General features: G+C 40.2%; 3 protein-coding genes across 3 annotated transcripts in view; 1 reads left to right on the top strand and 2 right to left on the bottom strand.

The window, feature by feature from the left end:
• Positions 1-780, bottom strand: part of LOC109211542 — a 3,477-nt gene extending 2,697 nt beyond the window's left edge. The window contains exons 1-2 of the mRNA XM_019375085.1: positions 479-780; positions 122-208 (exon numbers count right to left, since the gene is read on the bottom strand). Of these exons, the coding sequence (XP_019230630.1) occupies positions 122-208; positions 479-685 (294 nt within the window). The 5' untranslated portion in view covers positions 686-780. The remainder of the gene's footprint in view (positions 1-121; positions 209-478) is intronic.
• LOC109211549 (uncharacterized protein At5g39570-like) lies at positions 7,419-9,438 on the top strand. Its single transcript, XM_019375093.1, has 2 exons — positions 7,419-8,938; positions 9,070-9,438. Exons 1-2 carry the CDS (start codon positions 7,484-7,486, stop codon positions 9,157-9,159), a joined length of 1,545 nt encoding a protein of 514 aa, XP_019230638.1. The 5' UTR covers positions 7,419-7,483; the 3' UTR covers positions 9,160-9,438.
• LOC109211558 (cystathionine gamma-synthase 1, chloroplastic-like) lies at positions 15,450-20,975 on the bottom strand. Its single transcript, XM_019375104.1, has 11 exons — positions 20,453-20,975; positions 18,989-19,092; positions 18,652-18,725; positions 18,347-18,515; positions 18,027-18,086; positions 17,720-17,923; positions 17,542-17,628; positions 16,936-17,043; positions 16,379-16,474; positions 16,159-16,277; positions 15,450-15,766 (listed from the first exon to the last, which is right to left on the bottom strand). The coding sequence occupies exons 1-11, from the start codon at positions 20,889-20,891 to the stop codon at positions 15,643-15,645; spliced, it is 1,584 nt and encodes a 527-aa protein (XP_019230649.1). The 5' UTR covers positions 20,892-20,975; the 3' UTR covers positions 15,450-15,642.

A 72,089-nucleotide genomic window follows, 5' to 3' on the forward strand; every position in this document is an offset into this window, starting at 1 on the left:
GAGTTGAGGATTGCAGAAAACAATATAAGGAGACAACAGTCCACTCCCTCAACCAATGTGGGTCGCTTAACAGTTCAGGAGGTAGTGATGACTTAACAGTTGGGGAGTAAATGATGAATACCTCATTGAGTTGCTGGCTCCTTCTTTTGTCAGGAAAAATGGCCTTGAACACTCGAGCCTTATTCTCCAGATATCGATCAAAGGAAGCCTGAAAATTCAAATTTCAACTTGCACTATTAATCACTGAATGCGCACAGTAAAGCACAATTTTATGACAATACATGAAGTAGATTTATAAAGAAGGAAGGTTAGGTTGACATATAATCAAACTATAATACAAATTAAATGATTCATACAGCTGACACACTTAATTGAGTTTAAGATATAGTTAATTGATTGTTAATTGATATGTATGAGATAGATATACAAAATTGCATATGGAAGAGAAATAGAAAACGTAGTAGCAGGAAAATAGTACCCCGGGGATTTCATAGAGAGGAATATCAGTGCTAATTCTGGAAGAGTAAGTTGAAGCATTTATCATCTGAGATTTTCCAGTTAATGGCTGTAACTTCCATTTCTTGCTCTTTTGCTTTGCCTGCGAGAACAAGAATCCTCCTTTGGGCACGAATAAACTGTTGTGGCAGTATGAACATGATGTGTGAGCACCTGTAATCTTTCCCATTTTTGTTTTTTCTCTTTGATTAATTAATTGATTGCTCTAATATTTGATGGTTTTGACAAGGACTCCATTGAAATTGTGGAAAGAAATGGACTGTTGGAAAAGGAAAGAGAAACAAGATAGGGACAGAGAACCATATCTACATGCGGCTTTTTTGGTCTGATTTGGCAACCTGTCAGTGGTACGAGAGATGAATATGGGTCCACAACTGCATTTCATCACTAATTTGTCAATCTTACTACTCCTTCCGTTATATGATAAGTATATTTTTTTTATTAATTGGTTCCAAAAAAAATAGTAATATATTTTTATAACTTTAAATTTTCTATCTTACCCTTAACGAGAAGCTTTTATGGTCATACAAATCAATAGCGAAGTCAGGAATGTTTTTTAATGGTGTTCAAACTTGAAATAAGTAAAAATATCCGACAAAGGGTGTTCAATATATGTTATGTACCTCTAATCTAATATTTTATCTATATACACAGTATAATTTTCCGACAAATGGTGGTCAACTGACAACCCTAACCATAGTGTGGCTTCGCCCCTGATACAAATGGCTTGTCTCCACAAAGTTTTTTACTCGTTAAGCTTTTAGGATCAGACATTTCAAGTTTTTTTCTTTCTTTTCTTAAACTTCATATCAAGTCAAGCTATCTCATATAAATTGAAATGGAAGGAGAGTAATAATGTATCTTCTCTCATTTCTATTTGTATAGCATAGTTTGACTGCACACGAAATTAAAGAAAGATCTTTGAAACTTGTGATATTAAATATATCGTAATATTTGTGTTGTTATAAGACTTATAAAATTTGTACACTTCAAGATGACATAATATTTATGTGCGGCTATAAAACTTTATCATTAAGGATAGGGGTGTTCGTGGTTCGATTTGGATTGGTTTTTCCCTAAAAAGAAATCAAACCAAGTAAGTCGGTTTTTCAAATATTAGAACCAAACCAAACCAATTAAGTCGGTTTTTTTCGATTCGGTTTATGTCGGTTTTTTCTTAAATATAAGACATACACTACCAAACTTATATTTCGGCGACCACATTTTCAACGTAACACTATCAAATCAATTGCCCTTTGAGAAATCTATTATTTACCAAGATATATTGATTGTAATTGAATCAAATAGTGGTGAATAATTATATTGTTTTTAACATGAAATAGATTCTTACACTTAACAAAAGAAAACTAACAATCAAACTAGAATGTAAAGGTAAAGAAATGTACTAAAAGTGCAAACGATTGACATTTACTATAAATTTTTTGAAACTTTTTATAAAAGTTTACATATATATAGGTGTAATTATAAATTTAAAATAGCTACTCTTATATTCGGGTTGGTTCGGTTTTTTTGATTAAAACCAAAACCAAACCAAATTTGATCGGTTTTTAAATTTCAAAACCAAAACCAAACCAAACAAAAAAGTATCGGTTTTTTTGATCGGTTTGGTTTGGTTCGGGTTTTCGGATTTTTATGAACACCCCTAATTAAGGACAAAATAAAAAATTTAATTGCTCTAAATTAGAAATACGTCTTTATTTTTTAACAGAAAAGCGAAATAGATTTTCTCAAACATATTTTTACCTACCATAGATGAGCCAAACTTTTAACGAATGGCTAAGTTAACCCTTCTCGTAGAACAAATTTGGATCTTTTCTCCTATTATTTAATTTGTAACTCTTTAAGTTATTATTTGATTTGACATAAATATAATTTGGGATATTCAAAACTGCAACAACTATAGGGGATATTAAGTTACTAAGCCATACGATGAAAGTTTGGGAGAGGGTGATAGAAGGGGACGAGGAGGAGTGTGTCCATTTCCAAAAACCAGTTTGGTTTCGTGCCGAGACGGTCGATTACAGATGCCATTCACCTTGTGAGGAAATTGGTGGAGCAGTACAGGGCAATGAAAAAGGACTTACATATGATGTTCATTGACCTAGAGAAAACTTAAGATAAAGTCCCCCGAGAGGTACTTTGGAGATGTTTGGAGGCTAAAGGAGTGCTTGTAGCCTATATAGAGCGGTCAAGGACATGTATGAGGGAGCTAAGATACGAGTAAGGACGGCAGGAGGAAACTCAGAGTACTTTCCAGTTGAGATGAGGTTGCATAAGGATCAACACTTAGCCCGTTTTTATTTTTCTTAGCATGGATGCATTGATGCGACACATTCAAGGAGAGGTGTCCTGGTGTATGTTATTTGCATATGACATAGTTTTGAGATGAAACGCGAGCTGGTGTTAAAGAGAGGCTGGAGGTCTGGAGACATACCCTTGAGTCTAAATATTTCAAGTTAAGCAGGACCAAGACAGAATACTTGGAGTGCGAGTTCATCGACGTTACCTAGGAAGCGGATGTGGATGTAAGGCTTGGTGCTCAAGTCATTCCTAGGAGAGAGAGTTTCATGTAGTTGGGATCTGTAATTCAGAGCGAGGGGAGATTGATGAGGATGTCATACATCGTATCGGAGCGGGATGGATGAAGTGAAGGCTCGCTTCCGTTGTCTTGTGCGATAAGAATGTGCCATTGAGACTTAAAGGTAAGTTCTACAAAGTAGTGGCTAGACCGACTATGTTATATGGGGCAGCGTTGGCCAATCAAGAACTCCCATGTCAAGAAGATGAAAGTTGCTGAAATGAGGATATTGAGATAGATGTGTGGGCATACTAGGTCAAATAAAATTTGGAAGGAAGTTATTGGGGACAAGGTGAGAGTGGCCCTTGTGGAGGATAAGATGCGAGAGGCGAGGCTTCGATGGTTTGGACCTGTTAAAAGGAGAAGCACGGATGCCCTAGTCAGGAGGCGTGTGAGGTTGTCCTTGGGGGGATCATAGGAAGGGTAGAGGTAGGCCAAATGAGTCTTGCGGAGAGGTGATCATGCGGGACATGGCCCAGCTTGAACTAACCGAGGACATGACCCTTGATAAGAGGATGTAAAGGTTGAGAATTAGGGTAGAAGGTCAGTAGGTAACAGAGTGTTTCCCTTTATCTTCCTTAGTTCAGTAGTATTAGTGTTAGTATAGTATTATTTTATCCTTCTATTACTACATATCTTGTATTTTATTACTTGTTATAAGTGCTTCTTTCATCTTTTATTTTGTTATCTTAGTCTCAGTTTTCTAAATATCTTGTATTGTTATTACTTGCTATCAGTACTTCTTTCATCTTTTCTTTAGTTGAGGGTCTATCGGAAACAGCCTTTCTACCCGTTCAGGGCAGGGGTAAGACTTCATACATCCTACCCTTCCCAAACCCACTTATGAGTATATACTAGGTTGTTGTTGTTGTTGTTTATGGGGAGTAAGTATGTACCCTTCAACCATAGTAATATGACTAGGGTGTTTGATTTGGTAGGTTTTGCTATATTAAAAATTAAAAAATTAATTTATAGGAGTACACAACAAGTTTTGGGTTTTTTTCCTTTCCAAAACTAGACACGTGAATCAATTGACGAAATTAAGAGTAATTCGTTTATGTTAACAAACTAGTACTAAAGTAATAGCAAATAGATAAAAGAGCTTTCGCATTTCATCAAATGTACAAGTATTTCCAAGTGTGTATAACATGATACCCAAATCTTCTATTTACAAAATGATATTGAGGTAATACAAGAGATGTTAGAAATACGATATTAGGTATTAAGATCATGAGAGAAGATCACGGAGTAAGTTACAGAGGTATGAGAGTTACAATCATATATAATGGTGAAGAATAATGGTGCGGTTATTTACATAATAGGAAAGAGTAGTCAGAGTTATATTTGTGTAGTGGACATCCATATAAATAATATATTTCATAACATCCCCCCTGGATGTCCCAAAAAAATGTGTCTCGTTAAAATTTTATCTGTGGAAAAAAAAAATCCCAAAGAAGAAAAAATAGCACACATCTTGTAATGCGCATTACTTACTGCCTCATTAAAAATCTTGCTAGTAAAATCAAGTGGGATAAAACCTTAACTAGGAAAAAAGAGTATAGCGCGTATTTGCCTCCCCCTAATACAATATTACTTTATTTAACAACAACAACAACAACAACAACTACCCAGTATAGTCCCACAAAGTGGGTCTGGGGAGGGTAATACGTACACAGGCCTTACCCTACCCGAAAGAGCAGAGAGGCTGTTTCCAATCGACCCTCGGCTCAGGAAAGAAAAGGAAAAGGAAAAAGAAAAACAAAAAAGCATTAGTGACTCCAGCAGAAATCGCATAAATAATTATCTAAACATAAAACCATAAATTAAATGGCATGCAATAATATCGACCAGTAACTACCATAAGGGGGCACAATACAATACGCAAGTCATCTATGGAGAGCCCTACCAAACCCCACCTAGCCCCGGGAATGAAGTAAGAAAAGTTCTAGAAGCCCCTATCCTACAACCCTGATACTAGACCTCCAGACTTTCTTATCAAGGGCCATGTCCTCGGAAATCCGCATTCTTTCTATGTCCTGCCTAATCACCTCTCCCCAATACTTCTTAGGCCTCCCTCTGCCTCGACTCGAGCCAACCACCGCCAGCCGCTCACAACTCTTTACCGGGGCATCAGGGATTCTCCTCCGCACATGCCCGAACCATCTGAGCCTCGCTTCCCGCATCTTCTCATCCACTGGGGCCACCCCCACCTTCTCCCGAATAACTTCATTCTTAATCTTATCTAACCTGGTGCGCCCGCACATCCACCTGAGCATCCTCATCTCCGCAACCTTCACTCTCTGAACATGCGATTTCTTAACCGGCCAGCACTCCGCCCCATACAACATGGCAGGTCTAACCACAGCTCTATAAAACTTCTCCTTGAGTTTCGGTGGCACTTTCTTGTCACATAAAACTCCTGATGCAAGCCTGCATTTCGACCACCCCGCCCCTATACGGTGAGTGACATCCTCGTCGATCTCTCCGTCCTCTTGAATCACCGACCCAAGATATTTGAAACTGTCATCGAAGACAATGCGTTCCAGTTTTGTATCTCAACTCCTCAAACGTTGAGGTTGGTAAGTTTAACATATCCACCCAAATATGAGGCAAACGAAATTATTGAATATCTATTTCATCATTCTAGTGAAGATTGTGTCTCATAAAGAACTTTGCTAAAATGTGCTTTATTCTGTCTCCTTTAATATATCCTTCTTTCAATTGAGATAAGCAAACAACATTATCTTTCAACTAAGATAAGCAAGTAGCATTTTCTTTTTAAAGAGAAGTCACACATCTCCTTCATATGCAAATAGATTATTTGAAAAATGAACTTCAGGAAATGTCTGCATTTACATAACAAACAAGATTTAAACATTTATTAGGATAAACAAATCTTTTTCAATGATTCCTTTTTGCAATATAATATCGATCGCATTCCAGGATTTTCAAATAGGAGTAAGTTTAAATCTTGCTAGCATATTGTTTCACTCACGTTTTAGCAAGAAATATAAGTGCACCAACTGCAACAAGACATTAGACAAATCATATATGTCATTGCGAAAGCTTAATTTAACAAAAAAATTCAGGAACCTTTATGTGCTTCAGAACAATTAAAATTCTTCAGGGAATTTTATTATAATCATATCAAATATTTCATGTACTACCAAACTAAAACCCAAAAGCGATTTCATATGGCATAGGAGAATATGTCTCCAATTAGTCAATGCCTAGATATTTACAAGAAAATAAATTTTATATTATTTTATTTATTAATTTTATAATATTCGTACATATGATTTTTTTTCTTAACGTTAAGATATATAGATAGCACTATTTAATTTGTCAATAGTATTATTGTCAAAAAAACTTAAGTTAAGTTATTAATCATGCCTAATGAAATATTTTTAATGAAAATTATAAAATCAAAGTTCACAGATTTATCAGCCAAACCATATTTGTTAATCTAATGAATAATATACCCATATTTAGAATACTAGCACATCAAATTAGTACTTTTAAATACATAATATTAACAGATAAAGCTTTAAAACCTAATATCAAACACAAAATATCTTTGATTTTTTAAAGTTTTACTGACTATAAAAAAACTCATTTATTAAAAATTTGTTTTTTTATTATTTCAAATAAATATCCAAAAATTTGTTTGTCATATCTATATTTTAAAATATGTTCTTGTTTGAATATGATTAAACAAATTGAGTGTCATGAAAAAAATTTAAATCTACGGATATATTATAAAAATAATCAATAAAATAATATAAATTTATTTCAATTATAAGTAAAATACCTATGTAAATATTATATAGAAGGTATAACATAAACAAGAGGATTTATAATGTTAAGGGCATAATTTTCAGGTAAAAGTATTATAAAATCTGGTGAATGTGTGGTAACTAGAACAAAGTAAAATATTTTTTTTGTATAACAAAAGAAAAAAAATTGACTTTTGGGTAATGGACACAAAGTTAAATGACTTTTACGTAACAAAATAAATAATTTTTGGATAATAAACACAAAGCTTAATGACCACCCATGAAATTTAGTCGCGACTGTATAATAACTCAAATAATGATTGCTGTTTATTATAAAACCATCTATCACTAAAATAATCTGGACCGTTTATTTGAGTGATTTCAGAAGGCACACGTGTACTGGATAACAACTTCCTCTTAACGAATAGGAGTAACAACCTAGTTTCCGAGTCCAACGACTTTTAACTGTCTTTCCCTCCTTTTATGTTTCAACTAACTGCTCATTTTTCTTGTGAACAATTCCATCTTCTCAGATCTCTAATCAACAATAAATTAATCTAAAGAAGAATCTAGAAATTAATTACCACAAACAATGTCTTACTACCCGAAAGGCCACCGCGACAATGACGATGTCCCTGAATTTGACGAGTATGATCACACTCCCTATGGTGGCGGATACGATATTTCATTGACATACGGCCGCCCAATTCCACCTTCAGATGAGACTTGCTATCCTCCGACTTCTTCCACCTCCGACGATTTCGACTATGATCGTCCTCATTACTCTTCCTCTGCGGAGCCATCTGCCTATGCTGATGAAGCTCTGGATAATGAGTACCAGAGCTATTCCAAGCCCAAGACCAAGCCTCGTCCCTCACGTTCTCGCCCATCTAAGGACGGGGATGACGAAGATGAGAAGCCTCGGCGCAAGCCCGGGATGAATCGTCCTAGCGATGGTGGGAGTGGAATTGAATCTGATGAAACCGGGTATGGAAGCCGGACTGAGTACGAGAAACCCAAAAAGGGATATGGACGGAAGAGCGACGAGGACGAGGAACCCAAATCCGAATATGGATCAGGATATGGACGGAAGAGTGAGCCAGATTCAGAATATGGATCAGGTTATGGGCGGAAGAGTGAATACGAGAAGCCAAGTTCCGATTACGGATCTGCTGGGTATGGGAGGAAGAGTAAATATGATGAAGAACCTACATCGGAGTATGGATCAAGTTATGGAAGGAAAAGTGAGAATGAGGAGAAAAGTTCGGAATACGGGTCTGGTTATGGACGAAAAACTGACTCTGATGAGTATGGATCAAGGCACGGAAAGAAAAGTGAATATGGGTCTGGTTACGGAGGAAAGACCGATTCTGATGAATATGGATCAGGGTATACAAGGAAAAGTGAGTATGAAGAGAAAAGTTCAGAATATGGCTCTGGTTATGGACGAATAACTGATTCTGATGAGTATGGATCAGGATATCGAAAAAAAAGTGATTACGAGGAGAAAAGCTCGGAATATGGATCTGGTTATGGACGAAAGACGGACTCTGATGAGTACGGGTCTAGTGGATACGGGAGTAAACCCGCATCAGGGTATGGAAGGAAAAGTGAATACGAGGAGAGGAATTCGGAATACGGGTCTGGTTACGGACGAAAGACCGATTTGGATGAAAATGAATCTGGTGGATATGGGAGTAAAACTGCATCCGGGTATGGATCAGGGTACAGAAGAAAAAGTGATGATGATGAGGAGAAAAACTCAGAATACGGGTCGGCTTATGGGCGAAAGACCGACTCTGATGAATATGGATCTAGTGGATACGGGAAGAAGAAAAACTACGAGGAGGAAGAGGACAGTGGGTATGGTTATGGCGGAAAATCAACTAGTTATGGCCGTTCAAGCTACGAGACAACAGAGAGCGAAGGGTACGGGAGGTCAACAATTGAGAGGCCTAGTTATGGAAGGTCCGAGGAAGAGGACTACAAGAAGCCTAGTTATGGAAGGCGTGACAATGATGATGAAGGCTATGGTCGCAAGAAATATGTAAGTACTTGATTACAAACGGAATGCATATTGTACCTAGTTTGATGCTTTTAGTTCGCTGATCTTTGTTCAGTTATAATATGGGACTTAGATTTTTATTCTTCCATTGATTTGATCTGACAAATTGGCAGGGCGATGACGATGATGAGGACTCTAATGATGACGAGGACAAGAAACATCGCAATAAGCAGCGCCACCATCGCAAACATTCCGATGATTGAGTAGAGTGCTTCTGTCACCTGCTCCATATTCATCCTTTGTTAGATGTTATAGGAGTGGTAAATAAAAAGTTGGCATCTATTCATAGTGTTTCGTTCCTTTGCAAACACTGACCATTAAGTAGAGTGCTTTTGTCATGTGCTCAAGGTTCATGCCATTTTACTAGTTATGGAGTAGTAAATAAAATTTATCTATGTATTCAGTGTTTTGTATGTTGGGAGAAGGAAATGTTGGCAGTTATCTGTATTAGATATTATGTAAATTCATTTTGTTTGGAAGAACTGTTTATCCCTAAAACGGTATAGTTGAATTTATAGCGTGATTTATAGATAAGCGAATTAATTTGATCCAAAAACAATAAGTAAATAAAAAAAGAGAGAAAATTATCAAATAAAATTAAAGAAGAAAAAAAGCCTGACTAAGAACTTTAGCCTTTCCGGTGACGAGCGTCTATGCAAGATTCAAGTATTGAAATTGAGCGTAATAGAATATAGCTTTTTGTGTACAAAGTATTTCGTGTCCTACAATAGATATTAATCTTCCTATTTATAGCGTTTACTTAGGGAGACAAGATCCTAGAATCAAACTCCTCTTGAATAAGAATAAAATCGCCATTGATGGGTGTATAAAGGCTGGCTTTGAAGGTTGATATTCTCTGTAACGACTGTTCATTAAATGCTACCCGATATCAAACCTTCGAATCTTAATTGTCAGCTTATATCTCCTTCAATCCATCCTGCACCGGTCACACACCCGCACCCAGTGTCAGCCATGTGCTGGTTTACTCACCTGCTTTCAGTTCCATGTGTCACCTCACCATTCGACCAACTGTCATCAACCAATTTTATCCCATACAGATAGTCCCCCTACTTTCCAGTGACGCAACTCAGCGTTACCGGAAAGTAGATAAGAATTCTTTTCTTGTCGGAAAAGTTCCTGAAAGGTCTCTGACACTTGAAAGAGCGCACGTCTTCTCGCATTTTGTTTACCTCAAAAATACGAGTAACAATTAAATTTGATTTGTGGTTTTAAAGATATGTGATTTAGTTCAATACCAATTAATAATCAAGAAGAGTAACGTATAAGTGAAAGAAATGAGTAAATCAAACCAGTGTTACTAGGCAATATCAACCTCGAGCCCAGTGACCTCGAGATGGATCAAGAACAATAAAGTAAGAATAATAAAGCTACAGGGCAATTATGAGGAACAATGAGCAAGAAAAATAAGAGAGTATATTCTTTGCCAATGATTAGATGGTCTTTACAAATGATTGGGGTCCCCTTTATATAATAGGGGAACCCTAAATAAGGTACATTTCTATTTACAATAAAGAATCTTATTGGGACAGCTGTCTAACCGCCTAGTACAGATTCGTACAAATCTATTCCGGGATTTGCGCCACGATCTTGGGGACGTGGCGGGAATCTTGCTCATTCTGTTACAAAATCCACAATGGCATTATCTCGAGGCCAGTCACATTAGGCTTCGTCGTTCATCGGACACTTAGTTCTTCGAACTTCGTACTCTGCCTTCGAGCTCGAACTCGATCCATCTTCAACTCGGGCTCAAGGCATCCCCTCGAGCCCGGGGAAATGGGCATACCCGAATACAGATAGTCCCCGTGTTTCTTAGAGTAAGATGATAAGAAACGAATTGAGTCCTTGGTCCTTACCCCGATTTGTTATGACATCATCATCGTAAGTGACTGAGGAAACAAAAGATTGGAAGCTGGCCTTTCCCGAGGACAACTCCGAGAACTCTAGCGAGTCCGGCGGTGGAGAAGACTCTGAGGGTAAAGACGCTTCTGCCGATAAGGATCGCGCTGCTTAGGTTTCGTGTTCTTCGTGATTTTTCGCTTTTGAGGCTGATTGGCCCTTGTGAGGCACTCTTGATCGTGACCTATAGCCCTTGTAAATAGGTTTATACAAAGCTTTTATCCTTCCATGGATCCTGAATCTGTTACCCTTTTGTGCGGGTCGGAGTGTCTTAGCATAAAATTCCTTTGAATGTCCACAGTTTTGAGATGGTAACGGCCGACAATAAGTACAGCCCTCGACCGTTTCTGATCAAAGGACCCCGAATGACCATTTGAGCTTGAGTTTGAGTAGATCTTAGGCCAAATAGTCGATGAGGTAAGGTAGCCCTTGGGCTTGATGGTTGAGTGAGTATATGCTCGGACTTGAAATGAAAATAGCCCTTAGGCTTTATCGTCGAGTGAGGATTTGCTCGAACTTGAAGAAAAGTTAGCCCTTAGACTTCATAGACAGTCCCTGAGTGAGAATTTTGTCGAAATCGGGTAGCCCTTGGGCTTAGTAGTCGAGTGAGTGCTTGCTCGAACTCGAAATAAAATTAGCCCTTAGGCTTCATAGATAGTCCCCGAGTAGAATTTTCTCGAACTCGGGTAGCCCTTGGTCTTAGTAATCGAGTGCGTGCTTGCTCGAACTCGAAGTAACGTTAGCCCTTAGGCTTCATAGATAGTCCCCGAGTGAGAATTTTCTCGAACTCGGGTAGCCCTTGGGCTTAGTAATCGAGTGAGTGCTTGCTCGAACTCGAAATAAAGTTAGCCCTTAGGCTTTTATATAATGGCCCTTAGGCTCTTTAGATCGGCCCTTAGGCTCTTTAAGTTGGGCCAATTTGACCTCTAAAAACGGCTATAATTTTTCCCTCTTTTCGGCTAAAAGACTTAGTGAAATTGTTTCTATGCCTTAGCATGTGTTTTTTGTACCCGTTGGGTTTTTTGAAGGTTTGATTGATCGGAACCTTATTTGTAATTTCGTTTGCGTAACGATAATCGAATACCTCTTGAGGCTTTTTCGAAGGCTGATGTAATCGAAGCTGTAAATTATTCGAGGGATGATTCTATCGAAGCCCTTTATCATTTGCTTTTGCCGAGGGTAGCCTGATTTAACCGGTTTTTCAAAGTGTTTGAAGGCCTTTATTTTATGGCGGAAGTCGGACGTCTTCGTGCCGCATTATTTCGGCCGTAGCCATTTTATATGACCGTAGTATTTATTATGGCTGTAGCCTTCAGGTATGTCTCTTGGACTTGTTTCCCGATAACATTTGGAACTTGTTCGAAATGTTAGTCCCCGAGTGTGATGGCCTTGGCCTGTATATCGGGGGATGCCTCTTTGAGGTGTTATTATTTCGAACTTAGATAGCTCGAGTAGGTAGTCCCCGAGTGTTCGAGGTATTCTTGCACTTGGGTTAAGATAGTCCTTGGGCTTTTATGATCGAGTGAGGATTTGCTCGATCTCGAAATAAAGTTAGCCCTTGGGCTTCATAGATAGTCCCCGAGTGAGAGTTTGCTCGAACTCGGGTTATTTTGTATTTGTTACGGATTTCGGGCGTCTCCGATCCGCGTTAATTTGGCTGTAGCCTCTTTAGTTCGAAACTTGCCCGTTGGACTTATCCTCTGTTTCACTTCGAGCTTGCCCGAAGTGTCAGTCCTCGAGTGGGGTAGCCGTGGCCCGTAAAGTCGAGGATTGCCTTTAAGGTACTATGGTCTCGAAATGTTAGTAGTTTGATTCCGTTTGTTTTTGGGACGGCAGTCCTCAAGCATGGGGCCAGTTGTTCGAATTTCCGTCGTGGTCGGCTCTTAAGCATGTTTACACAATAGATCAAGAGTATAAAATATGAAATTTTTAAAGGAATGGGATATCGACAAGGAAAAATACTTTTCTCAATAGATGATTGTACATGCGCACATGTTTGATGTTAGGGTCCAAGTAACCTACACGGGCACGGTTCATCTGACCGTTTGGCGCTTACAACATTCTCCTATAGAGACCCCGCTGTCACGAAGTGATTTTCTTGCAACAAAGTAGACATTCGAGGGTAATGTCCCCAGTACTCGAGGCTTATTGTAAGGAACCTCGGATACAGTTGAATTGCTCTAAATTAGCACGAACAACGGTTGCCTCGTTAAAAACCTCACCGAAAAAAACCCATTTGGGACAAAAAACGGTCTAAGGGAAAAAGAGTGTAATGCGTGCTTTAAGATCCAAAGCTTCGTGCCGATCCTTGTCGCTAGCCTGCAAGTGTTAGTCGAAAGAACAGGGTCGTACCTTTATTCGGATTTTGGATATTTAACGCGATCTTCCTCGGCATCAAGCCCCCGTGAATTTTGAACTCGATCATTTCTCCTCTCATTTTGTGCGAAGCTTCACCCAGAACCACTGCCTCTATGGTTTCCGCTGTATGGTTGATATCGATCTCCATTCGACCTCGGCTCTCGATCGATATCCCTTTTAATCCTATCCACGGTCCTGCTAGGATAAACGGACCCCGAAGGAGCCCCAGTTGCTCATCTTCGACCCTAATCTTCGACTGATACCGATTATGTACGTCGACCCAAGTGACAGCCGAGTACTCGATTAAACTTTGCTTCAACTGCTGTGAAGCTATGAAAATCCGAGTGTTAAGACCTTGAGTGAAAGCTTGAACAGCCCAGTCATCGGTGATCGGAGGCAAATCCATTCTCTACGCTTTGAACCGAGATACGAATTCCCGAAGCATCTCGTTATTTTTCTGCCTTACCTTGAAAAGGTCCGACTTCCTTATTGCAATTTTAATGGCTCCGGCGTGTGCCTTTACAAAAGAATCTGCAAGCATAGCAAACGAATCAATAGAATTAGAGGGTAAGTTATGATACCATATTAAGGCACCCTTCGATAGAGTGTCCCCGAACTTCTTCAGCAGTACAGACTCGATTACGTCATCTTCCAAGACGTTTCCCTTAATGGCGTATGTGTAAGAAGTAACGTGTTCATTTGGGTCAGAGGTTCCGTTGTATTTAGGTATATCGGGCATACAAAACTTTTCTGGGATGGGCTTCGGAGCCACACTCGGAGGGAATGACCTTTGTATGAATTTCTTGGCATCCAATCCCTTCAAGATCGGGGGAGCTCCCGATATTTGATCGACACGGGAATTATAAGTTTCCACCTTTTTGTCATTGTCATCAATCTTCTTTTCCCCGGACTCGATCCTCTTGGTGAGCTCTTCGAGCATTCTCATAATGGTGGGGTCAGTTCCCGAGCCATTTTCATTTGACCTCTCTGGCGCCGGTTCAGCACGTCGAGTGTTTTCTGGTTCGGCTATACTCGGAGTTTAATAATTCTGACTCTGAAGTTGAGCGATGGGAATCTGCTGAGCTTGCAGCATCTCGAATATCACTTGGAGGCTGACTCCCCCATCTCCTATACCTTGTGTTCCTTGGCCCCCAGATCAGGCCTCCCTGCGTACACTTCCTCCGGGGTCTGCGCCTAAATCTGCATCCAAAGCAATGTGCGAATTAACATCAACTGGTTCCACATTTGGCATTTCCCCAGGGTTTATCGGTGGTACACCGACCCCTACATTGTTGTTTTCCCCATGAAATTCGAGACCTTCATTGTCATTAACAGGCGCGTTTTGCGAGTTTGACATGTTTAATCCTGAGAATAAAAATTCTTGACAAGAAAAAGTGTAAAAATAACGTGTGTTATGAGAATCAGTAATGAAATAATCACTACTGATTTAGTTCAGCCACACGGTGGGCGCCAAACTATTTACCTCGAAAATACGAGAACAATTAAATTTAATTTGTGGTTTTAAAGATATGTGATTTAGTTCAATACCAATTAATAATCAAGAAGAGTAACGTATAAGTGAAAGAAATGAGTAAATCAAACCAGTGTTACTAGGCAGTATCGACCTCGAGCCCAGTGACATCGAGATGGATCAAGAACAATAAAGCTAAAGGACAATTCTGATGAACAATGAGCAAGAAAAGTAATAGAGTATATTCTTTGCCAATGATTAGATGGTCTTTACAAATGATTGGGGTCCCCTTTATATAATAGGGAAACCCTAAATAAGGTACATTTCTATTTACAATAAAGAATCTTATTGGGACAGCTGTCTAACCGCCTAGTACGGATTCGTACAAATCTATTCCGGGATTTGCGCCACGATCTTGGGGACGTGGCCGCATTCTTGCTCATTCTGTTACAAAATCCACAACGGCATTATCTCGAGGCCAGTCATATTAGGCTTCGTAGTTCATCGGACACTTAGTTCTCCGAACCTTGTACTCTGCCTTCGAGCTCAAGCCTGGTCCATCAAGCTCGAACTCGAACCATCTTCAACTCGGGCTCAAGGCATCCCCTCAAGCCCGGGGAAATGGGCATACCCGTATACAAAAGGCATCAAAATGTTCGGACAAACGAGGTTGTTACGAAAAACTTTGATTGTATAATATATGTTCTTTAAAGACATTCTTGAAACGAGTTAAGAAAAATACCGACACATTCACCAAGTAAATTTTTCCTTAAAATATCCAGATAATCTAATGGGTTGGATCATCTACTTGACGATCCTTTCATTACATTCCAACCATTGGTCAAGTGAGAAAGTCAACAATAATAGAAGTTCAAATCAATGACGAAACCGCCAAAAAAGAAGGAAAAAAGAAAAGGAAAATTGTTGCAGGTGAAATAGCCTATATGGAATCCAAAGCCTGCAGAACATCAGCTTTCAGATCTTCAAAGTCTTCCACTCCGAAGCTGAACCGAACCAAGTTGTCCATGATCCCATACTTAGCTCTATCTGACTGGGAAAGATCCCTGTTTTCGGAATGTAAAACAATATTATTTACAAAATATTTTCATTTTTAATTTACCTTGACTTCCCAAAACTTCCCCAGACCATAGTAGAGCGGGAGGTTACATTTCCTATTTCAATTTCCGAGAGTGAATGTAATGCCGACGGTGGATCAGGTGTGAACATCTTGATTCGGAGCCGATCTCTTGTATCGGAGCAAACAAATTCAATGATTTTATTTTATTTTTATTGTTGCGCCTCTCAAGATATTAATCCTTGATATCAAACTTCTTTGAGTTTCCAAAGTTTCGCCAAACATGCTCGGAGAAAGTTAAAGGGGGAACAGAGACACCACCAGCCTAAGAATAGAATATATATTTTGGATAAGTAACCATGGAATTGAATATTGACATACCAGTAAGACATTATTGCTGGTTGGTCCACAATGCTCTCACAACCTCCAAATGATGGAGCAATATAGGGAATTCTCAGAGCATCCACAAATTTTGCAGTAGTTAGGAGGTCTCCATCAACCTTACAAAAAATATAGCCTTTTGATTTACTGCACGTAAAAAAAGGAAATGAAAGGAATACTTGGTTAACCAAGGATCATAGATTCATCATCAAATACAAACCTCAAAACTGACCACACCACCAAAGCCAGTCATTTGCTTCTTTGCAATATGATATTCTGGATGACTCGGCAACCCTGGATAATAGACATGTTTCACCTGCAACTCATTTCTTTCAGATATAACAGCGCTTGCAAGACCGGCACAGATCCTAATGAAGAGCAGGAAAAACAAGACCTCTAAACTCCAACTCAACTGCACAAAGAAAAGCTAAAAGTGCGGGATGACAGCAACTTTTATGTTCATTAATCAGGCAATCATGCATTAGGACGAAGTAGCTACATGACTTAAGGTGGATTATACAGGAGTATAAAAAAAATAGAAGCTCCACAGCTTAAGTCAAGCAGGTAAGATGTAGAATTTTACAGAGGTAAGAGAACACAGATCCTGATACCGATGTTAGGCTCCTAAGATTGGCATTTGCTTTAATCAATATCAAGTGGAACATTCTTACTTTTCTCATGCATATGAAATCTCATGAGTATCAATTAGGTGATTGTGCTCTGTTCCAAGTTTGAATTTCAAATCATGACTGATCGAGTTACTGAAGCCTAGAATACCTTGGGATGAGCCTCTAAAATCTCGGCCATCCTCAATGCAGTTGAGTTTTGTTGCTGTACACGAAGATGCAGCGTCTTCATGCCTCGGATGATAAGATATGCAGCATTCTGGTAGATGGGAAAATTGAATCAGACTGCAATACAATACAAGCTTAAAATGCAAACTGCACTTCATACAACATCAACAACTATGCCACAATCCCAAGCTAGTTGACCCAGCTTTATGAATCCTCTCTATCAATGTCGCTCCATTTAGACCCGTCTCGATCCAATATTGAAAAATATAGGTTCTTGGTTCTCTAACGCTGAAAATTCTCTACATTTTCTACTGGCACAGAAACCTCTAACAAGAGTAAAAGACGCCCAGTGAATATTGGACCTAAAGTAAGTTGATCAACATGACTAGGCCTTAATCCCTTGACTTCATACATTTTATTTATTTATTTTACGGGAATACACTTCATACATTTTTAAACAACCCAAATACCGTACTAGTACTAAAGTCCACTTTAAGAGCAATTTTTCCTTCACCAAATTTAACTTGCACATATACAGCATAGTAAGCCAGGGAATTAAGTCAAGCAAGACATCAGTAAGGAAACTCACTGGATTGATAGCACCACCCAGAATATGATGCAAGTTTCGAACTACTGAAACTAATTCTAAAGGACCACTAATGCAACCTGCAAGAACCTGCATGAAGTACACAGCAAAGCAGTCAGTTTGATATTGCTAATGGCGGTATAGTTGTTTAATTGTCCAAACACCAGCTGATGCCACTTACGTCATTGTGCCCGCCAAGGAATTTTGTAGCAGAGTGCAGAACAAGGTCAGCCCCTAGAGCAAGGGCCTTTTGGTTAAGAGGAGTCGCAAACGTCCCATCTATGCAAACCAAGGCTCCTTTTTCATGACAAAGCTTTGAAACCAGCTCAATGTCAACACATCTCAGGAATGGATTTGTTGGAGACTCGGTAAAGAAAAGATTCACCTGCATTGAACAAGGTAGCAGACAATGGGAACCATCTTCACTTCTCTATCTATTTAAGTTCAGAACTGTTGAGTGATAAGCAACAGTGTGTCTGCATACTGACTTTCTTCTGATTTAGTGCCAACTCCAAAGCTCCAATATCCGCTGGATCAATGACTGTGGCCTGCAGGAATGGAACACTTCAGCATTTTCCCCCTTAGATTAATTCACAGAAGAGAAATGTTATGGTTCGATTATATTATTCGCCAGCAGCTTTTAGAGTGTTGCCTAGAATGAATTTATGACATTCATTTTCATTACCAAAATAAAGACAACAACTCAATTCTGAATAACATTTTTTTCTCTTGTCAAGAAATCTTGTAATATCTCTACACTTTAAACTAGAATGACAGGTATCTTAAGCATTTGGATTAGCGGAAGTACCGTAATTCCCATTTTAGGCAGTATCGTCTCAATAAAAATACGGGTCTTCCTGTAACAATCTGTGGTTGTTACAATATGGCCACCAGCAGGAACCAAGGCCAACAGCATTACAGTACTGGCACACATTCCAGATGCCATTACCAAGGTTGATTCAGCGCCCTCAAGTGCACTGTTAGAGATACAAATACCTCATTTACTAGAATACATTGCCACTTAGTAATGATCCCATAAGACAACTAGAGAAAGTAAAAAGAACAGACAAAAATAAAAAAATGAAAAACTAGTTAATCAAAGATAAAGCTAACCTTATTTTCTCCTCTAGAACAACAGTAGTGGGGTTACCATAGCGCCCATATTCAAAACTTGCACGTCTTTTTTCCTGCCAAATTATCATAAAATGAAATTAATCATAAAGACAAATTCAGCTTGCTGAAAAGATGTTCTTAATATTCTCTTTTACCAATATGATGGTATACCATTATACTATTTAACAAAAGCTGACAGCAAGTAGCTAGGGCTGTGCTATGACTTCCCCTTTCAAGCCAGGAACTCTTCATTGGAACTAGAGAGAGAATATGTTTTTAACTCAACTCATGAATCAAATACAACAGTAAATACCTTGAAATCGATGGAAAAAAATACCTTGAAATCAATAAGGTCAGAAGTTTTGTTGAAGAAGTAAGCAGACGTGTTAACCACTGGGGTAGTTATGGCATCAGTAACAATACCGCGTCCCAACCTTTCACCTGAAGAAGAACAGGAACAAACAAAGTATGTTTTATCTCCATTCACACAGCTGAAATGAAAGCACAGAATTACTCCCATCCTCTCAAAACCTTATTGTTGCCAATTGCACTATACGAAGGTAATTCTTGAAATATTCTTCATTCAAACAAGAGAATATTCATAAAAATACGTATATGTTAATTGACAAAAGAAACTTTTTTTGTCACAGGAGGCTACCCAACAACCCCCATGCATTTGGGCAACAATATTCAAGGAACAAGATTCCTTTTTCTTTCTATCATTTAGTTGTGGTTTGCTAGAAGAGGAAAAGGACAGAATTAACAGTGTTGAAGTCAAAATCCAAGTCAGAAATGGTGCTTGGAATGGAAAATGAAAGAACCACTTCTTTCATTTTCCACTCCAACCCACCATTATTTATTGGGTTTGGCTTCCAATAAAGAGTTAGGGTAAAAGAAAAAGTTCGGAGGGAATACACAGAAAACCCTCATTTCCTCCTTCTCTTCCTTCCCGCATAAACACATACAGCGAGAATTCGCATTTAGCAAATGTAAAGAGATTCATCCTTAAGCCAAGACACCAATTTTTTTCAGCAGATATGACATCTTAACTGCAATACCTTGAAATTTGGCTCAGAGTGCAAAGTCGAACCTTAATTCTTTTTCTTTTTTTGGTAGAACCTCAATTCTACTGAGCATTATGAGCTAATTCAACAAACTGATAAATAAAGTTGAACTATTTTCAAGCCCTGATATCCAAAAAAAATCTATCCAATTTTAATTTGAAGTGCTACATACTTTTATCCTCAATTTGAGAGCCTTCACTGTGACTCGTCATCTTCAGTCTAAACATCAATGGAAACTGATAAGGCCCGAGACAAATTTCATTTCATGCATCTCTTCCAAGATTGTCAAGTAAACTATGGGCTTAAACCATTCAATTAATCAATCAACTACACCTCAATCCCAGATGCTTTATAAAATTATCTATACCCCTTCCTCTCTATATCGGTTGAGACCATTATAAGATAAAGCATATTCATTACACGCCACTGCATGGATGATGGACCGTCCTAATTTATGCTCCCGGCTTCCACATTATGTGGAAAAGTTGAAAGCACGGAGTTTACAAAAATGAATTTTGAAATATGTGGTCTTAAACGTGTGATAACAGTTAGCTTTCCAAGTTTAGAAACTTGCTGTTCTTTTTGGAACAAACAGAAAAGGAAATGTTGTCGCATAAACTGGAACGGACAGTAATAGTAATCAGAGTTTTCAGAATATAATCCACGAACCAAGGCATAACGACAGGGGAAACCGAGAACAAACTAGACGGCAAAGTGAGAGGGCCATAAAACCATACCAGCATGAATAGCGACGCTTCCATCGGAATTCAAAAACGAAGCGTATTTATTAACACCTGTCAAACCCTCAATCTGTACATTTTCATCATTACAAGCCGCATTTTCTACCAACGGAGCAAAGGCGGAGGAATCGACGGCATTAGCCGCCGGAGTGAAGTCAGGAACGGCGTGGTTGTTAGACCACGAAGCCGCCACAACTTGAGCCACGCCGATGTTGCTGCAGTTCCTCCGAGCCTTAATGCTTAGTTGCCTCACGAAGTTCGGAGGAAACCTGAAAATCAGAGAAGACAGGCCGTGTACTAGAGATGGGGGACTTGCCGAGCTAGCCTTGCCGGAGAATCGAACGCCGGCTTTCGGGCTCGGAAGACTGCCGGAGAAATCGGGGTCCGAACGGCATTCGAATGACGGAATTACCCTAGCAAAGCTGGAGACAGCCATTGGTTCTAGGGGGTTAAAAATGTAATTCTACGACGGCAATGAAAAAGAGATGAAAGTTAATTCACGGAATTGTGTTCCACACAAGTTTAAATACTTGTCACAAAAGGTACTGTATTACTATTAGAATCAGAGAATATGCGCAGTTGACCTTTGTCGTCTTGTAAAAGGAAAAAATTAAATATTGGGCAAAACACAATACTACAATACTCCCTCCGGTTCACAATAAATGTTCAATTTACTTTTAGCACGCCCATTAAGAAAATACTAAATTTTATACAAAAATTTACTATGACTAAACTACCCCTAATTAAACATTTAATGTGAGAAGTAAGAAAACTTTTAGAGATATGTACATAGGGAATATTTTGTAAAAACAAATTGAATTCTTTCTTGATTATATAACTGGACACTTATTTTGAACCAAAATGAAAAAGTAAATTAAACACTTATGTTGAAACGGAGGGAGTAGTATGATAGTTGAGACGCAAATGTGACCGTTAACAAATTTTAGTTGGTCAAGTAGGTTAGGTTAACAAGTTGAAATGTGACATTCTCAACTACCAAGGAATCTCCACATTTAATAAATGTCTCGATGTTAATTATTGCATAATAATTCTTTTATTATTAATCATCAGAAATTTCTGCAGTAATAATCTTTAGGGCATCTCCAACCCTCCCCATTTCTTTGTAGTGGAGTTATTTTTTTGTCAAAATGCATCTCCAACCCTCCCCGTTTTTGCCCCCAAAATGGAGGATGAATAGTGTTACTCCAAATATGGAGTGACACTATTCATCTTTTCCATTACTATTCATCCTTATTTATTATTATTTTTATTATTTATCTCTTTTAATTTATCTCTTTATATATACCTAATTATGTTTATGTAATATCTTTATAATATTAATTTTACATCTTAACTTTGGCGTATAATTTTGATAAACTAATTTTCGTGCATTTACTATTTTTATTTAAAATTGTAAGTTAATTTTATTATAAATTATAATTGTACAAAAATATATATAATCATCTAAAAAAATAAATGGTGCAAATATAAAATATTAGATGTTACTAAATTGAAAGGTGCGAATAACTGCATGTATTATACTGCACAACATGATAGTAGAGGATGAACATGATCTTAATGCACCAATTCAAGATGATTGGAAATGTCCACCTCCAACGGTAAAATGGTAGTAGATGAAAATCACCGATTTGAGCAATTTTTAGCTCGACACAAAAAAATTAAGGACAAAGATGCTCATTTTTCACTTTGTAATGCATTAATAAATCATTTATGAGAGCATACTAGAGGTGAAAGTTGATTATTTATGTACTATTTAATATGAAATTTTACCATAATATAATATGTATTTAATTAATTAGTATCTCAATGATTCACATTTATTTGAATTATCCGTCAATATATAATCTATAATATTTGCTTACAATTATATTATTTAAAAATTTACGGTATAGAATAAATTTATATTAGATTATATGTGATGAATATGTAAAAAAAAAGGATAGATTTTCTTTAATAGAAATAAAATTTAAATATTAAAGAGAGGGAAGAATATAAAATGGAATATTCTTTTTTGGAATAAAAAATAAAGTAATAATTGGAGTAACTTTAGTCCATTTTGAAGGAGAAAATGGAGGCAAGGGTTGTAATTTGCAAATTCATGCCTTAACTTGTCTTCTCAACCAATTTTTTAAATAATTAAGTTTAGTAGGAGAGAAGAAAAGGATATGTTGGAAAGAGAGTGGCATGTGCAAAATAATAGGGCAGTTGAATGTCTAACAAAGGCCAAAGAGAATTGAATTTTTTCGGTGGGAAAGCTAGAAGGTTGGCTATGGGTTGGTTCAAATTCGTGAACTTTAGTTTAAACCTTAACCAACAAGGGTTGTGGTGGAGTGGTAAGTACTCCTTCATCCTTAACTAGAGATTTCGAGTTCGAGCCCCTGGGCATGGAGTCCCCTTTGTTAGGGAGCGCTTTACCCCCCAATGTGGGACTTCACAGCGCGAATCTGTATTAATCGGGCCCCAATGTGAGTACCGCATACCGGGTGAGAAATAAAAAAAAAAAAACCTTAAAGCAAAGACCATTTTTAGTCCGCGATCAAAATTATTTATATTCGCTAGTCGCAAAAATGTATAAAATTTGTATCTTTTTTTGTATATAACACACACAAAACATATACATAAAAAATATACTTTTTCGGCTATTATTTTGAGAGCGCCTATATAGTGTAATTTTTTTTATTAAATATTAATTAAATATGTACAAAAATTAAAATTAGAACTCAATTACTAACACTACATATCGTTATCCTAGAATTAAGAACTAATAAAGTTCAAATCTTGATTCCGCCTCTAACCTTAGTTTCTCATGCAACACTGCATTATGAAAAAAGAACTAATATATGTATATAATATTATTTTCAAAAAACATTGTATCTAGTAAAGCATTAGAATACCCACACGTTTAGAACAAATATGCATACAAATTGAGTTATGAAAATAAATCGATACCACTTGTATAAAATTCTATGTATATTACGGGTTGTCAGAATATTAGTTCATCACCTAACACATTAATAATTAAGGAGACTTACATAATAATATTAAATAGGGAGACCTATAACATACAACATGAATCAGACGTCCCGGTTAAATAAGAATGAGCATCTTTCCGGTACCGCCGAGGAGTGTGTTGATATAAAATTACTAATAAAGATTTTGGAGTTTCCTGCGTACAAGTAAACATAAGAGAAGCACACCAATGAGATTGTGGCGGAATAATAAGTACTCCTTTATCATTAATCAGATATCTCGAGTTTGAGTGAAACAACCTAGATAATATACCAAACCAACTAATTGTATTAACTCAACACTAATGGGAATTACAAAGCATTTGCTAATGATAATAAGGACAATGCACCGAAATCTAAGAAGAATGGAGATGAGGAATAGACTGATACAGAATTGGGGATGAGATAGACACAGAGCTAACACCTTGATAATTTTCGCATAAAATGAACTACGCCTTCTACTGTATTTATCACTAATTTTCTCAACTTTCACACACTGAGAACCTGCTTATGCTCAAAACGGGTCCCACACATAGTTTTCCAAATTGCCAAATATGTCCTCCACCAAGTCACTTACTGAGTTCACAACAATACCGCCCGCCTCAAAAAGAACCTTGTCCGCAAGGTTTGAGTAAAGCAAAAATTGCAGCAATATCCGCTTGACACTGTCAACAGCAAACAAGCAATTCAAATCAACTTCTTTGCATCTGGTATGAGACATAATAATATGGTAATGAGAATAACCATCTGCCATCAAGGAAAACCATCCAAATATATGTGAATTAGTACCAAGGTTGTCGTTTTGAAGTGAAATCAACTTCATCCAATCAAAGAGATCCTCAACCTTATACCTTATGTCATACCTTAAGGTACCCAAAAGAGCATCAGCAACAAGCTTAATGTACTGGCTTATCACTCCTGCATCAGTGCAAATAAATGCACATGAAAGGGCAACAAAAATTAGTCTAATCTCAAAGTGAACAACTCCTTTTCCCATCCCTAGTGTTAACATTGGGAAAGGCATTCCAAGGAATTTTTGCTTCCTCACTGAGAGTATAGCCATGGAAACTAGATCAAGCCATCAGACATTAGGGATAAAATGATTGAAGGAATGTTGCACCCTTTTGTCCATGTAACGATGATCTGATGTCATCCAACCAACATTTTCAGGGGCCTCAAAAATATCCGCAGCAGCTGCACTTAGTAATTTGGGTCGAGGTAGCAGCTCCACAGAATAATATGTACAACCACCACCAAGCAGAACATTGGCAACAACCCCCTTCCTACATACATGACCGTAGGCATTAGGTAGCAGAACCTGAATTCCTGGATCATAGGGGTAAAGGTCGAAGCATTGGCTTGCACTAACTTGCCCAAGTAGTCCTGCGTCCTTACATAAACAACACATGATGCGGACTTCCCCTCACTATAAACCCAATCACCCCATAGTGTAGCTATTAGATCATAAGTAGAAAAAATAACACTATTTGCAAACATATTCCCGTTGATAGCATATGTTATAACTATATTATGTATACCAGGAGCAAAGAGAAGATTAGCAAAATTGAGATAAACAACTAAATCTGCTATGGAAGATGAATAACGTTGCAAAAAATATATGACGGTTTGGAAACCCAGCTTGGCAAGCCCTCTAAATGGCTTCATGTTAAGCCTAACATCCAGTAAGTCCATATCCATGAATTCTACAGTGTCATATATATAGTTTCCAGTATGAACTAATTGACTTGATCGACCAAGCATATCTACAATGATGACATATTATGCATTGTCATGTTCGAGCATCGACTCTTCCATTAAGTTGAAATAATGCAGTCCGTTATCAAGCTTTAAGAAATTTGCTCGCACTTTGCTCTTCCATCCTTCTTTATCAGCCAAATAGCCAAGACCTTACTAGGTTGATGCAACGTTAGAACTGTAGAAGCAGGAACTCCAACCCCGTAAGGAAGCATCATTAAAATCTTGTATACGGGGCTGTAGTGAGTGATGTATTCTTCATAATAAATGAGCTCCATTAGTAGCCAATGCGTCACAACAACTAGATACGCGATCTCATAGTGACACCACATCAAACCACTCCTAAAATACCTGAACTGAGTAAGCATGTACTGCTCCTCAAGGTGACTCGGAGCACCATCAAAGGAATATAGAAATGAATGTGCTATAGACTCACCCAGTAGATTGTATGATGTACAAGAATTTCGAAAATAACAACTGCATTCAATACCCATTACAACTCCACCCACAAGCTGCCAATCATACAACTTTGCAAATAAACAGCCCCTTTTTCTAAGATCTTCAAACAATGTATGTGCCTCCTCTTTCTCAGTAGAACTTGTTAGAGCCATGAACTTAGAACTAAGTTCTGGATCCCATACAGAAAGATTCGCTGCATTTAAGGTTATGGTAACACATAAGAAATTAGCACCAGGATCAAATGAAAATCGATTCAAAATATGGTGATCAGTGAATCCCCCAGTAGATTCCTCATGATCATCATCAGACAACATTTCATTCAAAAATATGTCACTTCTTGGAATGACGTCCTCATTCTCCATAAACAATTTATCAAGACATAGGTCCTCAATAATCGCAGGCTCCATGAGAAATTTAGCAAGATACATGTCTTCAAAAATCTCAAATTCAATTTGTCGTTGGACGTGATCAAGAGAAGGTGCAGTAACGTACTTAACTGGAATATCTCTTTGGGACTTTCAGCAAACAATTGGACTTTGCTGCTTTTAGGACATGTAGCTTCTTCAGTGATCATTTCAACTGGGGCATCTGATTGCGCCTCCGCAAATACTATTGGGCAACGGCTATTTGACATTTCATAGAACACCTGGACCTCCTCAGATTTTCTATCCTCTAAATCAGGTTGCATCTCAGATTGGTGCAGCCAAAAGCTTCTTAGATTCAATACATAAAATCTCGGTAAAAGGAAATTGAGCAATCTCACAGGGCACAAGCTGATCTCGTTCAACAAGAGGAACGAGGAGTGCTTCATCGCATGTAAAATGGCAATGCATATCAGGTTCCTCACTCTGGATACTTCGTCGAACACCTTGTCTTCGATATCTGTAGAATATTACCTGATTGTCGCCTCGTCACCTTCTTGCGATTCGAGATGCTGTTTACCAAAACGAATCCGCACCTTTGCAACAAAATGTTCCCAATCCGACAATTGCTTGTTCCGAAAAAGCCATCAGAACCACTCCAACGCCTCACCATCTAGGTACAAAGACGCGCGCAATAACATGTTGTTTCCCGATGTGCCATGGAATTTAAAGTAGAGTTCAGCCTGAGAAATCCGTAACTCCGGATCCTTGCCACAGAATCGTCGGAATTCCACCGGAGTAGGCTTAATCGTTGCAAGGTTTTCAACCAACTCATGTAACAATGAACGAATATCAGTGATATCCTTCGACCATGAATCCTTCACGACCTTAATTGAATCATCGGTAGTTCGAATTATTTGGCCCTCCATAGAAGACCTTTGGATGAAAGCACCAATGAAACAACCCAGATAATATACCAAACCAACTAATTGTATTAACTCAACACTAATGGGAATTACAAAGCATTTGCTAATGATAATAAGGACAATACAACCGAAATCTAAGAAGAATGGAGATGAGGAACAGACTGATATAGAATTGGGGATGAGATAGACACAGAGCTAACACCTTGATAATTTCCGCATAAAATGAACTACGCCTTCTACTGTATTTATCTAATTTTCTCACGCTGCACTTTCACACACTGAGAACCTGCTTATGCTCAAAACGGGTCCCACACATAGTTTTCCAAATTGCCAAATATGTCCTCCACCGAGTCACTCACTGAGTTCACAACATTGAGCCTGGATATGAAACCGTCTTTATTATAGAACACTTTACCTCCCAATGTAGGATTTTTAGGTGTGAATCCAAATATAGTCGAGCCCCAATACGAATACCGGACATCGAGTGAAAAACACAAAAACAAAAAAAAAAAAAAACATAAGAGAAACACATATGAATTCGTATACTTAGTTATATGTGAGGAGTGCTTTACTTGTCTAAAAATGTATGGAAGATGTGCTGCTATTGTCACTGATCAGTTTATACAACTTATTTACTTCGTCATCACATGACTTTCGAAAGGAATGTTTCTTTTTTCTGCAATAACTTCCCAAATTAACTGGCTCCATTGTTAAGTAAAAGATTTGCTCTCTACTAATTATAGGCAGTGGATAGAGATTAAATGGTTCCTTTGCCGACAAAGCTTGTTCTTGCAATCCGATAGACGGGCAAATAAAAAAGATTCACTACTGCTGGATTACTGCAAGTGTCATATCATTTATATTATCAAATGAACCTGTTGAAATAGTATGATATAATATCATTTAAGTAAACAAAGAGTTGCTAAAGTTGTGGCTGTCGACATTTCATCTTTTTAATTATAGCATAGCTAGTAAAGGAAGTCAAAATTGAGAGGTCTTTCACACATCAACTTTTGTGCAAAATTGAGGTCCAACCATTCTATCCGTGGTTGTGGCCTAAACTCATAGATGGATTCAGACTATAATTAACATTGAACTCATAATAAACTTTTGAATTATGAATTTAAAATTTAATATTTATTACAATTTTAATAATATTTCCTTTTAAAATATCAACTTCAGTTTAATTCATAGAAGATAGGGTCCATCGTCCTCTGTGACAACTGTATACGGTGGAAATCGGGGCTACCCGATTTCGTTCTTCGATGGAGAAAGTGATACCACGTCGGAAGGTCAGGACGTCGAGCTCGGGGTCGAAGCTCCTTTCCGATGTCAAGGTCGATATCATTTGCCGAGGTCGGAAGAAGGCATGCTTCGAGATGATACCGTTATGATTCAGTAACGGAAAGAGCGAGATACCCGCAACGGCCCGAGGATCACGGCGTAAATTTCGGAATGGATTGGTCTTCGGTGGTTAGACAGCTGTCAATAGGATTTCCTACTGGAATTAGAAGTGTACCTTATTTAGGACTCCCCTAGTATATAAAGGAGGATCCTATTCATTTGTAGACCACTGTTCACTGATACGTACATTTTCTCTTGCTATTTTACATACTGTTCTTTAGAGTTGTTTTATCATTTATTCTCATAATAGCACCTCGAGATCGTCACAGGTCGAGGTCAAGACTTAACCTACACACTGGTTTGATCTACTTTACTCTTTAATTTATCTATTTAATCCCTTGTTTATCAATTGGCGTTGAATTAAATCACATATCCTTAAAACTATAATACAAGTTTAATTGTTACTCGAATTCTAGGGTAAACAGTTTGGTGCCTATCGTGGGGCTAAGGATAATAGTGATTGTTTCAGTGTTGATTCTGATAACACACGTTATTTTCACACTTGTTCTTGTCAAGTATTTTTGCTCTCAGGTTAAAATATGTCAAACTCACAAAACGCACCCGTACATGGTGATGATGGTCTTGGATCTCACGGAGAAAATGACAACGTAATTACTCCAGGAGCCAGGGTGCCACCGGCTAATCTCGGGGGAGTACCGGCCGTCGACCCAGTCGATATCAATTCGCACATTGCTTTGAATACAGATTTAGGCGCGAACCCCGAAGGGAGTGTGCGCAGAGAAGACCGATCTGGTGGCCAAAGAACACAGGGCGTAGGAGACGGGGGAGTTATTCTCTAGGTAACATTCGAGATGCTGCAGGCTCAGCAGGCCACTATTGCTCAACTTCAAAGTCAACATAGAACTCCGAGTGTGGTCGAGCTGAAAATCACTCGTCGTACCGAGCTAGTGCCAGAAAGGTCGAATGGTAACGGATCAGGGAATGATCCTACAATTATGAAAATGCTCGAGGAGCTCACCAAAAGAATTGAGTCGGGAGAGAAGAAAATCGAAGATAATGATAAAAAAGTGGAAACATACAACTCCCGAGTTGATCAGATATCGGGGGCACCCCCGATCTTAAAGGGTTTGGATTCAAAAAAGTTCATGCAAAAGCCTTTTTCTCAGAGTGCGGATCCGAAGCCCATTCCTAAGAAGTACCCTATGCCGGATATACCTAAATACAACGAGACCATCGATCCTAATAAACACATCACTTCGTACACGTGCGGAATAAAGGGAAATGACTTAGAAGACAATGAGATCGAGTCCGTTTTGTTGAAAAAATTTGGGGATCTCTATCAAAGGGAGCAATGATTTGGTATCACAACTTGCCACCAAATTCCATCGACTCATTTTCCATGTTAGCCCATTCTTTCGTGAAGGTACACGTCGGGGCCATAAAGGTCACAACAAGGGAATCAGACGTTTTCAAGATAAGGCAAAGGGATAATGAAATGCTGAGGAGTTCGTGTCCCGATTTCAAATGGAACGCATGGAATTGCCACCGGTCACAGATGATTGGGCTGTTCAAGCTTTCACCTAAGGGTTGAACGAGCGGAGTTCGATAGCATCACGATAGTTGAAATAAAATTTGGTCGAGTATCCAGCTGTAACTTGGGCAGATATGCACAATCGATATCAATCGAAGATCAGGGTCGAGGACGACCAATTAGGAACCTCTTCCGGTTCAGTATATCCAAATAGTTTGGCAGTTAAAACCCTGAGGGACATCCACAGGGAACCAAGGTCGAATAGAGAATGATATAAACCATATACCGCAGATCGAAGGAACAATGGCTCGGGATGAAATCCCTCCCGGAATGATCGAAGAAACAATCGAGGATAAAATTCTCGGGGACTTATGAGCAAAAGTGGTTTTGATAAGCATGCAGATCCCGTAGAGGCACCTTGGTTATCGGAATATAACTTTAGCGTCGATGCATCTGGCATTGTATCGACAATCGGAAGAATCAAAGATACCAGATGGCCCAGACCCATACAAACCGATCATTCCCAAAGAAACCCAAATTTGATATGCAAGTATCATAGCACGCATGGTCACAAGACCGAGGATTGTAGGCAATTAAGGGAGGAGGTAGCCCGTCTGTTCAACGAGGGCCACCATCGAGGGTTCCTTAGCGATCGAGCCAAGAATAATTTCAGAGATAGAGATGCCAATGGGAAAAATGAACAGGAGGAACCTCAACATGTCATTCATATGATCGTCGGTGGGGTCGATACTCTACAAGGGCCCGTATTCGAATGAACTAAGGTATCAATTACTAGGGAGAAATGGACCCGGGATTATATGCCCAAGGGCTCCTTATCATTCAACGACGAAGAAGCAGAAGTCATTTCTCAACCACACAACGATGCTCTGGTAGTTTCTATCTTATTAAATAAAGTTCAAGTTAAGCGTGTTTTAATGGATCCAGGTAGCTCGGCGAATATCATTCGATCGAGGGTCGTGGAGTAACTCGGCCTACAAGATCAAATTGTGCCTGCAGCTCGAGCCTTAAACGGCTTCAACATGGCCAGTGAAACAACTAAAGGGGAGATTACTCTACTGGTGAACGTGGCTGGAACCATTCAAGATAACAACTTCCACGTGATCGAGGGCGACATGAGATACAATGCCCTACTCGGAAGGCCTTGGATTCACAATATGAGGGCAGTCCCTTTGACTCTCCACCAAATGATGAAATTCCCGATGTCGGACGGTGTAAAAACAGTGTACGGGGAGCAGCATACTGCAAAGAAAATGTTTGCAATCGACGAAGTAATACCGGTATCAACGTTATCAACCTCGAAAGGGTCGAGCATCAAAGGTAAACAGGAAACCAAATAGCAATCACAGCCACCAGCCTCGACCGAATCGGGAAAGCAGGAGATAGAAGAAGAAGAGGAGGATTTTCTGATCCCTCAAACCTTTATTGTTCCCGAAGACTCCGACGCTACCAAATCAACGGTCGAAGAGCTGGAACAGGTTATATTGATCGAGTACCTGCCCGAGCGAAAAGTATACCTGGGAACGAGGTTAACCCTCCAACTCAGGAAAAAGCTTATTCAATTTCTTATTGATAAATTGGATTGTTTTGCTTGGTCCCATTTAGATATGACATGGATCCCACCGGAGGTAACGACGCATCGACTAAGCTTGGACCCTAGCTTCAAACCGGTGAAGCAGAAGAAGACCCCAGTCTGAGGTAAAGCACGCATTCATAAAGGACGAGGTAACAAAACTTCTCAAAATAGGGTCCATTCGAGAGGTAAAATACCCCGAATGGTTAGCCAATGTAGTCGTAGTCCCTAAAGGGAACAAACTTAGAATGTGTGTAGATTATAAGGACTTAAACAAGGCATGCCCTAAAGATTCCTTTCCACTGCCTAACATCGATCGCATGATCGACGCCACGACTGGCCACGAGATCCTTACCTTTCTCGATGCCTATTCCGGGTACAATCAAATTCAAATGAACTTGGAAGACGAGAAAAAGACTTCATTTATCACCAAATATGGAACATATTCTTATAATGTAATGCCCTTCGGGATAAAAAATACGAGAGCTACTTACCAACGCCTAGTAAATAAGATGTTCAAAGAACAAATGGGTAAGTCAATGGAAGTTTATATTGAAGACATGCTAGTTAAGTCCCTGCGTCAAAGGACCGTTTGGCTCATTTGCAGGAAATGTTCGAGATTCTGAGGAAATATAACATGAAACTCAACACTGAGAAATGTGCTTTTAGGATCGATTCGGGCAAATTCCTGGGGTTCATGGTGTCGAATCGGGGGATCGAGATCAACCCCGATAAAATCAAGGCCAACAAAGACATCACCGTCATGGACAGTGTAAAAGCCGTGCAGAGGCTAACCGGACGGATAGCTTCTTTAGGCCGATTTATATCGAGGTCATCGAATCGAAGCCACCGATTTTTCTCTTTACTCAAAAAGAAGAACGATTTCACTTGGACCCCGGAGTGCCAACAAGCATTAGAGGAACTAAAGCAATACCTATCGAGCCTATCACTGCTTCACACCCCAAAGGTAGATGAGAAACTTTACTTGTACTTGGCGGTATCGGAAATCGCGGTGAGTGGTATCCTAGTTCGAGAAGAAAAAGGTACGTAATTTCCCGTTTATTATGTAAGTCGAACCTTAGGAGAAGCAGAAACTAGGTATCCACACTTAGAGAAATTGGCACTTGCATTGATAAGCGCTTCTAGAAAGTTAAAACCATACTTTCAATGTCACCCCATATGTGTGTTAACCACTTACCCACTTCATAATATTTTGCACACGCCCAAGCTATCGGGCCGATTAGCCAAATGGGCCGTCGAGCTCAGCGGGTACAATATCGAGTATCCGCATGGCCATCAAGTCTCAAATTTTAGCGGACTTCGTGGCCGATTTCACGCCAACCCTCATACCCGAAGTTAAAAAGGAACTCTTGTTAAAATCGGGCACATCATCGGGGGTATGGACCCTTTTCACAGACGGTGCTTCCAATGTGAAGGGGTCCGGGCTAGGCATCCTTTTAAGGCCGCCAACAGGTAGCACTATTAGGCAGTCTATCAAAACTTCCAGGTTGACTAACAATGAGGCCGAGTATGAGGCCATTATTGCAGGTCTCAAGCTAGCTAAAAGCTTGGGAGCAGAAGTCATTGAAGCCAAGTGTGACTCTTTATTGGTGGTGAACAAGTAAGCAAAAGCTTCCAAGTTTGAGAGGATAGAGAATGCAAAGGTATTTGGACAAGCTGCAGGTAACTTTTCACTGCTTCAAGGAGTGGACTTTTGACCATGTACTTCGAGAACAAAACAGTGAGGCCAATGCACTTGCAAATTTGGGGTCATCGGTCGAGGAAGACGAGATCAGCCCGGGGGCTGTTGTCCAACTATCGAGATCTATGATCGAGGAAGGTCATGTTGAGATAAACTCTACAAGCTTGACCTGGGATTGGAGGAATAAACATATTAAATACTTGAAGAACAGAAAGCTCCCATCGGACCCTAAAGAGTCGAGGGACCTACGAACCAAAGCTGCTCGATTCACATTAGATGAAGATGGAACGTTATACAGAAGGACATTCGATGGACCATTGGCAGTATGTTTAGGACTAGGAGACACCGATTATGTTTTACGAGAGGTCCACGAAGGCACTCGATCCTTTCCCTCGGAGCAGCTCGATCCTTTCCAACTTTTGCTACAACTGAGATACTGAAGTGTTAACCTCCATAGTTGGGTCGAGTAGACCGTACTCTTTCAAAATGATAGTTACCTGCTTGTCTAGCTTGACCTCATCCTTGCGAGCCTTGGCCAAGTCTGCTCAAAGGTCCCTGAGCTCCTCCCCCTTTTGACCGCAAAGGAGCTTCAAAGCGTTCCTCTCCTCCGAGGTCTTCTTGAGCTCGGCCTCACATTGGCTCAGGTTAGCCCTAAACTTGGTGAAAGCCTACACAAAAAGAAAGATACAAGTTAGGATAATGGGGGAGAAGGAAATGAAAATTGAAACAATAGGAATTAATACTTACTCGAGATAAAAGGCGTTGGGCCTCTTCGAAGAGGGTGGATGCATCGTTGAGATCAACGATGTCATAAACCCCGGTAAAGCAATCCCGGAAGGGATCCTCTTCACTGGGGACTCCGCCTAAGTCAGGCATCCGTAGAGCCAGAGCCTCCCTTATGGCCTTCTCAGAATAAGCCGGTAGAGAGGGAGAGTGACCTATTGTCATGGCCCCGAGCAAATCACTCGGGGCGCTCTGTTTAGCCCTGGAGATCTCGAAACCGGCCCCCTCCGGCGTGCTTGTTGATGGACGAGGAACAATCTCGACCTCGGGCAATTTAGGGGTTCTGCCCGAATCTTTCTTCAAAGCCTCCTCATCACGGGGTAGGGTCTCCGGCTCGGAGGGCTTGGCAGCCTCGACCGACTTACTGGCTAGAGCCACCAGCGTCGAGTCATCACCCTCGTTTTCTTCATCTTCACCCAGCTGATGGATCGATTCTATATCCATAGGAATCAGATTTATCCCACGTCTTCGAGCTGGAGCCTTTTTAGCTTGGGGGTCCTCGGGCTCCGAGACCCTCTTCCTCTTATTATCTTTCCCCGATTTCAAATTGGGGACTCTATCTGTTCCCTAGGCGAGGCCGGGATCATTTCAGAGACATCTCCAATGCCTGCATGAAGAAGAATCAAGTATGAGTGAAGAGAAATCTATGATAAAGGGGAAGGCTTCAAAAGATTACAAGATGAACTTACCATGATGTTTGGCTTCCCATCTACCCTTCGCCAAGTCACCCCAGCAACGCTTGACATAAAAGGAAGTCGAGGCTAATCTCCAAACCCAGTCTTCGAGGTCGGTGATCACATGAGGCATCCAAGTGACTGATGCGAAATAGATGAAGGCATTACATAAAGCAGAAACGGGGTACGAAGGCTAATGGGTAAAAACGTCACTTACGTTCGGGGTTCCACTTCTCTGGGAACGACAATTTCTCCTCTGGGATGATGTCACAGGTCCTCACCTGCACGAACCGGCTCATCCAACCCCGATCTTTATCCTCGTCGTTGCTCGCAAAAAAGGCCTTGGTCGCTCGGCGTTGGAGCTTGATCAACCCTTAGAAAAGTCAAGGTCGATATAATCGAATGAGATGGTTGAGGGTGAACTCTAGCCCCTTGGCCTTGCTAGAAAAGAAACGGAACATGATCACTATGCGCCAGAACGAGGGGTGAATCTGGCTGAGGGTGACTTGGTAACTCTTGCAAAAATCGATGATGACTGGATCGATGGGACCCAGTGTGAAGGGGTAAATGTAGACACTTAGGAAGCCCTCTACATGAGTGGTGATACTCTCATCGGGAGCGGGGATCTGTACCACGACCTCGCCCCCCCCCCCCCCCCAGCCACAATCTCTCTTCATAGCCTCGAGGTGTTTCTTCGTTATCGAGCAAATATTTCTCGACATGCGCTCACATCGGCCAGGGATCGATGGGGGATTCTCGACTTTGAAGTCATTCTTTAAAACACAGGGGCCGAGAACAATCTCGTGTAGGGCCGGTTCTGCCGGTGCTTTATCACCGGTCGGCCAGGAAGAAAAGGTGGAAGCTTTCTCCTTGTGAGGAACGATTTTGGAAGTTTTCGCCATTAGTTCAGGTAGGAGGAAGCGGAAAGAGGTGGAGTTTGTCTTTTTGGTGCTAAAAGGGTTGAATCAACAGGTAGTGAAAGAGAAAAGATGAAGAGATCAAGAAAATTTGAAGGTGGAAGCAAAGTTTTTGATTCAAATAGAGAACCTGTATTTGTAGCCACACGGCGATGGTTCAGCGGCGCTAGTGGCCGACCGTCATTGGCAAGCATTTAATATTTTGGAGAACCGAACCGACAGGACATTTCGGTCACCCCAAACATTTACATCACGGGGATTACGTCATTTTTGGGGTCTCCAAAAAATCGAGGTTCAAGTCGTTCCTTATCATTTCACTCTAAGAAACAAGGGGACCATCTGTATACGGTGGAAATCGGGGCTACCCGATTTCATTCGATGGAGAAAGTGATACCACGTCGAAAATTAGGACGCCGAGCTCGGGGTCGAAGCTCCTTTCCGATGTCGAGGTCGATATCATCTGCCGAGGTCAGAAGAAGGCATGCTTCGAGATGATACCGTTATGATTCAGTAAAGGAAAGAGCGAGATACCCACAGCGGCCCGAGGATCACGGCGTAAATTTCGGAATGGATTGGTCTTCGGCGGTTAGAGAGCTGTCAAATATGATTTCCTATTGTAATTAGAAGTGTACCTTATTTAGGACTCCCCTATTATATAAAGGGGGAACCTATTCATTTGTAGACCACTGTTTACTGATAAGAAAATATACGTACATTATTTTCTTGCTATTTTACCTACTGTTGTTCAGAGTTGTTTTATCATTTATTCCCATAATCGCACCTCGAGACCGTCACAGGTCGAGGTCAAGACTTAGCCTACACACTGATTTGATCTACTTTACTCTTTAATTTATCTATTTAATCCTTTGTTTATCAATTGGCGTTGGATTAAATCACATATCCTTAAAATCATAATACAAGTTTAATTGTTAATCGAATTTTAGGGTGAACAATAACAACTAGGGGTAGTCTAGTAGATGTCATCGTCATCAGTGGCGTTATCAAAATTTAATTCAATGAGTAGTTGAGTACTCACTAGCAAGTATTTGAGCCATAACTTTTAATGATAACATATAATGTAAATTTTGTATAGCTATACTTTCCTGAAAAAGATAACTTATATATATAGTTAGAGCCCAAGGAAATTAATACACCCCTCACCTGTAATCTAAGGCAACATCGCTATCATCTATTTTTTCCTTCTATTAAGCAAAAGAAGAGCTCCAAAATACGAGCATAACCATATTGTAAATGAGATAACTAGATGTTAAAGTGCTGATATACATCACTGATCCAAAGATTCTTGCTCTAGCTGTAGATCAATAATTTTCAACTAAATGATGAGAGGTTTACTTAGTTGCTTAAGTACGTACTTCAATCTAATTAATCATAGTAAGGTTTATATTTTTCGTTTAACCAAAAAAAATAAATCAAGAGGAAGCTCGTGAGTGACTCGAAAAGCCAAAATTTTGTCTTTGCCATTTAGTGTATATTAATTACTACTCCACTATAGGCAATAGACAAATAAAAGAGGCATTTTGATATCATGCTTGTCCACATCACAGGGAGACATGGCATATTGGATTGTTTATAACTCAAAATACTTAAATTTTAGTGTTTACACTTATAATTAGACCAAAAATAATTTAACCTTAAAAGTTACGCTCTAAAATGAGAGATGGGAATATATATTATGTAACCTTTTGATTAAGTGATAAAAATATATATACATAATACATGCTTGAAGATACGTTCATCGATCGTCAATCAATCATTCGTCGTTGTAATTCCAAGTATGTGAAGTGACTCTTCGTAAATAAAGAAAAAGCAAAATAAATAAATAGATAAATAAATAAATAAAGCTTAAGGTGTTTACCCGCAGCTACACGGGCTAGTTGCCCAAATAAAACTAAAATTTCCTCAAGTTTAAGCATACACGAAATGGGACAACTCAGATCTATATCAATACCCAGAGCTCATTAATTAAATATCAATAAGAAGGATAACTGGTCGGTAATCGGTATACAGGTATCGTATCGGCCCAACCAACCTAGAGTGTGTTATGTTTTTTTATAAGGCCCAACCAACCTACCGTATCGGCCCAACCAACCTAGAGCGAACATAACAATGATAACCAAATGGTTAAGAGTTGATTGTGTGACTTATATTGTCTACGTATACATCAAAACTCGACGGTTCAAAGATGTCAAATTTACCGATTGACCGAATATATCTGATATATATTCACTATGAAAAGTTTAAAGGAAACACTACTTATTCAGATGCATGTTTACCCTGAAAAATGTGAGTAACAATTAAATATGATTTGTGATTTTAAAGATATGTGATTTATTCCAATACTAGTGAATATACAGATAATATCAAGTTAAGTAAGAAGAATTGATAAACCGAACCGGCGTTGTTAGAGCAATAAGGACCTCGAGCTCATATCTCAGGGGGCATCGAGGTGAGCTAAGACCAATAAAGTATGAACAATAAAGTAAAGACAATAAATCTGAAGAACAATTGTTGAGCACGGGAAACAAGAAAAGCAGAGTAGAATGTTCTATTGCAGTGAATGAGATATCTTTTACAAATGATTGGGGTCCCTTTTATATAGGAGGGGAAAACCCTTAATACAGTACATTTCCAATTACGGTAGAAAATTCTATTGGTACAGCTGTGTAACGACCTAGTACGGACTTGTACTATTTCGTACAATCTTATCCTATAATTTATGCCCTGGCCCACATGTCCTTAGGAAATTCCTGCTCTTTCTTGAGTGTCTTCGAGATTGTACTGCCCTCGAGACAGGTCATGACGGGTCCCCGATTTTCTTCTTGAGGTGCGCTCATACGGGGCTGGCTTGATTCTTACTTCGAGCTTCCAGAACTCGGACTCGGAGTGTAATCGAGTCTTCGAAATCGATCTCTCCGATTTCTACCGTATACAGATAGTCCCCGCGTTTCTTAGAATGAAATGATATGAAACGATTTGGATTCCCGAAGTCCTTAGTGATGACATCATCTCCGTGATGCAAGCATTCGATGTGAGCGAAACATCCCGTTGGTCCGCTTTCCCAAAAACATTGAATGCATGCCAGTATTGGTCGGCCACTAATGCCGCCGAACCGTCGTTGCCCTTCTATAAATATGAGGAGATTCCTCTAAGTAAAAAACTTTACTTTTTCTTCATCCCTTTCCCATCTTCATCTCTTTCTTCAATCACCCATTTCCTCCGCCTCTTTAAGCGCCGAAAAACGCTAAGCTCTTGCCAGAAACAACACACCCCTGTACAATCCATATTCTTTAGCTTATAACTATGGACAAAACTTCCAAGACGGTCCCAAACGGGACAAAGCATCGTCTTCTTCTGCCTCCACCGGCCAGACTGTTGGTGCCGTCAACACTTTAGGAGATCACCCCTGGTCCTTGCATTATCAAGAAGGACTTTAGTATTGATAATCCCCCCGACATCCCAGGTTGATGCGAACATGCGTCTCGATATATTAGCTTGATAACGATGAAGATTGTCGAGGATGTAAAGAAGGACTGTGGCTGGGGAGATGGGGTCGAGGTTCAGATCCCGAAACCTGGCGAAAGCGTTACTACCCACATGGAGGGGTTCTTAAGTGTCTACACTTACCCCTTCACACTAGGTCCCCTCGACCCGGTGGTGATTGACTTCTGCAAAACGTACGAAGTCACCCTCGGACAAATTCACCCTTCTTTTTGGCGTATCGTGATCATGTTGCGGTATTTCTCTAAGAAGGACGAGGGTTTGGAATTCACCCTCAGCCACCTGGTTCGATTNCGAAATCGGCCACGAAGTCTGCAAAAATTATAGACTTGATAGTCGTTCAAGGCTGATATTCGATATCATACCCTCCAAGTTCGATGGCCCATTTGACCAGCCTGCCCGATAATTCGGGCTTATACAAGATACTTCAAAGTGGATACGTGGTCAATACACATATAGGATGGCATTGACAGTATGGTTTAAATTTCCTAGATGCACTTATTAATGCAAGAGCTTACTTTTCCAAATGTGGGTACCTGGTTTCAGCATCTCCTAGGGTCCGACTTACATGATAGACAGGAAATTGCGTACCTTGCTCTTCTCGAACCAGCACGCCACTTACCGCCGGCTCAGACACGGCTAAATACAAGTAGAGTGTTTCATTCTCCTTCGGAGTATGGAGCAGGGGTGGGCTAGAGAGAAACCGTTTTAACTCTTCCAAGGCTTGTTGGCACTCTGGACTCCACGCGAAGTTGTTCTTCTCTTTGAGTAGGGAAAAGAAATGATGGCTTCGATCTAATGACCTCGAGATAAATCGGCCTAGGGCAGCTATCCGTCCTGTCAGCCGTTGTACGGCTTTCACATTGTTCACTACGGTGATTTCCTCGTGCTTTGATTTTATTGGGGTTGATCTCAATACCCCTGTTCGACACCATGAAGCCCAAGAACTTGCCTGAGCCAACTCCAAAAGCGCATTTCTCGGGGTTGAGCTTCATGTTGTACTTTCTTAGGATATTGAAAGTCACCTGCAAATGGGTCAAATGGTCCTCTGCGCGCGGGGACTTAACTAGCATGTCATCAATATAAACTTCCATGGATTTGCCTATTTGATGTTCAAACATCTTATTAACTAGGCGTTGATATGTGGCTCCTGCATTTTTCATCCCTAAGGACATTACATTATAACAATATGTACCATACTTCGTGATGAACGAAGTCTTTTCTTGGTCCTTCGGGTTCATTTGAATTTGGTTGTACCCGGAGTTGGCATCGGAAAAGTAAGGATATCGTGACCGGCCGAAGCATCGATCGAACGATCGATGTTGGGTAATGGGAAGGAATCTTTAGGATATGCTTTGTTCAAATCCTTATAGTCTACACACATTCTAAGTTTATTCCCCTTTTTAGGGACTATTACTACGTTAGCTAGCCATTCAGGATATTTTACTTCCCTAATGGATCCTATCTTAGAATCTTGGTTACCTCTTCTTTGATGAAGGCATGCTTTACCTCGGAGTGAGGTCTCCTCTTTTGCTTTACCGGTTTGAACTTGAGATCGACACTTAGTCGACGGGTAGTTATCTTTGGTGGGATCCCTTTCATATCTAAGTGGGACCAGGCGAAGCAATCGATGTTATTGATAAGAAATTGAATAAGTTTTTTCCTGAGTTCGGGGGTTAACCTCGTCCCCAGGTATACCTTCGCTCCAGAAGATGCTCAATCAATAAGGCCTTCTCGAGCTCTTCGACCGTGGACTTTGTCGTATCCGATTCCTCAGGGGTAATGAAGGCTCGAGGGGGGTGGGTGAGGAAATCTTCTTCTTTGTCCTTGATCACCTGTTCATCAATCACCTGTCCCTCGGGCTCAATCGAGGGTATGGTCTGTAATTGTTATTTGGACTCCTATTTGTCTTTTGACTTTTCTGGTGCAGATGGTGTCGATACCGGAGTCAAGTCGTGTACTGCAGACATCTCCTTAGCTGCATGCTATTTTCCATATACTATTTTGACACCATCATTTGTTGGGAACTTCATCATCTGATAAAGGGTCGATGGCACCGCCCTCATGCTATGGATCCACGGCCTTCCAAGCAAAGGATTATACCTCATGTCACCTTCGATGACGTGAAATTTGGTGTCTTGTATGGTTCCTGCCACGTTGACTGGGAGGATGACTTCTCCCTTCGTTGTTTCACTTTCCATGTTAAAGCCATTCAAGACTCGAGATGCTGGTACGATTTGATCGAGCAGCCCGGCTGCTCCATGACCCTTGACCTGATTATATTTGCTGAACTACCTGGATCCACGAGAACACGTTTAACTTAAACTTTATTTAAAAGGATAGAAATTACCAGTGCATTTTGGTGAGGCTGGGATAAGGCCTTGATGTCTTCCTTGCTAAATGTGAGGGTGTCCTCTGGCATGTAATCCCAAGTCCGTTTCTCCCTTGTGATGGATACTTTGGTAAGTTTGAATATAGGTCCATGTGGGACGTCGACTCCACCGATGATCATGTGAATGACATGTTGAGGTTTTTCAGGTTCATTCTTCCTGCCTGCATCTCTCTCTCTGAAGTGATTCTTAGCCCGATTACTTAGGAATTCTCGAAGGTGGCCCTCGTTGAATAATCTATCCACTTCTTCCCTTAGCTGCCTGCAATCCTCCGTTTCCCTTGATACTTGCACATCAAGTTCGGGTTCCTTTGGGAGGGATCGGTCTGTATTGGCCTGGGCCACTTAGCATCTTTGATTCTCCCAATATCTGAGATGATCCCTGATGCATCTATGCTGAAGTTGTACTCTAATAATTGAGGAACCTCAGCGGGGTCGGCGTGCTTATCGAACCCGTTCTTGCTCATGAATCCCCGAGAACCTTGTCCTCGGTCACTCCTTCGATCGTTCCGAGAGATGTTGTGGCTCGAGCCGTTGTTCCTTCGATCGACATATGGTTGGTACCGTTCTTTGTTAAATCTTGATCCTCGGACTGTGTCCCTTGGGGGCTTGGCTGTGAATCTATTAGGATGAACTGAGCCCAAGGGGGCTCCCAACTGGTCGTCCTCGGCCCTAATTTTTGACTGATAACGATTGCGCACATCCGACCATGTCACAGCTGGATATTTGATCAAGTTTTGCTTTAGCTGTCGAGATGAAATCGAGCTTCTTTCATTCAAACCTTGCATAAAGGCCTGAACTGCCCAGTCATTGGAGACTAATGGTAATTCCATTCTTTCCATCTGAAACCGGGACACGAACTCCCTTAGCATCTCGTCATCCCTTTGTTTTATTTTGAAGACATTCGATTTTCTTGTGGCCACCTTTATGGCCCCGGCGTGTGCTTTCACAAAGGCATCCGCCAACATAGCAAATGAATCAATAGAGTTAGGAGCAAAGTTGTCATACCAGATCATAGCTCCTTTCGATAGTGTTTCCCCAAACTTTTTCAATAATACTGACTCGATTTCATCGTCATTCAAGTCATTTCCTTTGATTCCACAAGTGTATGAATTAATATGTTCGTTAAGGCCAGTTGTTCCATTATATTTCTGTATATCAGGAATGAGAAACTTCTTGGGAATGGGCATTGGAGCCGCACTTGGAGGGAAAGGTTTTTGTGTGAATTTTTTCGAGTCCAGTCCTTTCAAAATCGGAGGTGCTCCTGGTATCTAGTCGACCCTTGAATTGTATGTCTCCACCTTTTTGTCATTTTTTTCAATTTTCTTTTCTCCAGACTCGATTCTTTTGGTTAGTTCTTCGAGCATTTTCATGATTGTGGGGTCAGTCCCCGAGCCGCTTTCATCGGGCCTTTCAAGCGCTGGTTCAGCATGCCGGGCGTTCACTGGTTCGGCTGTGTTGTTCTATTCTGCCTCTGAAGTTGAGCGATGGCGACTTGCTGAGCTTGCAACATCTCGAATATCACTTGGAGGCTGACTCCTCCTTCTTCCACTCCTCGTGTTTCCTGGCCTCCGGCTCGGGCTTCCCTATGCGCATTCCTTACGGGGTGTTTGCCTGCGTTCGTGTTTAGAGCGTTATGCGAGCTGATATCAATTGGCTCCATATTTGGCATTCCCTTAGGGTTTATGGGTGGTACACCGACCCCTATATCGCTGTTTTCTCCGAGTCCCTCACTGTCATAAGCATGTGCATTTTGTGTGCTAGACATATCTTAGCCTGAAATAAAAGAATCTTTGACAAGAAAAAGTGTGAAGAATAACGTGTGTTATCATAAAACTAGCACTAAAATAATCACTATTATCTTTAGCCCCACGGTGGGCGCCAAACTGTTTACCCCGAAAAATGTGAGTAACAATTAAATATGATTTGTGGTCTTAAAGAAAAGATATGTGATTTATTCCAATACAACTGAATATACAGATAATATCAAGTTAAGTAAGAAGAATTGATAAACCAAACAAACGTTGTTAGAGCAATAAGGACCTCGAGCTCAATTATCTAAGGGGGCCTCGAGGTGGTCTAAGAGGAATAAAGTATGAATAATAAAGTAAAGACAATAAATCTGAAGAACAATTGTTGAGCACGGTAAACAAGAAAAGTAGAGTAGAATGTTCTATTGCAGTGAATGAGATATCTTTTACAAATGATTGGGGTCCCCTTTTTATATAGGAGAGGAAAACCCTTAATACAGTACATTTCCAATTACGGTAGAAAATTCTATTGGTACAGCTGTATAATGACCTAGTACGGACTTGTACTATTTCGTACAAATCTTATCCTATAACTTATGCCTTGACCCACGTGTCCTTGAGAAATTTCCGCTCTTTCTTGAGTGTATTCGAGATTGTACTGCCCTCGAGATAGGTCATGACGGGTCCCCGATTTGCTTCTCGAGGTGCGCTCATCCGGGGCTGGCTTGATTCTTTCTTCGAGCTTCCAGAACTCGAACTCGGAGTGTGATCGAGTCTTCGAAATCGAGCTCTCCAATTCTACCGTATACAATATAATTAATCCTTACTTGTGAATCACATAGTTTTTCGTGCAGTCTAATTATCATTCCCTTCCCGCATCACTAGACATGTTTCTTTGTATAACCATTTCTCATTCAAGTGGGGGATTGTTTGGGTTTTAGCTTAAAATGTTATGAATGGGAAATGGAGAAAAAATAAAAAGTTAAATTTGCCTCATTTATAAAGGATTATTGTCCCATATTGGAATAAAAAAAGATCTTTGTTGGGTATATATACAAATACACTTTTTAGCTCTTAAAGAGTTCAGAAAAAGGCAAGCCTCGTGCCGTCATTGTTGTTGCTCACTCAGCTCAACTTCGGATTTTGGATTTGGATTATATGATTGATAATTGATCTTTTGGACCAAATTTATTCGTTAATAGTAATATTTTATTAACATTTATGACTGTTTTTGTAATAATAATTTAGTTTCCCTCCGTTTTATTTTACGAAAAAAGTCAATTTCGTAATAGCCATTTTTGTGAAAGGTAACCAAAAAGACTGCAACTTTTAAGTTGTACCTCTTCGTTCAACCCAAACTTTTGGCTATAAATACCTGGTTATTCCCTTAGATTTTCCTTATAAAAATTCTGAAATCTCTTCTTCCTTCTACAATATTTTCTTACAAAAAAATAAAGTAAGTGTGATTTGCTAGCGCTATTTGTATGTACTGGTGTATGATGTACTGCTACACCAATGTGGTTAATTCGTCCTATCATGAGAGGAAGTAATTCCAAATCTCGGGTACTAGGTGGAGATTAAGTTTTTTAAGGACATACTATGAAATCAATGTGCTCAAATTTTATTCTTCATCTGTATATCTGTTTTTTTTCCTTCTATTTTTATCTTGCAGAATTTGTTTCGTATACAGAAAGATAACAATTAGTACATTATGTATCAAACAAGTTTGGTTGATACAATATTGCTATATCCACAGATTGTAAACCGAAGAAGCAGGGGCAGAGGTAGAAGTCAGAAGCTTCGGTTAAATTCAGTAATTTTTGTTCAAATTATATATTTGAATTAAAAAATTTATGGGTGAAAATCTTATTCATGGATATGGGTGATAATCTTTGTTCATGCACCGGCAGCAGAAAGCCTAATTAGGCATTGTGGAACACTTCACCGCAACATAATCAGTTTAACGTGAATTACCTTTGCTTGGTTTATTTTTGGAGAGCTTACTCGTTGAGAATCTTCAAAAAGCCTATCTCTTTTGATAAGGTGAAAGCTTTGGTGAAAGAATTTCTCTCATCTAACTTACTCTTTATTCGCGCGGTAATAAAAAACCTCATTCAATTTTAATTTTAATACTCTCATCATTTTCTCCTTATTTATACATTAAAAAGAAGCCAAAATGCAAAAATGACTGGAAAGAAAATAATCACAAAATATGATCCATCTGGCCTAAGTCTCGGAAATAAAATAAGTTTTTATTTTCTTTGTTATAAATAGAATTTTATTTATGATGAATATCTATATTTTTGAGAGATTTTAGGGTTTGTTACTTGGTGCCTAAGTCACTTTTTCCCTATAAATAGAGGGAGTTCTATTCCACTGTAATTCATCCCAATATCAATAAGAATTCTCTCCCTACTTTTCTTTACAATGCTTTCTTCTTCTTTTATTGTTTTATAACACGTTATCAGCTCGAGACTCTAACCAATTGAGTAGAAGCTTTGGGATTGAGCATAATGATTGTCAATTTTCTATGAACTTCCTGCATGATTAAATTCTGGATTTAAGGTAAGTATTTTACCTTATTTTTCTCATTTAAATTCTTGAAATTCTATAATTTGATTTTAAATACAAGCAAAGACAATAAAATTTGATTATAACTCTAATAGAGTTTGTGAAAAATTATAACCACCTGAAGTGGTAAAAATCCTATGCCTTGCCATGATCAAATTCATGTATAATTGTGGGCAAAGAATTGAAAACCCGTCCCATTGAATTTGCTTCATTCTCATTCCTTAAGAGAATGTGATAGTAGTATGTGATAAGTCTGAAAGAAGACAAAATTATTACTATGAATGTATCAATGGATGTGGACGTGGCAATAGACGAAATTATAATCGTCATCATTGTGGTAATAAAAACAATAAGGATTCTCAAAATAATCCTTCACTTTGTGAAAGTAATATTTATCATCAATTTGACATAAGATTTTGTAAAGCACATATAGATGATTTTGGTCCATTCATGATGTGAATGTGACAACATGTGATTTATGAATACATATTCATTCTTGGAAGAATGTGAACGTGCTAGTGGTAGTGAATATACCACACTCACCTCTAGAATGAGGTTTGAGGGAAATAAGAAAATAATATCATTATTATGGCATGAATGGTAATTGGTCACATACCTATTGTACGCCAAAATATTTTGGCGATGTGATTATTAAAGGGGAACAGTAATGCAAGGAACAACTCTTGTGTAGAATTCTGACCATGACCATAGTGGTATAACTTTCTCTTTAAAAGAGATATTCACTATATGGATGTTGATGAATATGTGGTAGTACCAAATTAATTTAGAGCTCTGGAAGAGCCAGTTATTACTATTTGGAGGAATAAAATTAATTATCAATAAGGCATTATTTTGTAGTAAGTCTCAAAGAAACTTATTAAGTTTCTAAAGTATTCACGAAAGCGGTTGGTTATATTGAGACTATAAATAAAGGAAAGATTTAATATCTTCTATTACTATAACTTGTAGCGGGGTAATATGTATGTGAAATTGATCAAGTTTGACTTTTGTGTATTTGACCCCGGATCGGAGTTTTGATGGTTTTGTTAGGTCCGGATGGTGATTTGGGACTTGAGCATATGCCCATATTTGCAGTTGAATGTTTCTTGAAGGTTATAGCGTTAATTGGCGAAAGTTGGCAATTTGGAGTTTTGGAATGTTCATAAGTTTGACATAAAGTTGACTTTGGTGATATCGGGTTCGGATTTTGGTTTTGGGAGTTGGAATAGCTTCGTTATGTCTTGTGTGCAAAATTTGAGTTCATTCCTATTTGATTTGATATGGTTCGGCACGAGTTTTGGAAGTTGAAAGTTCAAAAATTCATTAAGTTTGTTTCTATCGTGTTTTAAAACTTGTTGATATGATTGAATGGGGTCGTGAGGGGCTCGGGTGTGTTTTGGATCATTGGTTGAGAAACTAGTTAAGTTAAGGATTTGGAGTTTGACCATGGTCAATATTGGGTCAAGATGGCCTCTTTCGGTGTTTTGTGTGCACGAGTAGGTTGGTAGCGTGTTTTATGATTGAAACGCATATGTGGTTTGTGCAAGAGGTTCCGAATGAGTTTTGGGTGCTAAAACGAAAATTCTTTCGTTGCTGATTTTCTGGTGTAAAATAATTACGAAAATGTCATTTTTATCCGTTAATTTTCAGACTTCATTCAAAACTTCAGAACATCATATCTCCTTCATTATAAGGTCAAATGGAGTGATTCAAAAGCCTAACTTGACTGAAATTTCACAAGGAATCCATTGGAGGTATCAAAAGTGAGTTTCAGGATTTTTGACACATGAAACGAGACAGAATAGTTGGGCAAAAATATTTAATATTGAGGGTTTGTTCATGTGGTCATATTTTGAGTTGGGGAGCTCGAATTTGGAAAATTTTTTAGGCGATTTTTACCATATGGATTGGAGATTTCCTTTGTGTTCCTCTATTTGCTCAGTTCTATGTAGCTAACATACGCCCACTTCATTGTTGTCTTAATTACACTGTATATTTTGTGGTGACCGTTTCTTATGAGCCATTCATTGTCTTTACTCTTGTTTGCTGACTTGACTTATGGTAGAACACTTGCACAAGCATACACATAGATTAATCACCCATATCAGTTAGGGGGATGAATCCTGACGTTATTGACCATTACATGTATCCTTGTCTACTTGCCTTCTGTGTGACAGTTGTTCTCTCGGAACGTGAGTCGTCCGTGCGGTTACAAGTTGAAATATGTGCACAAGATGCCAAATGATTTGGGGTTTAAGAATTGGGACCCATGAGCTGTGATTATGAGGTTCGGTACCTCGTGGAAAGGCTTGAACAGATCTGTTGTGAAAGCGATTGTTCTTGTTGAGTTGTTGTTGGCTTTCCCTTTCATTTGGTTATTACCCAGACTTAGACTGTGATCAGTTACTCTATAACATTATTACCTGACCACTTCTTGTTGCCTATTGTTGTTACTAGTGTATCACTGCAAGTATTGTTTTGTATTCCTTATCCTGTCTAACTTTATATTAACATTGTTCTCTGTTAGTTCATCTACATACTTGTTCAGGTTGTTTAGTCCCTTATGTGTCTTCTGTCCCTTGTTACTACTCCACCGAGGTTGGTCTTGATACTTACTGGGTACTGCTGTGGTGTACTCGTACTGCGCTTCTACATATTTTTGTGCAGATCCAGGTGCTACGGTTGTTGTTGATTATTAACTGGCTGGTCGAGTTGTAGAGACCCAAGGTAAACATGTTGTAACGACCCGACTGGTCATTTTGTTGTTTAGAACCTCGTTCCCCTAAATAAGACTTCTCGTACTTGCTTTTACTGATTTATAACTTGCGGGGATGGTTAATTCGGGAATTGGAAGAGTTTGGGTTGAAATTGGAACACTTGATTCCTTAAGGTTGGCCTAAAAGGCCAAGTTTGACTTCGGTCAATGTTTTGAGCAAACGACCTCGGAATCCGAATTCGAGGATTCCAACAGGTTCGTATGATGATTTTGGACTTGGGCATATGTCCGGATCGGGTTTTGGATGGCCCGAGAGCGTTTTGGTGCCTAATAGTGAAAGTTGATTTCCTTAAGGATTTTGAAGTTCTTAAATATTTGGTTTGGAGCGGGTTTTTGTGTTATCGAGTCCGAAAGGAGTTCCGAGACTGGGAATAGTTCCGTATGGCCATTTAAGACTTTCACGCAAAATTTGGTGTCAATCCGAGTAGCGTAAGGGTATTTCGTCGCATTTGAAGTAATTGAAGAACTTGAAGTTCATAAGTTTGATTCAATTGGTTTTTGGGGGTGATTCTTAGATTTAGCGTTGTTTCGGGCGTTCCAAGGGTTTGAGCGAGTCCGTCTTATGATTTCAAACTTGTCGGTATGTACGGGCGGGGCCCGGGTGCCCCGAGCGTCAATCGGACGAGGCTCGAGTGAAGCTGGAAAATTTGGAAAGGAGCTGAAGCTCCAGTCTTCTGTCATAACCGCACCTGCGGTTGGCCAGCCGCAGGTGCGAGACCGCAGAAGCGGCCAAGCCAGGCCAAGCCCAAAGCCGCAGAAGCGGCTAATTTTTCGCAGAAGCGGAGCCGCAAAAGCGGCTTGTCCCTCGCAAAAGCGGCCCAGCAGCCTAGTTGAAGTTTCGTAGAAGCGGACACCTTTCCGCAGATGTGGTGGGCGCAGGTGCGGCCCAGGACCACAGATGCGGAAATCACTGAAGCAGTGACCTTCATTTATTGCGGGTGTTAGCCATTTTTGACACATTTCCACCATTGTTTGGGCGATTTGGGAGCTTCCAAAGAGAGAAAATCCACCTAGCATCTTGAGGTAAGTTCATCCTACTTATTTTGAGTTTAATACTTGAGTCTTGGGTAGATTAACACACAAAGATTAGGGAAAAATCATGAGATTAGAGCAAAACCAAGGGTTTTGATAGAAATTAGATTTTACCGTGAAATTTGTTATGGAATGAAGTAGAAATCATATATTATTGATCCTTAGGTTATAGAGAACAACTTTCTTTGAAAAATACCGGAATCCGAGCACGTGGGCCCGGGGTTGGATTTTAGAAAACTTGTGTTTAAGGTTAGGAAATTACTTTAGTAGTTAAAATGCGAACTCTTGAGCTTGTATTGACTAGTTCCTACCTCGTTTAATTAGTTTTGGATCGTTCGGCTCCAAATTGAGAGTTTGAGCATGTTCTTGATATTGGAAGTACGCTTTGGAGCGAGGTGAGTCTCCTTTCTAACCTTGTAAGAGGGAACTGTCCCCATAGGTGAGTAAATTAATCATGTGTTGCTAATTGTGGGGGCTACGTACGAGGTGACGAGAGTCCGTGCGTAGCTACTATTATGCTAATTGTCCGGGTAGTTTAGGACCCGTATCATGCTATATTTGCAAATGTCTATATCCTTTCATGTTAATGAGATCACTTAGGACCTGTTAGGGGTTGGAAATAAAAGTATGAGAATGCATGCACTCACTTGGTAACTTGTATGAATTTATTTGACTATGATTGTGCCTTATGTGCCCTCTTGATGATAATTAATATTTGTGGATCGGGCCGATCGCCTCGGTAGAAATGGATGCATCTATGGTTCGCGCCATTCGACCCTCTAACAGTGCACATTTCCTTTTATGTTGGACCGGAGCGTACGACCTCGGCATATTGTGTGCATGCTAACTATGTGAATTCATATTCATGACTTGTCTTGCTAAATGCCCTGAAATGTACATGGCTAATTATGATATTGACCAGGGAATGACTTATCTCTTCATGCTATAAATTTCTATTTAATCGTGGCATCCATGCGTAGTATAACACTTTCTCATATTAATCGACCCTAGTAAGTGTCAAGTCGACCTCTCGTCTCTACTTCTTCGAGATTAGACAGGATACTTACTGGGTACATATTGTTTATGTACTCATACTACACTTCTGTACTTAGTTGTACAGGATCTGAGGTAGGTACATCTGGTTACCAGTCTGGTGCGCATACTTGATCGTAGTCCGAGATTCCACAATGAGCTGCTCCTTTCCTATGCCGTTCAGCAGAGTGTTGGAGTCTCTCTGTACTTTTGGTTGTCTATTCTAGTTCAGACAGTAGGATAGATTTATTCTTTTGTGTATTCTACTAGATGCCCACATACTTGTGACACCAGGTCTTGGCACACACATTGGTAGACTATTCTTTTGGGATTGTATAATTATTAATTTACATCGCTAATTTTCACCTGTTTTAAATTCAAATTAAGAAATTCCTGTAACTATTTTAGTAAAGTAAAATTTGAACTCACAAATATTTCTGCGTTGGCTTGCCTGACAACGGCGTTGGGCACCATCACGACCTGTAGTGAAATTGGGTCGTGAAACCCGTGGTCGCGTTCGCAGGCCTCGGAGTCAACTTTTGATTTCGTTTTTGTACTGTTTGATTTCCATTTCGAACAGTTCTACTTAAGGATTTTCTTAACGAACTCAGTAGAGCTTATGACTTGTACTACCGATTTTTGGATTGTAAGTTTGTATATAGATTTCTAGTTAGTATGTGTCAATCGTTGGTTAAATATTGTTATTATATCATTAAAGGTTAGGCTTACCTAGTCCATAAGAGTAGGTGCCATTACGACATCCCACAGAGAAAAATTTGGGTCGTGACAACATCTTAATGAATTTCATCATAATCTCAACTGTCGAAATCCAACCGTCTGGTGGATTTTATCTTTATTCCTATTTTATCTGATAAAAAAAATTTCATTCTATAAAAATGAACATGATTTAGGAAAAAAAATTGGATTTTCAAGTAATTTCAAAATCAAATTAAATATTTCCATTTGTCTTCTGAAAATGAATTTCTTTATAAATGGTTATATAAGAATGAAATATGAATTATATGGGATGAATATGTGTAAAAAAAAGATAGAATTTGTCTAATGGAAATAAGAAAATAAAATTTAAATAAAAGATAATAATAGAATATAGAAAAGAGAAAATAAAAAGAGTAATATTCTTTTTTGGAGTAAAAAATGGAGTAATAGTTGGAGTTAGTTTACTTCATTTTGGAGTTACTACATTTTGGAGTGAAGGGTTAGAGATGCCCTTAGCTAGTGTGCCATCTTAGGAACTGGAGATTAGGTTTTTGTCCCCCTCCATGATAATTCTCCTTTTCCTTTAATATATATCTAGGGGTTGATGTTAAACCCCTCACCGCCACAGGAAGTGAAAACCTAGGTGGATGGACTTGAATAAAAATTAATTTTTTTATTAAATATGTTAACGTATTAAATTTAAACCTCAATTATTAACCCTGAAATTATCATTCTAAAATTAAGAGTCTATAAAATCAAAATTTTGGTTTCGCCCCTATAAGGAAGTTTGATCGAAACCATATCGATTGGATATTCGACCTCGTAGAAATAAGCAGGGGCGGATATACCCTTCGCCGAAAAATTACACTGTATGTATAAGGCAAAATCTGTGTTTTACCTCTATATATTAAGTTTTGAACACCCTCAACACAATCTAAAAGTGTAGTTTAGTGGTTAAGGGTGTTCAAAATTCACATAAGGTCATGGGTTCAATTCCCACTAGCTATAAAAATAAATTTTTGAATCCCCCTCGTGGAGATCCTGCCTCCGCCACTGGAAATAAGAACAAATTAATCATATGCATTGATATATAGAAATTAGTTACTTTCTCTTTATTAGGGTCAAGGTAAGGGAGGCTGAAAACTAAAAGATGAAGTTGTAAAAAATATTGGAGTACTTCACTAAAATATAAAACTTGATTACAATTGGAGTCATCAAGATAGCATATCTTTTCTAGTTTGTTTTCAAATAATTTGCTTTTGCTAAACAAGTAGCATAAGATTGCATGCCTTCTAGGTGCAATATTTGTTGAGCATTCATGCAAGCAGCTTCCCATTAGCTTCGCATCTAGCAAGAATTTGTTAAAAAGTAAATCATAGATTAAGTTACATTAATTAACGAGACAAATATAAGAAATTAATGAACAAAGAAAGTTATAGGACGAATTCTACCTTTTTCAAATTTTATAGCAACGTTCAGTTGAACAAGTAAGCTTGCAGTTCAATACTTTAGAAGAACTAGAATAATAGCATTGCTTCAGGCAATCTTCCATGCAAAAAGGATTGAAGATACATAAAAGTTTACATTTTGCTTTGCAAGACAGTTTCATCTCACCAACAGCTTCAACATTTGCTACAAATATTACAGTAAGGAAAATTGCCACTAGAACTTTTGCGAAATTCATGATTTGTAATATATAATATACTTCCTCTTCTCGATTGAGTAGAAGTAGAATATATGTATTTTTTATAGACTTTTTGTATAAGGTTAAATTTGACCGTCAGCGTCTCTACGCCAATGGGTACGCCCAGTGAGTATACGCCAACTAACGTAAGGGTACGACTCGGACGTGGGGACAAAAGCGACATCGTTTAGGACTCAGTGTCTTCACTAGGAAAACGTTACCTATTTTTGTAACTTTTTGATTATTTCGAGGAAGGTCTCTTATTATATAAGGGAGACCTTCACATTGTAAAAGGGAGGATTTTCTGGAATAATACAACTCTCTCATTTTCTCATACTCTCTCTATCGCTATCTCTAACGAATACTTTCTCTTGAGTTCATATTATCACTATTAGATCTAGAACAACAACTTCATTTTTCATCTCTAGGTTTATTATATTTGATTACGATTTACCCTTTCTTACTTTTGATTGTTTTTAAGCTTGTAAAGCATATCGATAACTTTTGAGCGAAACAATTTGGCGCCGTCTGTGGGGATTTCGAGAATCAAAATTATAGTATCCACCTAGAGAGCAACCAACTACCATTCTCTACACCACACGAAAATAAAATATGGCTGAAAATAACACCAGAATGAAAGCGATAGTGGGTGTTACAGCCAATCTCCTTGATCCTCTCAACGAGGCCGGTGACGAGGACATCTTGAATGCAACCCCTAGCATCACGCCAGGTGCAGAGATGTTATCTTCCCCATCCGAAGATCTGACGATCTTGCATGAAAAAGGAGCTTCCACATCTGCGGCCAAGGAAGCACCCGCGGTGGTCAAGAAGCTACTAGAAGAATGGCTAACAAGCACTCTAAGTGGCTTGGTTGAGAAGTCACCGCAAAGTAACGACAGGTGTATACCAACGGTAGGTACCACTGCTGCCATGGGTGAACCTGAAGTTGCACGAGCAAATAACAAACCCATCGAGGCACAGACCAACGATGGCACGCTAACAGCCATCCTAAAGAAGATGGAAAAAATGGAGAATGAAAACAAGGCACTCCGCGACCAAATGAAAAAACATCAGGAGAGGGTAGACAAGATCCCCGGCGCTCCCAAGTTGCTACCAAAACGCAACGTGGGGAGGTTCGTTGAACAACCATACACTGAAGAAGCTGCCCCTCACCCTATCCCAAAAACCTTCAAGATGCCACCCTACTTAAAGGTATATGACGGAACCACAGATCCCGAGGATCATTTAATCCACTATGTCACTGCTGTAAAGGGCAACGACCTATCAAAAGAACAGGTACCATCGGTGCTGCTGAAGAAGTTTGGTGAGACGTTGACAGGAGGGGCCCTAACGTGGTACTCTCAGCTACCAGCTAAGGCGATATCAACGTTCGAGGAAATGGCGGATAAGTTCGTCACCGCCCATGCAGGTGCGAAGAAAGCGGAAGCAAGGGTCAACGACATCTTCGCCGTCAGGCAAACCGCAGGGGAGGGACTCAGGGACTTCCTAGCCAGGTTTAATAGGGTAAGGATGAGTCTACCAAACGTATCGGAAGGCATGGCAGTCGCCGCTTTCCAGAACGGGCTAAACAGGAATGGTTCGAGGGCAACCAAGAAGCTACTAAGCCGCCTCATGAAATATCCCCCTACCACATGGGAGGAAATCCACAACGCCTATTGCGCTGAGGTACGAGCGGACGAGGATGATCTTAATGGGCCGACCCAACGGCTAACAACGATACACTCAGAAACAAGGAGGGATCGACGCAACGAAGGACGGCGAGAACAACTCCCACGCTCCAACAAAGACCGACACCAGCCATACACCAGATCCTCCCATCCACCACCAAGGCATACGGACGCGCTACAGCGACACGTCGCCCCACTCCGAAACGAAAGAGGTACGCCTCCTTTATTATCCGCCCATATCTTTTGTGTGTCTCCTTCAGAAATAGTGTACGCACTGGAGAAGCTGGGCACCAAAGTGCAGTGGCCGCAGAAGATGAAATCAGACCCCGCCACAAGGAAATCAAACGTCCTATGTGAGTTCCATCAGGAACGGGGGCACAAAACCGAAGACTGCATAGGCCTACGGCAAGAGTTGGTCAGGATGCTGAACCAGGGATACCTGAGGGAATTACTCAGTGAAAAAGGGAAAATCAACTTTGCACGCGGACGGGAACAACCCCACGGGCCGCCGAAGCCGCCCTCCCCAGCACGCACGATAAACATGATCGTCGGAGGCGGCGACGACTTAGCGATCAATCACGTCAAGTTCACCACCACGCACAAACTAAAGCGGACCATCGCCCATGAACGGTATGACGACTTCGAAGGCAGTATCACCTTCGATAAGTCTGATGCCGACGGTTTGTCTTTCCCTCATTACGATGCTTTAGTTATCACTTTACGTATCGCTGATACAGATGTTAAAAGAATCATGATTGACGACGGAAGTGGCGCCTGTATTATCCACCCGAGGGTCCTCGTACAAATGGGACTCGAGGATAAGGTAATACCGCGTTGCATAACACTAACTGGTTTTAACAATGCAGTGGAACAGACATCCGGAGAAATATCACTGCCCGTTTTAGCAGGAGGAGTCACGCTGGAAACAACTTTCCACGTGATGAACCAGGAAACGACGTACAACGTCATCATAGGGCGCCCGTGGATACACGCCATGCGAGCGGTCCCTTCAAGCCTTTACCAAGTGATCAAATTCCCTACCCCATGGGGAGTATTCAGCATTCGAGGCGAGCCGCGCACCACACAGGAATGCTACAAAATAGCTCAAGATTGCGCCCACACCCAACAACTGAGGGGGGCGAGCGCGGAGGCATAGCAATTAGCTGTGTCGGGGACTAAGGTCAACCCGCCAACAGACGCCGTTAGAGACCCCGACGTCGTGGAGGCCTGTAAAGCAACGGTCGAAGATCTCGACCCAGTCCAATTGGACGACACCGACCTTACGAAGAAAGCCTGCATCGGGCACGGCCTCGCCAACCCAAGTAAGTATCGTGAATTCCTAACTAACCATGCAGATTTGTTTGCTTTTTCCCATTCAGATATGCCGGGAATCCCGCGGGACATTGCCACCCACAAGCTGAATGTCGATCCATTACATCCGCCCGTGCGACAGAGAAGGAAATTCAACGCCGCTATCAATGAAGCGGTCAGTGAGGAAGTAGACAAGTTACTGGCCAACGGATCCATCAGAGAATCGAAGTACCCCCAGTGGGTCGCCAATGTCATCATGGTCAAAAAGAAAAACGGGAAGTGGAGAATGTGTGTGGATTTCACCGATCTGAACAAAGCATGCCCAAAGGATTCATTCCCACTACCCCACATCGACCAATTGATCGACGCCACTGCAGGACATGAACTGTTGAGCTTCTTAGATGCCTACTCCGGCTACAATCAAATCATGATGGCCGAGGAGGACCAGGAGAAGACGACTTTCATCACCCACCAAGGGACTTACTGCTACAAGGTAATTACCTTCGGGCTCAAAAATACAGGGGCTACGTACCAAAGGCTGGTCACCAAAATGTTCAAAGAACAACTTGGTAAGACTATGGAAGTCTATATCGACGATATGCTGGTGAAGTCGACATGAAAAGAGGACCACATCGACCATCTGAAAGAAGCCTTCGGGATTTGAGAAGGTACGGGATGAAACTGAACCCCGAGAAATGCGCCTTCGGCGTGGCCTCAGGAAAATTCTTAGGATTTCTCGTATCTCAACGAGGCATCGAGGTCAACCCAGATCAGATCAAGGCGATAGACGCGATACCTGAGATGTTGAACAGCAAAAAATAGGTGCAAAAGCTGACAGGGCGAATAGCCGCCCTATCCAAGTTCATCTCACGATCCTCCGACAGGTGCCATAAATTTTTCAATGTGCTGAGAAAGGGCAATGGGTTACAGTGGAATGAGGAATGCGTCGAAGCCTTGAGAAAATTAAAAGCATACCTATCTTCGCCACCACTGCTGGCCAAAGCAAGTCCAGGCGAACTCCTGCTGGTATATTTGGCCGTATCCGAGGTCGCCGTCAGCGCAGTCTTGGTTCGTGAAAATGAAGGTACGCAATCTCCTATTTACTATATTAGCAAAACCTTAGTGGACGCCGAAACACGATACCCACACCTTGAAAAATTAGCTTTGGCATTGGTCGTAGCTTCTCGAAAGCTCCGACCCTATTTTCAGTGCCACCCCATAAAAGTAGTGACGACCTTCCCCTTAAGAAGCATCCTACATAAGCATGAGTTATCAGGCAGGCTCGCCAGATGGGCCATAGAGCTCAGCGAGCACGATATCTCATATCACCCAAGAAACGCCATCAAGTCGCAAGTACTTGCCGACTTTATAGCCGACTTCAGCGCAGAGATACTACCAAAGGCGGAACTAGAGGCACGTCATGCCGCCTCTAATACCGACCTATGGACTCTTTACACTGATGGAACCGCTAATGCCTCGGGATCGGGACTGGGACTCGTTCTCGAGGTCCCCACGGGCAAAATAATTCGCTAGTCCATACGATGCCCCGAGATGACTAATAACGAGGCCGAGTACGAGGCTGTTATTGCAGGTATGAAACTAGCCATCAAGTATGGAGCTCGACGACTCATTCTCCATTGCGACTCCCAACTCGTGGTGAATCAGGTCACTGGGACTTACCAAATCAAGGAGCAGAGATTGCAAAAATACCAGTCAGAAATCCACAGATTAATGACTGAGTTCGACGAGTGCCGCTTCGAACAAGTTCCGAGGGCACGGAACATTGAAGCAGACGGTCTAGCAAAATTGGCCGCAGCCACTAAAAACTTCAACAGAGAAAGCGTGGTCACCCTCCTCCATTCAGCCATTGATCACACTGAGGTACTCTCCTTAAATTTAACTTAGGACTGGCGCAACCAGTTTGTATCCTATCTGTAGGATGGAACACTCCCACCCGATAAAAAAGAAGCCAAGAAGCTCCGCGTACAGGCCTCCCGGTATTGCCTGATAAACCACGAGCTCTACAAAAGAACATTTGGCGGACCCCTGGCCAAGTGCCTAGGGCCACACCAAACGAGGCCAGTGCTCGAAGAGGTACACGAAGTTCACTGCGGCGCCCACACAGGTAACCGCGCCCTCGTGCGCTGCATAATACGGGCCGACTATTATTGGCCAACTATGAAGAAAGACGCAGCAGAATATGTTCGGCGATGCGAACAGTGCCAAAAGTATGCCCCCATGATACACCAACCAGGAGAACCACTCCACTCAGTCACTTCCCCATGGCCTTTCATCAAATGGGGAATGGACATAGTCGGTCCACTACCAGCGGGACGGGGAAAGGTACGATTTCTATTAGTTTTAACTGACTATTTTTCCAAGTGGGTGGAAGCAGGTGCGTACGCCCAAATACGCGAACAGGAAGTCATCACCTTCATATGGAAGAATATCATCTGCCGTTTCGGCATCCCCAAGGAAATCAGCTGCGACAACGAGCGACAGTTCATCGGCCAGAAAACAACAGAGTTCTTCGACAAATGGCATATTAAGCGAATACTCTCCCCGCCATATCACCCCGCCGCCAACGGCCAAGCAGAGTCTTCCAATAAAACCATGCTGAACATACTGAAGAAGAAACTCGAGAAAGCCAAAGGGCTATGGCCCGAGCTACTACCGGAAGTGTTGTGGGCGCACCGGACCTCACCAAAATCGTCCACAGGAGAAACACCGTACTCACTGGTCTACGGAACCGACGCGGTCATACCAGTCGAAATCGGCGGACCAAGCTTGACGTATTCACATACCAGCGGAGCAGAGAACGACATAAACAGACTTCAAGACCTCGATGAGGCCGAGGGAAGAAGAGAAATGGCCCACATAAGAATGGTGGCTCAGAAACAACAAGTCGAAAGATACTACAACAAGAGAGCCAAAATAAGACCACTCAAAGTGGGAGACTACGTCCTCAAAGCCAAAACATTGGCATCAAAAGACCCAAGCAAAGGAAAACTGGGCACCAACTGGGACAGACCCTACAAAATCACAGCAACAGCAAGTAAAGGAGCTTTTCAATTAGAAACAATGGAAGGAAAAACGCTCCAAAACAATTGGAATGTCGCCCACTTCAAGTATTTCCATTTCTGAAAGGCGTCTCCCGAGTTGCACTCTTTTTCCCTTACCTAAGTTTTGTCCCAATTGGGTTTTCTCGGGGAGGTTTTTAACGAGGCGGTAGAGAGGGCACCCGGAGATATTTGCGGAACAAGTTTATCATACCAGCCACTTCATACTCTCTCCTGACTGACATGACAAAAGGACTGAACTAGCATGATCTCCAATGTATAAACGGCTAAGCCCATCTCCAATGTTTGAACGGCTAAGGCCATCTCCAATGTATAAACGGCTAAGGCCATCTCCAATGTATAAACGGCTAAGGCCATCTCCAACGTATGAACGGCTAAGGCCATCTCCAATGTATGAATGGCTAAGGCCATCTCCAATGTATGAACGGCTAAGGCCATCATCATCAACAAGTCGACCCAGCTCGACTACGACAAACAAGTAATTCGACGACAGTCGAAGTTACGTACATGGCTAAGGCCATCGATAGTATTATGGCTAAGGCCATCGTAGTCAACAAGTCGACCCAGCTCGACTACGACAAACAAGTAATTCGACGACAGTCGAAGTTACGTACATGGCTAAGGCCATCGATAGAATTATGGCTAAGTCCATCGTCGTCAACAAGTCGACCCAGCTCGACTACGACAAACAAGTAATTCGACGACAGTCGAAGTTACGTACATGGCTAAGGCCATCGATAGTATTATGGCTAAGGCCATCGTCGTCAACAAGTCGACCCAGCTCGACTACGACAAACAAGTAATTCAACGACAGTCGAAGTTACGTACATGGCTAAGGCCATCGATAGTATTGTGTCTAAGGCCATCGTCGTCAACAAGTCGACCCAGCTCGACTACTACAAACAAGTAATTCGACGACAGTCGAAGTTACGTACATGGCTAAGGCCATCGATAGTTTTATGGCTAAGGCCATCGTCGTCAACAAGTCGACCCAGCTCGACTACGACAAGCAAGTAATTCGACGACAGTCGAAGTTACGTACATGGCTAAGGCCATCGTCGTCAACAAGTCGACCCAACTCGACTACGACAAACAAGTAATTCGACGACAGTCGAAGTTACGTACATGGCTAAGGCCATCGATAGTATTATGGCTAAGGCCATCGTCGTCAACAAGTCGACCCAGCTCGACTACGACAAACAAGTAATTCGACGACAGTCGAAGTTACGTACATGGCTAAGGCCATCGACAGTATTATGGCTAAGGCCATCGTCGTCAACAAGTCGAGCCAGCTCGACTACGACAAACAATAATTCGACGACAGTCGAAGTTACGTACATGGCTAAGGCCATCGATAGTATTATGGCTAAGGCCATCGTCGTCAACAAGTCGACCCAGCTCGACTACGACAAACAAGTAATTCGACGACAGTCGAAGTTACGTACATGGCTAAGGCCATCGACAGTATTATGGCTAAGGCCATTGTCGTCAATAAATCGACTCAGCTCGACCACTACAAACAAGTAATTCGACGACAGTTAAAGTTACGTACATGGCTAAGGCCATCGACAGTATTATGGCTAAAGCCAATTGGACTTAACAATCGCCAATCCTGTTCGACTACGACGAAAGGCACTCAACTAACAATTGAAGTGATGCCATTATTAGCTAAAGCCACCACTATTTAGCGTCAAAGCCGCATCCTATCGGCGGATAACACAGACAACGTTCGAGAAACACACTGAAAATCCTACAAATGAGCACCCGCTCTGCGGAGACGAGGTACCGAAAATAAAAGATACAAAAGGAAAAGAATGGCAGCAAAAGTACGACTTTCATTATCATTCAAAAAATGCATGTACACCCGACCTTACAAAAGGTCCCATTTACATTCCAAAATACAACAAAATAAAATATATACAAGTCCTAAGAGGCTTCGCCGCTTCGCCCGTCACCCCCAGCGTGACCGCCATTCTGCTCTTCGTCCCCCGCCTGACCGACATCTTGTTCATCGCCGCCCCCGGGTTGATAAGTTGCAGAGATCCAAGAGCCGGATTCTAGACGGTTGACGTCTTCAGAGTTATAGCCCGCCCGGTCTGGGGAATCAGAACTATACCCACAAGTTTCACAGGCGACGCGGGCTATGCGCCGTTGCTCCTGAACCTCCGCCTCAGTGGCTCGACCCGCAGCTAAGAACTCCTCGAATACGACCAATCTGGCCTCGGCGTATACCCACATATCATGCGCCTCACGATGCGCATCCTCATCAGGCCTTGGTGCAGTAGTCCACTAAAGGACTTCAATCTCAGCCGCCTTGTCATCGAGTTCGGCGATCAAAGCGGCGACCTTGATCCGCAAATCAGCAGCTTCTGCCGCTACCCCACGGCCAACCTCCAACTCTTCTTCCTTAGACTGGAGAAGAGTCTCCAGCTCAATGTTCCGAGCCAGAGCAGTCATCAGCTGCTCGTCGACCTGCTCCAGCTCGGCCACCCTCCGTTTCAATTGGGCCTCCGACTGTTCGAGCCCCTCACGAAACACCCGAAATTCCGGGTCCTTCTTGAGCAGGTCCGCCAGCGCCCGATGCTTGGTACGGCAGCGTTAGTATTTCTTCGCCATCTTGTTGAAAGTGGCTGCCTTCTTGTGCGCCCGCCGCCTCCTCTCCACCTCCAAAATGAGAGTCTAAAAAGGAGAAGAAAAAGGAAAGGCAGGTCAGTACGCATCACAGTTAGCCTTACGGCACACAGAGAAAACTGAAAGCTACCTGCAAGGCCGCGCCAGCGACCCTCCGTGATAGGTCCCCATCGCTAACACCCCTCAACATTTCACGCTCAGCGGCCGCACATAACAGGGTCATATCCGCTGCAGCCTGCTTGCTGTGTTGCAACAGGTTATACCCTCCTGGGATCATAATTCGGCGGTTAGACCTACCCGCTGTCATCTCCACGTGGGCTGGACCCCTCGTCAACCCATCTGCACCTCCACGGGCGGCCTCAGTATCCGCCCTCGCGACACCAACGCCCACTTCTTCAATGGCGGCCGACGAACCGCTCTCCGGAACACGGGCTGGGCTGGCATCGACAACAGCTCTCCTTTGTGGAGCCGACCTCCCAGAACGGATAGCATCGGCCATAAAAATCGGCCTCGATACTTGACGAGATTCACTTACTCTCTCGTCTTCAGTCGCTATCCCCTTGCCCGTTATCAACCGCCGCCTCTTTCTCTCTGGCGGCTCCTCGCCTTCGGAAGTCTCCTCCGTAAGCCGCGGGGAGGGCACTGAAGGAGTCGCTTCACTTGCAGACGCCGCCATAGGCGACGCCTCCTGCTGAGGAACCTCTGGAGCGCCATCGCCGAACGAGCCGCAGGGTATGTCTTTGCCATCAGAATCGGTCTCCGCCCTAGGCGAGGCAACAACGGCCTTCTTCTTCTTGGGGGCGCTCCGACCTGCCAACACGAGTAAGTTAGGTAACAGAATCTAAGGGAGTTTCCAAACCAAGGCCGAAGAATTACCTGACGAGCCGTACTGTTGAAGAAATGCAGCCCAGGTATGGCATTCCTCCGCATAAGGTATTATTCTTTCCACCCATGATTTAATATCATCAATAAACTGGGGTGGAGAAGCCCTCGCTACAAAAAAAGAAGAGAAAAGAATGAAATCACAGTGGCCAAATGGTCAAGGTCGCGAACAGTCATGAATCCTGCAAATAAAGGTACTCACGATTTGGGTTCCACCTTTCCGGGAATCCTTCAGGCTTAGACACCAGGTGCTCCGTCCTGATATAAAAGTAACTACGCCAGAAGAGGCGGTTGGCCTTGTCGTCAGCCCTAACTACCAAACCCTTCGTACCACGGTTTTTCAATTGCAACATGGTACCCCTCAGGTAACCAGGGCTGAATAACTGTAAGAGATGGTGAACTGAGACGCCGCACTCAGCCTTAGCCGCGTACGTGGTCAGAATCCTACACACCTTCAAGGTGTAAGGAGTAACCTGAGCCGGGCACACATTGTAAAAGCGGCAAAGCTCCTTCGCTAGAGGGAAGATCGGGAGACTATAGCCGATCAAAAATGGGTACTCGTAAAATGTGCAGTATCCAGGCCTGTGCACATTGGCGTAGTCCATCCCAGCCGGAGCCATTTCCACATGGTCCGGAATGTTGTGTGTCACTCGAAGGTCGTCTAGATGAGATTGCAGTAAATCGCTACGCTCCCAGGGAAGGGCTGGACTTTTCGTTTGAAAATCCCTTCGAATATGCATGTCCTTTAGGAGGACGTTGTCTACAGAAAGGGGAAAGAGGGTCTTTTTTACTTCCTCTCCCTCACCGCCAGAGGAAGGCGGAACCCTAGATGGGTCAGTGTCCTTGGTCTTTTTACCACCTTGACTACGTTTTACCATGATGATTCTGTTTGGGAAATAATGCACTAACGACGAGAAATATGACTTCAAAAGAAGTGGAGGAATCCCATACGAAATAACGGTTACAGGAAAGAAAGACAAAGGAGTAAATCAGAAAATGCTTTCCGAAGGTTTGAAAGTTGAATCGAATCGAACCTCTCTCCTATTTATAGGGATAAGTTGCGCAGAAATCGAAGAGTCATGATTCAAAACGTGCGCGGAAAACCAAAATTTCATATCATCCTCTGAACCGCCTCGGGGGAAAATATAATAATGACGCATACAGGTGATGACGTCATTCCAAAAAGAAAGCCACGCGTCAGTAGCTCAACAACGTCATACATTTTACCTCAGTCATGTTGCCGCCCCTGGTCGAGGTCAAATTCTCCTAAGTCGAGGTTTGGATTTCCGCCCATTGAAGTCGCCCACCGAATGCGTCTCCAACGAGCGGAGGGACTAACTGTATAGGGTCAAATTTGACCGTCAGCGTCTCTACGCCAATGGGTACGCCCAGTGAGTATACGCCAACTAACGTAGGGGTACGACTTGGACGTGGGGACAAAAGCGACATCGTTTAGGACTCAGTGTCTTCACTAGGAAAACGTTACCTATTTTTGTAACTTTTTGATTATTTCGAGGAAGGTCTCTTATTATATAAGGGAGACCTTCACATTGTAAAAGAGAGGATTTTCTGGAATAATACAACTCTCTCATTTTCTCATACTCTCTCTATCGCTATCTCTAACGAATACTTTCTCTTGAGTTCATATTATCACTATTAGATCTACAACAACAACTTCATTTTTCATCTCTAGGTTTATTATATTTGATTATGATTTACCCTTTCTTACTTTTGATTATTTTTAAGCTTGTAAAGCATATCGATAACTTTTGAGCCAAACACTTTTGTCCCTGGGATGTTAGATGAAAGTAAAGTAACGGTATTTATAACCAAAATTTTCAGGTGAATTTAAGACAAGTTACAATACAATACAATTTGGTGATAAAAATTAGATTACACCCCAATAAATAAATATAGTACAATCTGCAATTTGTATGAACCATTTTAATTATCATATATATTATGCAAATCTAACATGTACAGACGCAAATTAATGTTGGACTGGTCTATTATTACTCATGATTTGGCTTGTTCAGTGGCTAAGTAATTACTTAAATTGGTCAACATAAAAATGATTGTAACGGAAGAAGTTTAATTAAATATACTCGCTGATATATTTTAGAATATATTACATGAATTGGTTAAACATCTGTAATTGGATTGACAATAATTAATTCACATTAATGTTTTTACTTTTGGAAGATATTATTTGCTCTTTGCAATATCAGTTACCAGCTACAATTATTCAATAGTATATTTTTAACAAAAAAGATATGTATATTAAATGACTAACAATAATGTATATGTGATGTTTCTTAAATATATGTATATTTTTTCCAATTAAAACTTATTTATGTGTTCAAGTAAAACACTATCTAATTTTTGATAATTAATATTTATTTTCTAAAAATTTGAAATATCTATCTAACTATGTGATATTACTCTTGCAACCAAATATGCCGTCGGGAATTACAATATAATTAGATCTTTGAATTACTATATTGTGTAATTGTTACCGTAGTACTTACACAACCAAAAATATACACTCCATATACATTGATGTCCAAATACACCTTAACTAATACTGTACGTTTTTTCCGGCTATGTGGAAGTTGATTTAACCGATTGTAAAAGAGCTATATGCTACAAATAAATGGACATGACCATATGGGCTACATTGTTAGTGTGCAGTATGGTTCTTGGTCCTTGCCACAAATGTATACCACTCCTTATTTCACTATGCAAAATAACTCAACCACTACAACTCCGATGGCTTTCTCTCGATCGTCCATGAAAAATGAAGACGAAGATCTAAAACATAGACGACATTAAGGTTTAAAACCTGGGATGTTAAATTTATTTAATTTTATGAATATCCAACTTTTAAGTAGGGATGGCTCAAGGGAAACTAGTAAATTCCTTACTTTAGACCTCAAATTTTGAGGCCCAAAATTTTTTAATAATAATAAAATCTATTGATTAAAAAGAAAAAAAAACAAGGAATCTTTATTTAAAAAATAAAGATTATATTCTTTTTAATAGTAGAAATATTTTAGAATTTTTAATTAAATTACTCAAATTTTTATATTAGTAAATAACATTTTGTACAACAATATCCAAGGTAATCTATCTAAATTATTATAAAAGCACGAATGTTAGGAAGCTAAATGTTAAGAGACAAAAATATCCCTGAATTATTAATCGACCTTTTTGTCCTTTATAGTTAATATTTTCTTTTATGTAGCAATTTAATGATGGGTATAAATATAATTTCGGATTAGGACTAAGTAACCTTTTTCAGTTGGGACTCAATCCATTAAAAAACATAAAAATTTCCTTCAAAGAAACAACTCCATAATTGAAAAAAAATTATAATATTTAAAATTAAGATAATTACTTTTACGAGAAAAGTTGGAAAAATAGAATTCTATGAGCACTAAAAAGACTTGTAATATTGTGCATATGAGTACGGTCCCAATTTTGCCATTTATCACGATCAATTTGTACACGAGTTGACGTGTAGAATAATAAAAGTTTTAGAACTTTGTTCTTGTCCCAAATTATATGTTTCTTATTTGATATAACATTATTAAATGGGCAAATATCACTTTTAGCCTGCGGTCGAAATTATTTACATTCGATATCTGTAAAAGTGTATAAAATTTATATATATATATAATTTTACTGGGCCCAAAGTTTAAGAAAAAAAGAAAAGACTTTTGAACTTGTGGTGTAAAATGAGGCACATATATTTTTTGTGGTTATAAATGATTACATAAAAGTAAATTATTTTCAAATAGAAAGGGGCCATTCTTTTTTTGCACGGGCTAAAAAGGAAATAGATTCACATAAATTGAAATTGGGTGAGTATATTTTTCTAGCTATTATTTTGAGAGTGGCTATATAATGCCATCTTCCCTTATTATTATTGACTTTCGTATGTTACGTTTTCAAGAGGGATATCAATGTTGACAACAACAACTATAATCATAACAAAGTGTACAAAGTATTATAAGGGAACAAACACCAAAAGCATCGTATATAAAAAAGCATTAGTTAAGATACGACTACATTTCTTGTTTTTTATATTATAAGTACATATATCATTCACAAGATCAGACGATGATGTCGAATAATTTTAAATTTAAATATTATGTAAGTGTAATAATATTTGAAGATTATTACATTTTCTTTCACATCAACTGTTGCGTTCATATATATATATATATATATATATATATATATATATATATATATATATAATATTTTAAGTAATTTTAATTCTTGGTTCCTTAATATATATATCAAAATTTTTAGCAATCAAACATCAACGTGCAATTGTTATCGTGCAACGCACGTTCATAGAAACTAGTATATTACAAATATACGGCTACTATCTTATTAACATGAATTAAACTTCATTACTATCCTATAAGCAAATTAAAAAAAAAAGACAGCATTAAATTTTTATATATTTATATAAAATAAAAAAGTTGAAGGCCTCTTATTAAATTTGGCTTTAGGTTTCTTCTTGTGGAGATTGTGGAGGCGGAAAGTAGCCACTGATGACATATGGAGGAGGCAAGAGCAAATGGTATGTCTAGGTGTTGGTGTTGTCAGCAGCCCCAAGAGGAATCTATTGAGCATATATTTGTCACAAGTCCTACTGCCTCTAAGGTATGGAACTTGTTCATGGGGGCTGCTGGAATTATTGTGTTATTGATTCAATTGAAGCAGGTTATAACGCATTGGTGGTATGCTCAATGTTGGCCAAAGTTAAAACTATTGTTTCAAGCAGTACCAGCTATCATCACTTGGGAACTTTGGAAGAGAAGAAATGCAGGTGAACATGAGGGTTCAGTGTCCACAAATAGGGTGATTCATCAGATCAATAGGACATTGCATCAACTGGCAAGAGTGAGTATGCTTGGATGCCTAATATTCCATTGTTATGGCCAAACATAATTCAATATTTTGAAGGATATAAACCTATATTGATCACCAGAACAGTAACACGGCAGATTCCTTTTCATGGTTGGTACAAATGCAATACTGATGGAGCCTCAAAAGAAAATCCTGGTCCTAGCTTATTAGGTTTTTGTGTGAGGAATGGTGAAGGTGATGTGGTGTATGCAAGGGCAGTAGACCTGAGGGTGACAACTAATATGGTGGTTGAAGCTAAGGCTATTCTTCAAGGATTGGAATACTGTGTGGAGCATGATCTTCACCCTCTCATATTGGAGACTGATTCATTAGTGATAAAGAAAGTGATAGAAGGGGAATAGAATCCTCCTTGGGTAATTGCAAATGATGTGAAGAAAATGATAGAGATGAAGGGCAACTTCAATGTGATCTTTCAACATGTGTTCAGAGAAGGCAACTCAGTGGCGGATTTTATAGCTAACATTGTGTTTTCTTTTGCAGGTACATCTGAGTTTCACTCATTCTATGAACTGCCTAGTGCAGGGAGGAGGTTGATTAATTTAGACAAGTCTCAAACTCGTAACTGTAGGGTTAGAATAGCAAAGAGAAGAGACCCAGACTGATGGCTTCACAGGATTGGAATCTGCACATACCTGCGAGTTTCTTTTATGTCTCATTCTGTATACTATTAGGGTACTTTCCAGTGGTATTAGCATGGTCACATGCTTATTATGGAGGTGCTTTGATAGTGTACATGACCAATGTGATAAGCAGGTATTGAATGGTGCAATTTATTCTACTTCTGATATGTTCAAAGCCTGCCTAAAGCCAGCCCCAGCCCGGCTTTTGCCTTGCAAAGCCTGCCTAAAGCCAGCTTCAAGACAGGTGTATCGCACTTTTACATGATAATATTGATGATCGGTCACATAATTTATACTAGGATAGAGTCAGTACCTGCCTATGGGGATCATATTGTAGTAACACTAATGACTGGAAGATATGCTGGCTTCAATTCTATGGTGGAGATGTTTGGAATTCATTTTAGCCTATGGATTGCATACCCTGGCGCCTGGTGAGAGCTTGATAGGTGTTGCTTGGTATTTGCCACTGGCAATTGAATTCACATACACTGACAGGAGAATGAAGAATTCAGCGGACAATGTTGTAATAGCTAGTTCATTAGACTTTAACTTTTCTATCCTTTTAGTAGCTAGTAGCTTCATGCAACTTCTATTTTGGTTTGGACATCTTGTAAGTTTTGGACCCATTTTGAGATTTTATTTATATACTAGCCACTAGGCAGCCTGCCTAGTGGTATATTTGCTAGAAAAAAAGAAATTTGGCTTTAGGTCACTAGCTTTATTGAGTAACCCTTATTCTTAAAGTTTGTCTTATATGGTGTGTTATGGTTTATACTGGTCATTGGAGTCTTTAACATTTAAGCATTAGAATTTGAATTTGAGGTCGCGATGATGGTTGGAGTTATTGAAGGATTATAATATTTAGAGGTGGCAAATGGACAGGTTGGATTAAATTTGGGCGAATCAAAATGAGTCAAGTCAACAAACAGGTTGGGTCACAACCAACCCAAAATTCACTTAGTCTAAGATAGGTTGGGTCAAAATAGATCAAATAATGGTTCACAACTCAACCCGTCCAACATAACCTAACTTCTACCTCTCACTAACACTTTGTTGCTTACAAATTCAACTTTTATAAATTATTTTTTGCCACCAAGGTATTAAAAATAAATTTGAAAATTGTGTATATTTGGATTAGTTTTACGTTTTTGGGTACACATTCAATTAGTTTATCTGGAAACTAACCTTCAGATTGTTTCGATGTAGTAGTGTGTATTTCTTGGTGATATTTTATAAAACGAGAATTATTAGAAAAATATTAATTACAATTGAAAGTAAAGTCTCTTTGTAAAGTGTATTTACCTGGTTTTATTAACCAACATAAGTATATCTTATGTTGGGTATGCGCACCCAGTAAGTATCCAGTCTAACCTCAAAGAAGTAGTGACGAGAGGTCGATTCCGACACTTACTAGTGGTCCAACAGTAATGTACTAATAATATAATTAGTCGTGGATTTTATTAAAAACGACCGTGAACTCTAGAAAATCGTGAAGCAAGTAAACAATCCTTTTGTTAATAGGGGATTTCCAAATTCATTTTCATCATTTATCAATTTATTTAAGGTCAGGGAGGCAATATAATTATTTATAAATTTCAAGGCAAGCAATACAAGCATGCGCAAATCATGCTGAGGTCGTACGGCCCGATCCAACATAATATTCAAACTGTGCACTGCTGTAGGGTCGAACGGCGCGAACCATAGATGCATCTATTTAATCTGCCGAGGCGTTCAGCCCTTTCCACAAAAGAAAACGCAATCAAACAATCAATCAAGAATTCCTTAAGGAACAATTATCCAAGGAAAATGTCAAATCTTCTTCTATCGGTCAAGAAAACGAAGTTTAATCATTTTAGAAATTTATTTATCAAGTTCAATATGATTTAAGCAATTTAAATTGACAATAAGGTTACAATTATCACAAGTATAGCATGCTTTTGGGTCCTAGACTACCCAGACTTAAGCATAATAGTCGCTACGCACGGACTTTCGTGACCTCGTGCGTACGTAGGCCCCCACAAATAGAAGCACATATGGATCTAGTTCACCTATGGGGTAAATTCCCTCTTACAAGGTTAGAAAGGAGACTTACCTCGTCTTAAAGCCCACTTTCGGGTCACAATTTCGCTCTAAAGCCCCAACTTGGTGTCGTTCAATCCGAAACTAGTCAAACAACGTGCAAATTAATTAAAATATACTCCAATACTTGAAATTTAATAATTTATAAAAATTCTCAATTTCGCTCGAAAAGTTGGCAGTGGGACCCACGTCTCGGAACCCGATAAAATTTGCAAAATCCAACAACCCATTTCGATATGAGTTCAACCATACCAATTTTATCAAATTCCGATAACAAATTGACCTCCAAATCTTAAATTTTCGTTCTTGAAAAGTTTTGCAAAAGTCTTGATTTCTTCCATTTAAATTCGAAATAAATGATGAATATAACCATAGAATCATGAAGTATAATTACTTTCGGATATAGAACACTTACCCCAGTCCATATGGTGAAAATCGCCTCAAAAATCGCTTCAATCCGAGCTCCATAGCTCCAAATATGTTAAAAATGGCCGAAACCTCGAAATATAGCTTCTTCCCAGGTATTTACTCTTCGCGGTTGCGGAAAATGCTTCACAACATTTCTCAGCCCAAAATTTGCCCTTCGCGATCGCGGAAAATGCTTCACGATCGCGGAGAACAAATGCCCATCTCTTCTAGACAACCTCTAGTATAATGATCATAACGTTTTGTACAAAACTCCAAATTGCAAATGGTTTAACTTGTTGAAAACTATACTCTAAGGACTACAACTTTCATATTTTTTCATCTCCCAGTCCCTTATAGATTACGAGATATAAGCTTCCATATCATCCCTGTGCAATACAAACTTCTTCTTCGCGATTTTCAAACTCTTCCCGGATAGGCTGTACTCATAACTTTTTGTACACAACTCCAAGTGCCAAATGGTTTGATTTTCTGAAAACTAGACCCAAAGGGCTGCAACTTTCATTTTTGGATCATCTCCAAATTCCTTATAGATTGCAAGATACAAGCTTCCAAATTCGGGTCAGTGAAGCACTAGCCATTTTCTCCCATTTTACTCATCGCGATCGCGACCAATTCCCCGCGATCGCGTAGCACACTGCTGTAGCCAAACACTAGCAGCTAAAAATGGCCTAGAAATGGTCCGAAACCACCCTGAAACTCACCTGAGCCCCTCGGGACCCCGTTTGAACATACCAACAAGTCTCAAAACATATCACAGACTTAGTCGAGACCTCAATCATATCAAACAACGCTAAAAATACGAATCACACCCCAATTCGAATCTAATGAAACTAAAAATTTCCAATATCTACAATTCGATGCCGAAACCTATCAAAAAAGTATTAATAGTATCATGGTCAAGGCAATAAACTCTATATACATCTCTTAAGAGAACCATTCCACGCTGATATTACGGCACAAATCAAGTTCTTGATACGGTATCAATGATACCTAAAATCTACACTTGACTGTTAAGGCAGATTCCAGAACATATTAACTTTATTAGAATAGACATGCGACAATAGATTTAATGCAGAATAGCCATTACATAAAACGAAACAAAAAGTATAAAAAAAAGTTAAAAAAAAAAAAAGAAATCACCAGATCCAAAATTAAAATTAAATGGAAAACATACCCTGAGACGGTCGGAGAGGACAGAAGGAGTGATAAGCTTGTATTTAGGTGCTTCACAAAGGAGCTTATCGTACGTAGCTTTGTCAAACAATACCATGTTCACAAAAAAACAAAAGATATGATTGATATCAGATTTTGCACACAAGTTACATTCGATAACACGGACCTACTCTAACTTTCAGAATCGGAATCCGACTCCGATATCAAAAAGTCCACTCCGAGTCAAACTTCT

The sequence above is a fragment of the Nicotiana attenuata genome, chromosome 2, assembly GCF_001879085.1.
Source record: "Nicotiana attenuata strain UT chromosome 2, NIATTr2, whole genome shotgun sequence".
Taxonomy (NCBI): domain Eukaryota; kingdom Viridiplantae; phylum Streptophyta; class Magnoliopsida; order Solanales; family Solanaceae; genus Nicotiana; species Nicotiana attenuata.

What these genes read in the sequence shown, in the direction of transcription:
- LOC109211549 (XM_019375093.1), top strand. Translation starts at nt 7,484, where the DNA reads ATGTCTTACTACCCGAAAGGCCACCGCGACAATGACGATGTCCCTGAA. An exon ending in GCTATGGTCGCAAGAAATAT is followed by an intron (nt 8,939 to 9,069) that starts GTAAGTACTTGA and finishes ACAAATTGGCAG; the next exon opens with GGCGATGACGATGATGAGGA.
- LOC109211558 (XM_019375104.1), bottom strand. Translation starts at nt 20,891, where the DNA reads ATGGCTGTCTCCAGCTTTGCTAGGGTAATTCCGTCATTCGAATGCCGT. An exon ending in CTGACCTTATTGATTTCAAG is followed by an intron (nt 18,726 to 18,988) that starts GTATTTTTTTCC and finishes ATAATTTGGCAG; the next exon opens with GAAAAAAGACGTGCAAGTTT. An exon ending in TCCTTGGCGGGCACAATGAC is followed by an intron (nt 17,629 to 17,719) that starts GTAAGTGGCATC and finishes TACTTCATGCAG; the next exon opens with GTTCTTGCAGGTTGCATTAG.